The 72,089-nt window shown below is 32.0% G+C and overlaps 5 protein-coding genes across 5 annotated transcripts in view; 1 reads left to right on the forward strand and 4 right to left on the reverse strand.

The window, feature by feature from the left end:
- LOC132745000 (carbonic anhydrase 1-like) overlaps nucleotides 1–1,569 on the reverse strand; it is a gene marked incomplete at its 3' end in the record, with an annotated part of 4,559 nt that extends 2,990 nt beyond the window's left edge. Inside the window, exons 1-2 of the mRNA XM_060733825.1 lie at nucleotides 1,274–1,569; nucleotides 379–402 (exon numbers count right to left, since the gene is read on the reverse strand). Of these exons, the coding sequence (XP_060589808.1) occupies nucleotides 379–402; nucleotides 1,274–1,349 (100 nt within the window). The remainder of the gene's footprint in view (nucleotides 1–378; nucleotides 403–1,273) is intronic.
- Nucleotides 1,570–10,107: 8,538 nt separating this feature from the next.
- LOC132745001 (multidrug resistance-associated protein 1-like) lies at nucleotides 10,108–23,784 on the reverse strand. The gene is made up of 29 exons (XM_060733827.1): nucleotides 23,657–23,784; nucleotides 22,914–23,021; nucleotides 22,601–22,729; nucleotides 22,301–22,414; nucleotides 21,901–21,962; nucleotides 21,505–21,642; nucleotides 21,035–21,166; nucleotides 20,562–20,739; nucleotides 20,021–20,341; nucleotides 19,668–19,805; nucleotides 19,261–19,489; nucleotides 18,988–19,054; nucleotides 18,544–18,670; nucleotides 18,022–18,198; nucleotides 17,477–17,644; nucleotides 17,116–17,308; nucleotides 15,757–15,829; nucleotides 15,292–15,535; nucleotides 14,856–15,093; nucleotides 14,494–14,638; nucleotides 14,041–14,206; nucleotides 13,518–13,717; nucleotides 13,190–13,316; nucleotides 12,795–12,896; nucleotides 12,469–12,612; nucleotides 11,954–12,112; nucleotides 11,498–11,664; nucleotides 10,978–11,172; nucleotides 10,108–10,739 (listed from the first exon to the last, which is right to left on the reverse strand). The coding sequence occupies exons 1-29, from the start codon at nucleotides 23,663–23,665 to the stop codon at nucleotides 10,628–10,630; spliced, it is 4,362 nt and encodes a 1,453-aa protein (XP_060589810.1). The 5' UTR covers nucleotides 23,666–23,784; the 3' UTR covers nucleotides 10,108–10,627.
- A 7,153-nt stretch (nucleotides 23,785–30,937) lies between these two features.
- Nucleotides 30,938–35,661, reverse strand: LOC132745002 (RING finger protein nhl-1-like). The gene is made up of 5 exons (XM_060733828.1): nucleotides 35,127–35,661; nucleotides 34,162–34,323; nucleotides 32,635–33,899; nucleotides 32,103–32,292; nucleotides 30,938–31,761 (listed from the first exon to the last, which is right to left on the reverse strand). The coding sequence occupies exons 1-5, from the start codon at nucleotides 35,274–35,276 to the stop codon at nucleotides 31,360–31,362; spliced, it is 2,169 nt and encodes a 722-aa protein (XP_060589811.1). The 5' UTR covers nucleotides 35,277–35,661; the 3' UTR covers nucleotides 30,938–31,359.
- A 437-nt stretch (nucleotides 35,662–36,098) lies between these two features.
- LOC132745003 (uncharacterized) lies at nucleotides 36,099–38,508 on the reverse strand. Its single transcript, XM_060733829.1, has one exon. It carries the CDS (start codon nucleotides 38,390–38,392, stop codon nucleotides 36,218–36,220), a length of 2,175 nt encoding a protein of 724 aa, XP_060589812.1. The 5' UTR covers nucleotides 38,393–38,508; the 3' UTR covers nucleotides 36,099–36,217.
- A 24,257-nt stretch (nucleotides 38,509–62,765) lies between these two features.
- Nucleotides 62,766–64,559, forward strand: LOC132744994 (forkhead box protein G1-like). The gene has a single exon (XM_060733822.1). The coding sequence runs from the start codon at nucleotides 62,933–62,935 to the stop codon at nucleotides 64,241–64,243; it is 1,311 nt and encodes a 436-aa protein (XP_060589805.1). The 5' UTR covers nucleotides 62,766–62,932; the 3' UTR covers nucleotides 64,244–64,559.
- The last annotated feature ends 7,530 nt before the right edge of the window (nucleotides 64,560–72,089 follow it).

Raw genomic sequence — 72,089 nt, forward strand, 5'->3', positions numbered from 1 at the left:
TGCCTGAAGTACAAAAATGACTGCTCCACTGAACTATTAAAGTTGTTATTTACAGAACTTTTCTTGGGCCATGAGAGCTGTTTACCATTTATGCGAAGTATATTATAAAATTGAAAGGAAATATAGCAAAAAGTAAACTTATTTTGACTATCCCATGTTCACTTAATATATATCCATGAGTAGACATATGTCACTTTAAACAATATGACAAAATAAACATATCAATTTTACAAACTGTTTTAGAATCATTATTTTATCAAAAAATATTATTAAATGACAAAATTAATCTGTGTTCATTTGCTAAAGAAATTGTTTATTGGTAAGATAGATTCTATATCAATAGGGCAAATGCAGCATATAACAATGTATAACACTCACCAGGAATGACTGCCCCTTCATAAACTGTAATATAAATATGAGAGAAAATAACATGTTTGTTCACATTTTAATGTTTTAAATAATATAATTTCAAGTATATCTTAAAAGATATATATAACATATTACAATCATGATCCATGAGTAGACAACATTAACAGCACAGTAAAGCAATCATTTTACTGTACAATACGGAATATATTTGGACTCGTATACAGCTTGAAAAGTCATATTGGACTCGTCTATCGGCTCAGTTAATATGAATACTACTTGAATACTGTATAATCACCCTTAGGATATGCTCCCTGCTTTTTAAATTTGTCTTTTGACGTCTTGTCTGTGATATGCAGGCTTCATAACCTCAGATCCCCTTTCAAAATTCCATTTTGTTTAGTTCCGCCCATTGTTTTCTCGTTTAGGGCACAAGCATTCTTTTACTTGGGGACCATACGCCGTTTTTCATTGAATGACACTACTGTGTCACATTGAAGGTTCCATGATGACCGCATGAACACATCTGCGAATGTTTCTAAATTCAAAATTTCACCATTTCTGTGTTTAAATGTTGAATTCTGCTTAAGCCGGTGCTAGGGGGCGTGGACGGTTACTTGCACTTTCCAGTACCGTCCATGAACAGGCTCAATCAAACCGAGCCTGCAACATTTTACAATTTTGCCGTGTTGGGCTTTCTTTAGGTATTCTGTTTATCACTTTTTCAAGCTGTGTTCTCTTCCAAATATATTTCCGCTGTGTACAGTAAAATATATAATAACATATAAATATTGTATCAGTAATTTTTTACACTATATTGTATAAATATTCCACAATGATTATGTAAAATATTTATTGACAGCTTTTAAAAGACCAAAAAATATAAAAAAATATAACATTTGCATACCGTCGTACATGTATGATTGCCCATTTATACATGTTATAAAAACATAGAGAGTTAAAAAGATAATTTTAACATCCATTGAATTAAAACTTTACATCGAATCAATGCATAAAGAATTGTATTTGTAATCCTCGTCTGCTAGTTAACTTCAAAATGCTATTTTAATTCACTCTTTATTTATCATTATTTTTGAAAATCAAAACATGAAAACAAATTATTGTTTAGAAATAAACGCAGCGTAAGAGATTTATATAGTTCCTTCCTTTTTATAACTACATGATACAATAAAGATTAAAGCCAAAAACATACTTGTATGTTATCGTTTTCTTGTTGTTGTTTTTTCAGCTACAGCAATTGCTATAAATACAATTGTGGGAAATTTTTAAAGACAATTTTTATGAATGATACAATTTTCCATTGTTGTGTAAAATTCAGGTACGTTAAAAATATAACATATGAAGAAGATATGTTAAAGAAACTGTAGCATATTTATAAATAAATTCTCTAACACACTCAAATGTAACAGTCAAGACATTGACATCACGTATTTTGATGCATTAATACATATTCTCGTACATTCAAATCTTAGCAGCCAGGCTTGAATCATTTGGACAGTTACATAAATAGACATCGTGTTTGTCAAGATTTATATCGAGATAAATAAAACAGGTCGTAAATCTAAAAACGAAAATATGTGAACCGTACAATTTGGCATGTTCTTGTACAGATTTCCGGAAATTATGAGGGAAATTACAAAAAACTAAACCACAACTGATGAAAGTATAATTATCGAGACGTTTTCACTTATTTTTTTTTACTATGTATCATTATAATAATAAATATTACAATATTTTAATAAACAGACAGGCAAAGTGATTTTAATTTTTTTGGTGCTTAAGTACTAGTAAGTCTGTAAAAAAGATTCAAGGTGACATCACACCGTATTACCGGCGGCAGTGATGGCAGATATCTGAAAATTACCGATCGGTACAGGTAGGTTATACATTTGGTTGGTTTCATTATATTAAACAAATACGGCCCATATTATTGCTATAAAACTATTGTCCATTGAATGGAGATACTGTTAGGTAATTTTTGACTCGTTTTTTCCTGTTTTAAGACTATTTTGAGCAGGTTAAAAGTGACAGCCTCGGAAAAATCCGTGAAATTGTCTGTTTTCTGTTCAAAAGATCTCAAGTTTAAAGTAAATGGCAGGATTTCCTGTTATCAATATAGATGTTCATCCATTGGGGTCACGCAAGCCAAATATCTACCCCGTGAGTCTTTTCTTGAAAGTTTTACAGACGCTCAATCTTGTCCGGTCGAAGAAAAATTGCTGCCGTTGTAGACAGATACATATTATAAATGCTGCCGTCGATGGCAGAAATACCATGAAAGTGGCTAACATTCTGACAGAAAATCAGGTTCAATCTTTAATCAATTCCTCTTTTCTTTGCGTCCTTTTAGTCGGAATTGAGACGTTAAACTATCATTTCTAATATTTTCTCAAGATAGAAAAGTTATAAATGCGGTATGTGCATCGAAAAAAGCTTTTTAGCAACATGCAGTTACAATACAAAAAGTGATGATTTAGAACGACAAAATTGCACTATAGATAGAGAAATGAACATTTAAAACTTCATTTTTCTATATTCATGCATGTGTGCTTGATCTGTTGTGTATGTCAGTTACATGCATACAATACTATATGTATCTTAAGTTTAGCAGCGCACTCCCTTTTTAAGACATAACGCCAATTGCATATTACAGCAAGTAACTTCTGTAAGTGGATATTCATTTGCTAGCATATGACATTATTTTCTCGAGGTAATAATGTTCATCGCTTTATGACAAATAAAGGCTGAAATTTACTAAATCGGCGCAGATTATAAGTTATTAAATTGATGTAATAAAGGGGAGACTATTAACCTCGCAACTGGCATCAGTGTATCATAAAACAATATATGTTAATGTAAATTGATGAGCACGTGATGTTAGAACTGTTGTTAATAGTTTAACATATAGTAAATGTAATTCAAAGGCAAACTACAACGCTATTACAAACATGAAAATTTAAAGAAATGAATCCACGTTGTCGTGTTTTTCAAGAACTTGATAATATTGAAAAATATTTGAACTGTCAATAATATTATCTTTCAAATTTACATTAACATATATTGTTTTATGATACACTGATGCCAGTTGCGAGGTTAATAGTCTCCCCTTTATTACATCAATTCAATATCTTATAATCTGCGCCGATTATGTTAATTTCAGCCTTTATTTGTAATGAAGCGATGAACATTATTACCTCGAGAAAATAATATCATATGCTAGCAAATGAATATTCACTTACAGAAGTTACTTGCTGTAATATGCAATTGGCGTTATGTCTTAAAAAGGGAGTGCGCTGCTAAACTTAAGATACATATAGTATTGTATGCATGTAACTGACATACACAACAGATCAAGCACACATGCATGAATATAGAAAAATGAAGTTTTTAATGTTCATTTCTCTATCTATAGTGCAATTTTGTCGTTCTAAATCATCACTTTTTGTATTGTAACTGCATGTTGCTAAAAAGCTTTTTTCGATGCACATACCGCATTTATAACTTTTCTATCTTGAGAAAATATTAGAAATGATAGTTTAACGTCTCAATTCCGACTAAAAGGACGCAAAGAAACGAGGAATTGATTAAAGATTGAACTTGATTTTCTGTCAGAATGTTAGCCACTTTCATGGTATTTCTGCCATCGACGGCAGCATTTATAATATGTATCTGCCTACAACGGCAGCATTTTTTCTTCGACCGGACAAGATTGAGCGTCTGTAAAACTTTCAAGAAAAGACTCACGGGGTAGATATTTGGCTTGCGTGACATCAATGGATGATTGTCTATATTGATAACAGGAAATCCTGCCATTTACTTAAAACTTGAGATATTTTGAACAGAAAACAGACAATTTCACGGATTTTTCCGTGGCTGTCACTTTTAACCTACTCAAAATAGTTTTAAAACAGGAAATAAAGAGTCCAAAATTACCTTACAGTATCTCCATTCAATGGACAATAGTTTTATAGCAATGATATGGGCTGTATTTGTGTAATATAATGAAACCAACCAAATTTATAACCTACCTGTACCGATCGGTAATTTTCAGATATCTGCCATCACTGCAGTGATCTGCCATCACTGCCGCCGGTAATACAGTGTGCATGAAATAAGGTTATTGTAAGTGACCAATTTTTATGGAACGCCGTGACTGTCTTATGCTATCAATATTTTTGCTATCTTCAGAAATGATGATATTATTTTGTCATTTAAGCATATTAACATGTGCAATTTACATCATATCTTGTCTACAGACAATGCTGACTTGTTCAAACAGCATGTTAACTTGTCAAATAATCATTATGACATGTGCAGACAATATGTAAACTTGTCACATGCACATGTCATAACGATAATTCGACAAGTTAACATGCTGTTTACACATGTCATCATGGAATTTTGACATGTTAGCATGGCATTTGCACAAGTTATCATAATACTTTGACAAGTTAACAGTACGTTTTGACATGTCAGCATGATGTAAGGTAACATGTCATTTGCACAAGTCATCACGATTCTTTGACAAGTTCACATGTTGTCTTCACAAGTCATCATGGTAATTTGACATGTTAACATGCTGTTTGCACAAGTCATCATGATACTTTGACAAGTTAACATAAGTAATGACTATTGTACATATTGCTAATGACTACGGAAGCTTGTATGTACCCCCGCTATGAAGACATGAAGTCGTCTCCCTCGACTTATAGAACACAACAAGTCGTCAAAATTACGACGACGAGTTTATATATACCATGTCATTTTTACAAAATATATGTCATCATGTCGAGATACGGCAACCCGACTTTCAAACATAAATATATTTGTCGACTAGAAGTAACATGGATGTCGAGATACATGTTACTTCTAGTCGACACATATATTTATGTAAGAAAGTCGGGATGCCGTATCTCGTTCATTTAATGAACTTTGATTTTGAATTTTTATTTTCTTCAAACTTGTAGGCTAAGACATAAAGGAAAATCAAACTCAATATCACATTGACTCTTAAATGTTTTAAAAAAAATTTTTTTGCTTTGATTTTTACAATGCATCAGCACTGTGAAGGTAATAATATGGTTACTGTCCAACATGACTGGTAGAGTCAACAACCTTGACCACTCTGTCACAGACACTCCTTCTGACAAGACAATCAAGAAGATTAAATGGAACTTGACCTTGAATTTAATTTTTGACATATTGTTTTTGCTTTCGCCATCTGTCCGTCCGTCGGTCAACCTACTGGTGGAATTTCAACCAAACTTTACAAGAGTGATCAATTCCATTTGTAGTTATGCACATCACTGACATGTTACGATTCGCTGCTCAAAATTGCCATCAGAGCTAAAAATAGAAAAATCTTGTCCGACCTTCACAGGTCAAACTACAGTTGGGATTTCAACCAAACTTTACAGGATTGATCAGTACCATCCCTAGTTGTGCACATTGCCTGCAAGTTCCATTTCACTGCACAAAATGGCCGCCACAGCTTAAAATAGAAAAATCTTGTTCACAAGTCAAACTACTAGTGGGATTTCAACCAAACTTAATAGGAGTGATCAGTACTATCCTTTGTTGTGCATATCGCCAGCAAGTTTAACTTTGCTGCACAAAATGGCTGTCAGAGCTATAAATATAAAAATCTTGTCTGGCTTTCACAGATAGAACTGCTGGTTAGATTTCAATGAAACTTCACAGGAGTGAACAGTTCCATCCCTAGTTGTGCACATTGCCGGCATGTTCCGCTTCACTGCACAAAATGGCCCCCAGGGTTAAAAATAGAAAAATCTTATCACATGTCAAATTGCGTGCTGGATTTCTGCCAAATTCAAAGGAGTGATCAGAACCATACACAGTTTTAGGAGACATATGTTTTTGTGACAAAAAACCTTCAAGTTCATATATTATACGGTCTTTAACTTTATTTGATAAAAAAAATCTTTGAATGTGCTAGAATTGTCATTACTTTGTCATTTTTTACAGATTTGATTCATGCTTGGACAAACAAACACAAAACCAACATGTTGATTTTTTCTGATATAACTTTGACCTTTAACTGACCATTACCTCCAAGGTTAAACAATTTAATTTGCTCACATTGTCATAACTGCTTTTTGTCTATGATTTGATTCATTCTTGGACAAAAGAACACTTATCATTCAACTATGACATTTACTTAAATGTGTTGACAGTCAAATTCAAATTTGAAATTTACTTTATTCATTTATATTATGTTTTCTAGGAGTACTTTTATAGGTACTATATATTCAAGTTTCAAGTTTATTGTAATGTAATTCTAGGCGAATGGCCCAAATACACAATATGATAACAGAAAGATACATATACATCTGATTGTGTCACAAGTTATGAAATACAAAATAGTAGCATATACCATAATTTTTAACATTGTACAACAAGGTAGAGAATATACATATTACCACAACCCTTAATGTAAAACACATAGTATCAAGTTCCGAAAATGACAAAAAATTATACAAAAACTAGTTCTATTAATGCATGAAAAAAATTTTTAAAAAAATCAGACTTTTGTTATGAAACATTATACAATAGACATTCATGTAATTGTCTAAAAAAATAAAAAAATATTTGAAACCAATCAATTTTTAATTTTTTATCAATATAAAATAAATAAATCGATGTAATAATGAGAAAATCTTAAATCATTTTTAAATATAATAAATGTTTAATAAAGGCTATGTGACAATGTCGTTACAATTAAGTTTCAGAACTTTTCAAGATAGTATTATTTGTAAATACTTTTTAAATGATATTTGAAATGAACATTTTTTTGATTATATGCATGTATATATATAACCGAAATTCCCTCACTAGTACCTCTGTTCTAGTAACATGCACTTCTTCGCCGCCATTGATGATTCAGTTCAATAATTTTATCTTTGGGATAAGTTTTTCATATTCATTCTTTATATTTTTTACTTAGACACAACTTAAAACAATAAGTCAATGGATTTATTAGTCTGTATGCTTCAATTTGGAAAACGTATGCATATTTTCTGTATGTCTTTTCAAAAGTTTATATTTGAAGTGTAACTTTTATTTGAAGATGAGAAGTTACTTCTTGTTTGACAACACCGGATCTTGCTCTGTTAGTTCAATATCAACAGAAGAACATAGAATCCGTCACTGTGTGTCAAGTAATTTATTTATTTATTTGGACTTTTATCACCAAAAACTCGTATATAACGTTAAAAAGTTAGGCAAATATAAGTTAAGTAGGCTTTAAAACTTAAAGAATAGATAAAGTGACCAATTCTTTATTTATGAAGACATTTGCAAATATGTTAAGTTTTTTTTTTAAGATGTCGACAAGTTAAGTAGGCTTTAAAACTTTAGAAATAGATAAAGTGACTAATTCTTTATTTATGAAGACATTTGCATATCTTGAACTACATTTTTCTATAAATGATATATGGTTTTATCATAGAATATATTATGTACCTGTGTTAAAGTATTTGAAAGCCAGCGAATAAGAACTGCAATATAAGAAAATACCTAACTTATCATTATGGTTTATGAGTGAAGGGCTTGGCTTGCTAAATGAATTGAATAATTGTAAATACATTCCGTTTGTCTGATGCAAGTTCCATTCTGTATCCTGATCGCAGCCGTTTTCTATCAATATAGGCCAGTTACATCTGCAAAACTTTGAAGTAATTTGTCAGGACAAAATCCTGTACATGTACACATATTGGAGGGAACTATCGGTAACTTGACATCAAGGATGGAGACTTCATCATATGATTGTACGCCCATATCTACCACTTCATATGGAACAACCACCGAAAGTAATTTATCTATAATCAACGTGTATTTAATATTATATACTGTATATGAAATACATCTTATAAAGAATAAGGAATTATCTTATATTTGTTCAACTGAGTAGGATGAATTTGATTTATGTAAATCTTAATTTGAAAGACTAGTTTGCACCGAATGATATATACGAATTCAAGTGATTTTCATATAAAATGATAAAATTTACATAATTTTTAGTACAGATGATGTGCACTTGACAAAATTATTTTACCATGTGTCCATGTGGCAGCCCATCATTATTATTGGTTTTGAAACTGTTACATTCAAGTTGCATTTATATTTGTTTGATAATGTATTCATATAATTTATTTTCCTAAAATAAAAATGTTGTAAATTCAATTATCTTTTCATTTGAAGTAAGAGTAAAATATGAAAAGCATCTATGAAATTTAGACGGTTCAATGAAATTTGTTTAGAAAAAAAATAATTTTGTTTGCAAGAGTTTGAATAAAATGTTATGTTACTCATAATTAATAACCTTTTAATGTTGAATTGTGTGATGTCTTTGAAGGTAATACAGTCTCAAAAAAAACTCTTCTGTATAGTAATTACACTCAGTATCAGTTGAGCGGTCCAAACGTATTCGAAATTCCAAAGGCATGTTTGACGGTAAGTATTGTTTTTTTATTACCAGAAATATCTAAGATTAAGAAAAAAGCAATAAAACAATAGAAAGAGATAAAAGAAATTTTCTTCTAAACAGTTGCATAGCAATTTCATTCGAGGACAAATCGAGTGTGTAATCTTGCTTGAGTTTCCTCATATTCTTATTTGACGGTGTGATAAAATTGTTGTAACGTGCAGCAAGTTTGCAACAATTTATGTACGAGATCGACATTTGGAAAGGAAAGGTTGACTCAATATATTGCTATTTGGACATAACAACGTTCAGTTTTATAATTATAAGACAGTCAATGCTTTCCATAGGTAAGCTGTTTTTTTATATTTTGGTTTTGTTATGTAACGGGTCTGATGCCTTTATGCCTTTTCAGCTATGTTTTTTTTTCAAATGTAAGGTTTTATTGTTGATCCTTTCTTTATTTAAAGTTTCACATTGTTTAATGGGATATAATAAATTAATGTTCTTGAAAGGCATTGCTATAAAATATTACGAGCATGTCAGCACTGTCTATTAAATGCCTGGCACAATTATTTGTCTAATCTTTCCTGTGAATTGACATAATCGTACCCGTCCTGTCAAAGTAAAAATCGCGAACTATTATGAAAATAATTGAATAAACGTATGTTACGTTTCCCCTTAAATTCAATTTTCACAACTGCGCAGGTCTGAAAAGTCATCGTAAAGGTAGTATTTTATTCGGCTCTTCAAAGTATACAGTGCACAGCTGACCATTCCTTCGCAGAGACATTCCATTGTATGCGTGCGTGAAACCTCGCTTGCGTCTGTTTTGATGGTTTTATTTATAAATAGATTAATTCATTGCTGATTAAAACAATTTAGCGCATATGATATAGCAGCCTTGTGTTCAAGTCTTTGATTTCATATACATGTATTTATGAATAGCGTTGATCACATCATTGCCGAGGTGTCGATCATTTGCATGGTGACTTAGCGACCAGGCGGCCTAGCGGGAGTTCAAAAGTTTAGGATGCTTGATCCGATAGGCCGCCAACTTCACAGACACAGATCTACTATTTAGATGTGTTTTTTTTTCTTTTTTTTGCAAGAATTTCAGAATGGTTTAGCAAATTAAAGCATTTGGTTATTTGATACATAAGTTTTTACACCACGCAGTGAAGTATTGTAAGCTATTAGACCTACTATTTTAAGAAGTTAACATTACCATTTTGGAAAAGGAAAGAACAACAAAATGCAGAAGATACATTGAAACCTCTCTTTATTAAAAAAAAAAACAACAACAATATATAAACAAATACATTGTATTACAACATCGCACATGCAACTACAAAAAAGTCAATATTATGAACAGAAATTGACTGTGAATATAGATATGCACAAAGTAATTATTCTAATCAATGTCTTTAACATAAACGAGACAAGTAAATGAATAATTATTGGCAGTTTCGTAAAATTGAAAATAAACCAAAATATATACATAAGTTTACAAATGCACATTATTATTATTTTACAAGAAATTTTATATTTACAAATGGATTAATACGTATATGTTATAAAAGTATATAGCAATTACCCTTATTACATGCATAAAAGAATTAATGCCCTTCACAACCAAATCAATATTAGAACAATTCAGTAAGCATTGCTGCCACTGTAACACTAAGTTCACTGTAACACTAAGTTCATTAAGTTCATTGTAACACTAAGTTCACTGTAACACTAAGTTCGATAAAACTACGACACAGCACACTTTTTAGAATCTTTCAAAATCTCTTTTCACACAAGACCAGCGTCCTTTGCCATACTGTAAAATGCAGAATTCTTGTTATCCAGTAACATTTTAGGACTGTCGAATTCTTTTACCACTCCCTGGTCTAATACAAGAATTCTGAAAAGAAAAATAACAACGATATTGACGAAAATTAACTTAATAATCTAAAAACTAAAAAAAATATGCAGGGGGTTTTGATTTTTAGTCTGATTCAAAAATGTGAATTGGTACCGTAGTGGAATCAGGGAAAATTACATGTACATCATATACTCTAAGGATATCAAACTTGGAAATGCATTTCGATGATGAATTAAACTACTTTAATTTTATAAAATAAATTTTACACGTTTCATACCTGTCATATTCTATGATAGTGTTAAGTCGGTGGGCAATTGTCAAAACTGTACAATCTTTAAACTCTAGCTTGATTGTGTTCTGTATCAACTCGTCTGTCTTCATGTCCACTGCGGCAGTTGCCTCATCAAGAACTAAAATGCTGCTCTTCCGTAACAAACTTCGGGCTAAACATATCAACTGCCGCTGTCCCATACTGTAAATGCAAGCAACACAATGATATTTGTTTTTCAGCAAGCATTGATTCTGTCTTGATGCATTATGATTTTGTATTTTAATAAACACTTATTATTGAGCAAAACAATTAACTTAATTTGAAATAGTCATTCACTTTTGCAGTTCTTGGATAAATTTTCAGAAGCAATGTTGAAAGTACTTTATGCGTTTAATACAGACATAAGGATATGAACCCGTATATTCTGAGCATGGTATATATGCATTTGTCTTTCACTTTAAAGATCAGAACTTGAATAAATAGTAGGAGTTTCAAACGTAATAATTCAAACAACATTATAAAGTACCTAAGATTTTGTCCTCCTTCGCCACAGTCATAATTGAGTTTGTCTGGAAGAGAATCAATGAATGTTTTAAGATGAGCATGTTCAAGTGCTGTAAAGAGTTCCTCATCAGTATACTTGTCAAGTGGATCCAGATTGCTTCTCAATGTACCAGAGAATAAGACAGGTTCCTGGAATAGCAATGAAAGATTACCTTATGAATCATTTGAAGTGGCTAAGTTTCAACAAAATATTGCAATTTCAGTATGTGTTAACTATTAAGATATATTGTAAATAACAGCATTTGAAACCTCTCACATCTAATTTATTTAGATTTCATAGATTGCATAGATTGCTTTTATACGATCGGATGGAACTAACAAAAATTTTAACAAAATGTATAAGTTTTTGTTAATTAAAATGTAAGCGTTCGCTTTGTGTAAGTTAATAACATCTAAAAGAAAGGAATGAATTAAATACCTGTGGTAAAATAGTTAAGTTGGATCGAAGGTCAAACAATCCAAGTTCACTGATGTCACAATTATCAATGTGAATACTTCCAGTTGCCGGCTCTACCAAACGGAACAGTCCTAATGTCAGGGAACTTTTTCCTGCTCCTGTACGACCTACTATTCCGATCTTAAAAATAAGGAAAAAAAGACATCAACTGACAGTTAAAGTTCCAATAGTTTAGAATCCGAACCAGTTTACACGTATAATGACAGTGACTTAAAGATTACGACGGTGTTATTTTCGTCTAGAAAAGTAGCAGGACCATCAAGTTCCATTACATACTAGCATAGAGGTTAGTGATAACATGATCTTATATTCTAACACTGACTTTACTTAATTATTACAGTAACTGTTATAAATATTTAACCATTATAATAAGAACAATTCCAGGCTGATCAAATAGATTTTTTAAGAACAATCATTTTAAATGCAATATGTAAAGAGTTATATGCTTAAGCGATATGAACTATTCATATCCTTACCTTTTCTCCAGGGTTGATTTTGACGTTAATATCTTTCAGTACAAGATCGAGTCCATCCCTGTATCTAATGGAGTAGTTATTGATATCAACTTTGCCACTCTCTGGCCATGACTTTTCTGGTACCGTCTGTGTATGTTCTGGTGCCTAAATGTGACAGAAGATTTTTGTATTATTTATTGTGCATTTATGGTATATTATATCATTTAATTTCTGATTAAAAAACTATATGTACTATAAGTAAACATTGTCTGGCAATGATTATTCTTGTATAATCTTATCTATATTTTCCTAGTAAACATTTGTTTATGACAGAACGCTGGTTATACCTCTTGTTTGTATGTTGAATACTGTCCGACGCGTTCAATACTGACAACATCCTTCTCTAGTTCACCAGATATCCGTACAATACTCTCCAATGATTGGTTTAGCTGAAATTAAAGGAACACATTTCATCATAACAAATACATTCTAGGTTGTAGCAGGTTTGAAAAAAAATGAATACTGATGTATATTTTCAAACATAATACATTTATACTTAGTTCAACAAGAATGATGTTAAACAATTGAATGATTTTATGTTAAGGACAATCTTATAACTACTTCCCTGTTAAAAGAATACACGTTTATGAACACAATTTGTATCTTTGTAAACATATTTATTACTAGTCAATGGGTTTAATGGCGCGACAGAAAAACGTACAATAATTCTTTTGACAATTACCTGAAACACATAAGAGATTGCCATTCCAATCACAGCACCACTAATATATTCTCTCTCTTGGATAGCGAAGTATGTCGTTATAGCAAAACAAAACGTGTTCAGTAGAGTCAGACGTATGTTCAACCATCTAAAACAAAACATGCAGATATTGCATTACTAGCATATAACATATGAACTCTTCTATATCATAATGATATAATGGTATGCATGCATGAAAGCTTTATGAAATAATAAAAAAAAACTATGATACTTTTATCGTTTTTTTAGACCATTATACTATTTACTGCTGAATTCGCAGATTGGTTTGATTTTTTTTGTAATGTCTTACCTATTTACTGTTTCATTGTGATAATGGGATTCATTTGTAATTGTAACAAGATTTGTTGATTGAACAGCAAACTCCTTTTGCTCTCCAAATGCTCGAATTACTTGAACTCCGTTTAGACTTTCAGTGAAATGACTTGCTACTGGTGTTCCTTTCTTTGACTCGATTCGGCTCAGCTGACGTCGTACTGGTACAAATCGTTTCTAAAATTACAAACATTTATACACATTAGATAACATAAGTGAGGAGGATAACATCCGAAAACATTCTGTTATATGTGCCAAAGTCTTTTGGAGTGCGAAACATCCAAACTTTGTGCAGATCCATTGTGTGAAACTTTCTCGTTGTCAATGAAAACCGAACTTGTATGACAAACTCTAGGAAATTGTATACCTTTATGTCAGCATTCTTACAACATAATAGGTATGTTGATACTGGAGACTCACAGTATACGTGTTCCTTAAAGTATTATATAAATGTAACTTTTGTGTATATTTCAATGCGCAAAACTTAAAGTTAAAAATACCTGGATTTCATTGTACACAATAACAAGAGGTATCGCCACTAAGATGAACTTTGGTAATGACATCATAACAACAATAAACACGCTGATGAGTCCGAAAAATCCTTGTAACAAATCAGATGTATGCCGAGTAATAACCCCATCTAATGGTTCAATGTCACCAGAAAACCTATACAATGTACAAGGGATGAAAGTAGATATTATAATATATAGTTATTTCTCAAGATATCAAAGAAAGTATGCTCAAATAGAAAATGTAAATGATTTATGGATAAACAGATACAAGTCAGCATTCCTGTAAGAACTAGTAAAGTTCCAAACTTCAAATGATTTCCAGGAATCGAATGAAAATTGACAAGAACTTTTTTCTTTATCGAACAAAACAATTTAATTTGTATATATAATTTTGGAAACATTGAATTTCATTTCAAAGAGACTCAAAAGTTACATTCCTACCTGTGTACTATCCGCCCAACTGGTGTCGTGTCAAAGAAGGCCATTGGTCCACGGAGGATATTCTTTAACATCCCTTCATGTAGTACTTTAGCAGCATGCAACACACCCAGAGCCATTAAAATTTCATGAGCAAGATTAGCGATACCTATAAAGATAAAAAATAATGTAATTTGACATAACATGATAATGTTGGTTGCGTAAGTATTTTGCGACAATAAAGTGTTACAACCAAAGACGAATGGCATAGCGTACATAACCTATCTTCATATATCGATTAATTGTGTGACCCGAAAATCATTAAATAAAATTACAATTGAAATTTAACATCTTATTTCATAATCACTGCAAAAGATATCACTTACAATGTATAAGTCCAAAGAGTGCAAACATTTGTATATAGTATTGGTTTTCTTGGTATCGTTCGTCACTTTCACCTGGTAGTAAAGTCAGATTGTTCAAAGATTTATCTTCTGTCCAGTCCTTTATCAACATGCTTCGTACAATTTCGCATGCTTTGAATGCCGCAAAACAAAGCAAAATCATCACGCACTGTGGCAACCCAATCGCTTTGAAATATGGTGCCAAGTATTTAAATTGAACCTGTAAAGAATCAGAAAATGTGTCATTTATGTGCATGGTAGTTTATCTCACACATTATTAAATTCATTAAATTTGTATCAATAGTGTATCAAAAGTTATCTAAATCATTTGTTTTATATATACTTATTAATTAAATACAATTTACTTATCTTTAAATGGTTACATGTCATCAGGTAATGATCAACTAAATTACTATACCTTGCCCGTCTCTAATTCTTCCTCGTCTATAAGTTTCCCTGTTGACATTTTGTCTGATTCTCTTTTAATTCTCTCTTCGTTGAGCTTTGCTTTATCATCGAATGTTTCCATTTCAATATATTTATTAACCGTATTATCTTTATGCTTCTCAGTTATGTCTTTGTATGTAATGTGTTTGTCTTCTATTGATATAGCCCTTGAGATAGATCTTCTGATAAGTTCCCGTCCTTTGTTTCCTGTGTTTCTAGAAATGATTAACGACAAATATATGAACGGTACAAAATAAGGAAGATTGCCGAAAAGTAATAAGATAATGTAAACAATATATACATTACAATTTACATAAAAACACTTTAAAGTCGATTATTCAAAAAATTCTTTTCCGTTTTTATCGAAATGCTTCATCTAATATAATTGGAAGAGCGTTTACTTTTAGCCAACAGATTGATTATTAACTGTATTCACCTTCGTTTAGATATAGATGTTGAGTCCGATTCTGTACTGTAACCACTGTCAGATTCAAAGAACAAGTTGTTCACTGCAAAAATAGAAAACAAAATCATGATAAAGGTAACTTTGAAAAAACAAAACAAGCAACTATGACAGGCAAATCTATGATGAGTTGTAAGTCTTTCTCCGCCAGTACAGCTGGAAAGTCCCAACATGGCCTTTAAAGTGCAAGTGTACATTACAACCAAACACAGACAAACAAAACATGCAAAAAAGTGTCACACAGCAGTTTTCTAGCTTCATAAGTAAAGAAGAAGAAAAATGGCGACCTCATTTATCACTTTAGATACAATCAAACACGACGTAGAACTTTCCGTTAATGACTCAACGTTTTGTTTTCACAGAAGAATGTCAATGTCCAATCCATAGCTGCCAATGCTTGGACGTTCATAGTAGTGTTGCTGTCACAGTTATTTTCTCTTTTCACTGTTTTATTTCTTTCATAATAAATGAACAACGTCGTTTGTTTTCAACTAACTTCGTCTATAAATATTTAAAGATAATATTTCTATTAATTCTGAAGCACGGCACGGCTCTTTTTTTTAATGAAATACGATCGTGTCTTTTCAATCTCTTCTTTTCTTGTAGCACAACGTGTATTTGTCTCACTTAATATGGCAACGTTTTAAAATTTCTTAATGATCACTATTAAAGAACTTACTCAGAGGTTCACAATATGTTTGTGTCTTTATCAGATCATATATGTAGTCATCTGTAGTTTCCGCAACAGTTTCATAGTCTTCATGATTCATTTCTAAAACACAAATGATCTCCGATTTAAATTCATCATTGAACTGTCGTCCATGTAAAAACTATCGAGAGCTAACAGTTCTATGTCAAACTATCTTGTAGACGCACTTCCACAACGCTGTCTCAATAATATACGCTATATATATATTTATCTATCATGCACTTATCTGAGAGACAAATGTTTTATAGACACACTGATAAGCCATAAAGTCTAAACATGTTTGTGATTTTAATACAAATCTGGTAGAAGGTTGATCCCTCGGAAGCGCAAATCACAACAAAATGACTTGGGTCAATTGAGTCTGTACATCAGGTACAATGAATAAGTGCAGCATCATTTACGCCCCATATCACCGGCTCGAGCGCTAGCTCTACTCAATTTTCAACACTTAAAGTGCTGGAATAAATGATCCCAAAGGACCAGAATGCACGTAAAGTCAATTTCTCTTAATTTATATAGTAGGAATAAGAAAAATGATAGTTCCATCCTCTCGTAAATACGCATTTTTCAAGAAAAAAGCTTTTATAATATTTAGAATAAAATTGATATTGTATCGTATTTACCTTCAACAGTGTTTTCTTCATCGTCTGAAATATGGCCATCGGTTTGATATTTTTGCACGAATGTTGCAAATGCTCCCTCTTTATCCATCAACTCCTGGTATGCACCAGCCTCTGAGATCATTCCATCCTCTACAACAAATATCTTGTCGACTCGAGGCAACCATGTGATACCATGCGTCACCAATACTCTTGTCTGGGAAGAAAAACAACAGATAGTAAATTATTTTACATGTAAATATTACATATGGTCAATGTACTTGTCCAAGCATTAAAGATATTCCGTGTATAACTCGAATTCTTTGTTGCTATTCTTATATAAAAATGAAACGAAATAATAAGTAGATAAGAAAAATCAGTATACCTTATTTCTCAAAAGCCCATTTTCTCCAATTACATTATCAAATATGTGTCTCCCAACGTGTGAGTCTACAGCAGACAGAGGGTCATCAAGGAGATATATGTCGGAGTTGAAATACACTGCCCTCGCCATACTAACCCGTTGTTTTTGTCCACCACTTAGGTTGATACCCTAAAATTTATTAGAAGAAAACACCTATCAGTTAAAATAAACACAAATCAAAATTTCTTATAAAATAACAACAACAACAACAACAACAACAAAAACACACACACAAAAAAGAAAGAAAAAAACACACACAAAAACAACACACAAACAAAATTAAGATATATAATTATCATTGTATATCTTTTGTATGCATATCAAGTACATGTATATTAACCGATATTTGTTTGATGAAAAATAAAGCACACAACAGAATAAAGCCTGTTCAGACTGCACGGACTTACAGGATGGTCTTGGTTGCAAAGGCTTATCACTTTCGGTTACAGCAGATAAACGTTAAGATTATTATGTACACAGTGTTAAAGCAAAAAAAAGAAGGTAACCTTTTCTCCTATCTCCGTTTTGTCTCTCCCTGGCAAGATTTCCAAATCTTTCGTCAAGGAACATGCTTCAATAACATTATTGTACGTATGTTTTCTGTATTTGTTACCAAACAAAATATTGTCTTCTAGAGTTTTGTTTTGTATCCACGCTTGCTGTGGAACATACGCAATGCTTCCCTGAAAAGACATGATTATCAGATACATATACTCTAACAACAAACATGATGTCTTATCAGTTTAGAAATGAAATGTTTTGAATGCCAATAACATGCACGTATTATGTTTTAAAAAAAAGTGAAACGATTTGTAAGTAAAGTGAAAGTACTTGAATTGTTCGGATAATTATGTTTTTGCAAAGACTTTACAAAAATTGTTTAAAGATATCTGAGCACCATCAAATATAGTTTACTAAGACCTGCATCCACTGACTTTCTACAAATGTTACATATTGCATCAGTATCAGTATTAGGAATTGAATTTTCTGCGTTCATTCTGTAAAACAATAATTTTACTGTTGCTTACATTCACATTAACATCCCCTGCGTCCTTGATCATCTCTCCAAGTATTGCTGACAATAATGATGATTTCCCAGATCCAACAGTTCCTACCACTGCCACAAGACTACCTTTTGGAACAGTCATATCAATGCTATAAAAGAAATGACATTTGACTTTATTATTTTATTTATATAATACATTCAAAACACATTTTACATGCAAAATTACATCATTTTTCTAAGGAAATGTACGTTTGATGCCTTAATAATTCCAATATATTTATGCTATAGAGTCCGATATCTATGTTTCACTTTTTCTTCTTTTTAAGTGCCAGTTTTTGTGTTTGTCCCTATTTTTAAGTTGAAAGTGACTTAAAAATAGGTTATAGAAAAGTACCATAGTCAGACGTAAGAAATATATTTAACCTAAATACATGTTTTTTACCAACAACATGACAAACATTATTACCTCTTTAAAGTTGGTCCTAGCTTTTCATCCCAGGTAAAAGTGCCGTCTTGAATACTAATAGCATCATCTGAAATATATATATTGTCTTTGAACTGGCTTGTACAATTCTGGTTAACCGGTCAAGTATTCAAGCGAAATTAACTCCCTTTTACATTAAGCCAAACATTAAAAATAAAAAAAATCGCGTATAATGTTATCTGATTACCAACTTATATAAATAGTGAAATGTAATTGCGATACTTACTGTACATTAATAGCATAAAAAGGACATACCAGATTTCTCACGAGTGACAATGTCCTCTGCAATTTCATCATTATTCAAGAACTTCTCAACTCTTCTTATTGACACAAAAGATCGGAGAAAATGGCAAATGATATGAGGCAATGCATTAAATGTGTGCGTCAACATTTCAAATGTAGCCATGGCTCTGAACGCTGTTTCGGCAGTAAGCATGTGGTCAGAACTGATTGAAACATAAACGGTAAATGTCACCAGCGTCATCTGAAATATTACGGATTTTGTGAGCCAATATAGTATAAAAGTCATAAAAACTTATTAGATTTCCTTCAGGTAAACCTTTTTCAACACAGACAAAGTTTGTAATTTTAAACAATTTAATCATATCCGAAATAAATCAGCCAAGTAAATAATAAGGAAAGATATTGAAATAGTTGTGTACCATAATAGGAGCAAGTCCCCAACAAAGTGCACCAATAAGACCGAATACTCTCTGCTTCCTGATGATTGCCAATTCTTCATTACGAATATCTAATATTTTCTTTCCAAACGCCATTTCCCATGCATACAATTTAAGGATCTGAAAGTAAGCAGCAAAGAATTAAAATAAACAACCTCTCTTCTTTGTGATCAATGTTGGAAAAGAATAACAATTTAACCGTAATGAAAATATAGTGCCAGTTGCTGCATAAAAATATATCGAATGCATATTTAAAAATAAATTCAAACATAAAAAATAATTTTAATAAGATGTGACAATTTTATCAAAGGAAGCTGTAATGTATACTTTCTTACTTTGATTCCATTCAATATTTCGGTCATCAGTTTCATACGGTTGTCTTTCTTTTTGATACGATCAAGGTGTGAGCTATGACCATTTCTTGCCATGAAGATATTCAAGGGCATGACGATGGCTAAAACACAGACACCGGCAACTGCAGCATAGTCCACAGTGTAGTACAGAATCGAAAAGCTTGCAACAAGTTCGAACGGCACGCACCAGATCCAGAAGAAAAATCCGACAAAGTGTTGAATTTGACCAGCATCGTTTGTTATAATGTTAACAATTTCTCCAATGGTAGATTCCGAACGCGCTTTATTCGTCATTCGCATTGACTGAAAAAAAAACAACAACAAATTATCAGAAACCATTGTTGTTTAACAAATTTTTGTTATACAGCAACGCGTGTGATATGTGTATTGAAAATGAGAAAAACAAACTAAACGAGTAAATCATTGTAATTACCATAAATAAGCCAAAAAAATATTTGTAAATTTTTTGTACAGAAGTTGTATTAATCAAGCAATTTAGTATTTCTGGCTTTGATTTTATTACCTTCTTAAAGATGGCGTTCTTTAGACATAGTCGAAGCCTTAAACATGTGGACAGACTGAGGTGGTGAACGTAATTGTTCATGCATTCATCCCCAAATATACAGATAATTCCGGCAAGAAGATACACGTATCCTTTCCATCCGGGTTGACTCATGTCACCAGCAAATGCCACCAATAATCTGTAATGCAATCATGCGAACGCCACACATTATACAACTTTCTCATTGGCTAAGAAGGAACAACGTAAGAAGGAACAACAGAACACAGACTAAATCACATAAAGAAAGCTCAATAATTTTCGTTTATTATTATGTTATATCACGCAAGCATTCTGTAAAGCTCTAAATGTTTTGAAAACTAATTCTGGCTTTTGTCTGTAACTTTACTTTACTAAACAAAATGGCATTTAATTTCACGTAACTAACAGTTGTTACAAGTGACTAGTATTTTCAAAGAGAAAAAACGTAAATGTACCCTGTGATGAAAGGTCTGGCAATGATGAAAACTTGTGTTGCCAACTTCAGAAGATTTGATGCGAGCAATATTTCTAGGTTCGCTTTCACAATGACACGTACTAAACTTATCTTACCAGGTTTGTTACTTGTTCTGAAATAACGATAACATATCAGTTGTCAGTCAAATAAATGAACCTTTAAGATTTAAGTTTTTTTTTATAAATTTGAATTGATAATTTGCACATACTTATACTATATTACTATATCATTATTAAAGAAAAAAAATGGAAACGCTTAGGATGTGTTGTCATAACGAAAGATGTAAGATTCAATTGACATTTTTATTGTGACATTTTTTTTTCAGTTTGACGACAGTTAATTTTCTAGGGAAGGAGAAAAACATAAACGTATAATATTCACATTTTGTTAAAGTAACATTTTACGCAGATTTTTATACATTTACCCATGAATGAACTTATTAAAACTCACGTGTTTTTCTTCGCATTATTTTCTTCCGAAATCCAAGCTTTTTCAAAACTTGAAATAGCATCGTCTGCGTTTTCGCTTGGCATTAGTTTGCTCATATCGTTGTCAGTAATTGGACGTTGGTAACCAAGGCTCATAAATCTGAAACGTGATGTAAATGTAAATATCACCCGATATGTGTTGTTTATTTGATAGCAAAAACACTGACAGAAAAAGAAAAATCTTGTTTAGTGGCTTTTGTTTAGGTGATAAAATATACCTAGATAAAAGTTTCTTTGACCAGAAAAGGGACTTTGGAAAGTCTTTGCTTCTTATGACAATACTAAAATGTTCAACAATGTACCAAAGTAACATCACACGGTTTAAGATGAATATTGAATATTTGTTTCATGTACTTACCCATCAAACCATGTAAATAACAGTCGTGAGATGAAAGATGATCGTCCCAACTGACATTCTCTCTATGAAAGAAAAATAATAAAAATTATTTAAGTTACAATTATTATTTGTATTTTTTTGCTATATAAACTCAATGTAAAAGAGGTCACAAACAGTTGTTATTAGAATTCTAATCTGTGTTGCAACATTAATGCTTGACATATACTGTAGGCTATGTAATGAGACAAATGGCCAGAAATAATAATGCTAGACATGGTATAATGCTAACAGAGCTAGATTTAACAGATAGTTATTGCATGATTACTTCCCTTTTACTACAAGTTCAAATATAATACATACAATTATACATTATGTATAAAGTCAACCCAAAGATTTATTGCAAATCTTATATTTTATTAACCTCTGTTTCCGTGTCTTTATCAGCGTCGGCAAACCATGTTAGAATAAACTGGGCAACACTTAGAGCTAGACAAGATTTCATCATCACATTTTCCTCTGACGACGGATTGTAGTCCTACAATAGTTAAATAAAAACGCTTGTCAAATACAATGCAACATAGATATGTTATTTACGCTGATCGGTTCTCCTTTAAATGTTATTTGTACAAACATAGTTTTCTCTTTCAAATTATAATCTTGAATAAACGGATTTTAAATATTGAAAATCGGTCATATAATAAACGAAAGAAAGCAACTGTACCTGTTTCACCATTTTGGAATAAACCAGGAGCGCGCCGCAAACTGAAGATAGGAACCAGTAGATTGTTTGAATACCGGAAGTAACAAATCCCTTTCGTCTCTCACGGTCGATGTAGAATATAGCCAGTATCTAAAATTAAATTGTACACCATTTTGTTGTAATAAAAAGCAGATAATAATAATAATAATAATAATAATAAAAAAAATAATGATAAAAAATTTTATCATTTAAACAATGTTGTCGAATGTCAATTAGTCCTGTTGAAGCATATTTATTAAGTAATTCTTATATGAATACGACTTTTATATCTTACCAGTGTAAGACCCTCAATTACTAAACTTATGTGTCGTGTTTTCCATTCCATATCTTCTGTCTTAAATATCTGCAGAAATCTCACTGATAGCTGCACCACGGCTATGCTCTGCAAAAAAACAATTTTTAAAAAGTCTCGAATAAACATAATTTTTAAAAAGAAAATGCCAAAAAAAAAAAATTAGAAAAACCGTTTAAAAAATATTAGATGGGAATTTTTTAAATTTCCCTTAAAAACGGGATTTCAAAATAAATTTTAGTTTTTAAAAAAAGGGGTTTGAAATTTTAAACAACGTTAAAAATTTTCCAGAGGTTTTCTTTTAAAACTTCCCTTTGGGGGCGAATTCCCTTTTTGGCACGGCTTTTTCTTAGCCCTCTTTTTATTTTAAAAAGTTTTTAAATTTAATAAAAAAAAAAGGGTTTTTTATTCTTATTTGGGTTTTTTAAAAAAAAAAACGAAGGTCATTTATAAATTAAATCTATTATAGGTATTTAAGAATAATAATAAAATATCGCCACCCTTTGTTCGAGCAGTTTAAACACGGGTTAAAATCTAGTTGCTAAAAGAAGGGTAAAATACTATACAATTCAGCGAACTTCTACAAACATGATAAAATGGAATGGCAATATTTTTACAGTTGATTTATATCGTATAAAGAACGCATTCAATGTCAGTAATACAGTGACAATAGGACAGACCCATTTTTTTTTTTTTTTGGTTGATGCATTAAAACATATTCTTACCATTTTCATTGTGCACTTCCAGCTCCATTGTGCTTGGATATCTTTATATCGCAGTAAAGCATATAAGTAAATTGGTGCTGTTACACACAACCAGAAACCCGGCACTAGTAATAACACAGTGTCCTCGAAGCATTCTGTAAATTCTGGGTATTTACGGTCATTTCCCCACGTTAGGTTCGTGTCCTGAGTTGAGAGAAAAATTAGATCTAGTATTTTTTTTGTTTAAATGATTGAATAACTGATCTCACATGCGTTTACATATCTATTTAATTGTATGAATTATATTCAAGTTTATATTAACATTAAAGATACTTCACTTAACTGTTTTATTTACAAATCGATTCTCACAAAAATATTTATTAAACATATTAATAAGTAATTTACCCAAAATTTGCTTGAAACATATGATGCTCTCCATATTCCCCTTTTAAATTTAAAAATTCCGTCTTCTTTTTCACAACGATCAAACCTTTTTAAACTTATGAATGACAAAAGAAAAAATTTCCCCCTTTTTTTATAAAACAGGGTTTTTCATGACCTAATTTTTTGCGGTAAATTTCCCCCCGGGGGCTTTTTTTAGTTTTTTGTTAAAAACGATATTTTAAAAAAACCCAATAGCTGAAAAAAACCCCCTTTTTTTAAATTTTATTTTGTCATTTTAAATATTTAAAATTAAGATATAAACCCAATTGTTCTAACGTGGGGAAAAGCATATGTGACTCGTTTTCGATTTCAAAAAAACTAAAAAGCAAGAGTTTTCCCCAAACTAATTTCAGTAAGGGTTTTGTTCTAAAAAAAAATTACGAAAAACAAATGAAAAAATTTACAACCCTGCCCAAAAACTTTTTTTCTTATCAGTGTAGGTTTTGAGAACATAACGATAAGTAAATGATTTTAAAATATTTTGTGCCGTTTTAATCTAATTGTTTTAAATTGACTTTATATATATATTTTATATTACAAGAATAAAAAATGCGAAAAAGTAAGATACTCTCCTTTATCATAAGGTTTGAGAGCATCCTCTAATACGTTTCTTAATAAGAAGTTGTCAGTGACTTTAAAAAATGTGACGAGCCCCGGGGAACCCTTTTGGTGTTTGAAAATTAAAACGTATACTAAAAATAAACGTTAAAAAAACCCTACATTAGCAATAAGTGAAAAAATCATGGAGGATGTATTTAAAATACTTTTAAAAATCAAATTTTTAAATTGAACATGCCTATCATTTAAATGGGCTATTAAAAAGGGGGAAAAATTAGCTTCAAAAAATTTTTTATTTTTTCCCAAAAAAAAACCCTTTTTGGAAAATTAAATGTTTTTTTTTCCCGAAGAAATTACCCCATCTGTAAAAAGATTTTTGTTTTTTTTTTAAAAAAATTCTAAAAAAAACCCAACCAGTTTTTGTTTCTTCATTAAAGGTCAGTACTGCTCCAGAAATACTTTATTCCGATCCTCAAAAGCTTTTTTATGTTTAGTGTACTTTATAGTTTCCAAGAAGTTACTCATTTTCGAAGAATCGTAACAATCTTTTTTTCTTTAGGTAATTAGTAGTTTTAGTGATTTAAAGGTATTTTGTATGTAAGTCAAAATACTACTTTGGTTATATTTTGTTACTTTAATGACAAATGATTTTACATTCAACGCTACTTTCTTTAGGCAAAAAGCATCTGAATGACTCTGAAATGATCAAACTCAAACTTGCCGTTTCTAAAGAAGTAAAAAAGTCTTACCTGAAGCACAATGCGTCTTAAATTGCACCTGGCTTGCAAGGTATGATGGGTGGTGATGGGATGGGGTCTCTCTTGAAGCAGCTAATTTTCAATTCATTTTTTTTTGGAAAGAAGAAGAAAAACATTTTATTGACTTAAATTACATAGTTTCTCGTCATTTACATATAAACAAATATAGTGTACATAAATCATTATATAAATTATCAAGTTCGGAATAAAGCAAGAACTGTCAGCCACTGGGTACATGTACAAAATACGTTATATTCAGGACGCATATACGTTAAGCAAATTGTCTTTATATAGTAAAAACATAGTTTACCGCATAAATGTATACATGTACCATATATATTCCTCTATAAAATAGATAATTTAAGCTCATCAACCATGGCTGTGAGGTTAATAAGACAGATAAGAATAAATTGAGCCGTGTCATGACAAAACCAAAGTAATGCGTTTGTGATCAGCATTGATCCAGACCAGCCTGCGCATCCGCGCAGTCTGATCAGGATCCATGCTGTTCGGTTATCAACCCTATAACAAGCAGAGAAACTGAAAGCGAACAGCATGGATCCTGATCAGACTGCGCGAATGCGCAGGCTGGTCTGGATCCATGCTGGTCGCAAACCTATTATGTTGGTTTTGTCATGACGCGGCTCAATTGTCAACAACAATAATCACTTTTATTTTCCAGTCAGTTTACAAAAGTAACAACATGACATGTAATCAATATAAGTTTCAAACAGTATGTGGATTTAACTTAGAAATAAGTTTTTTTTTCAAGGGGACAGTAAAAAAGATTATGAAAAAGAAAATAGAAAAAAAACTTTATATATATAGTATCGCCAGACAATAACAAAAAAACTGATGTGGTTGTTTAAAAAAAATTTTACTGGGTAAAATTAACGTAGGATTTTTTTACTATAATCTATAAATATAATGCGTATTTCTATAGTAGATACGATGGCAGGATTTCCATGAAGTAATGCCGAGTAAAAAAATCAGAGAAAATATATTTTGTTTATCGATTACGTTTTTTTTGTGTATTATAACAGTCCATATTTTACATTCACTTAATAAGTTTGTCATATATTTGTAATTCTTATACCTTAATTTTGTAATTCTTATACCTTAATTATATCTATTTAATTAAAAAAAACGTCATAATTATTCTGCCTACACTAGGTATAGGGGAATTTTTCTGTTGTAGTACACAATTGTATTGATTCATACATGTATTTCAAAACTACAACTAGACAAGCAAGGTCATCGTGAATTCAATAAATAGAATTATTGATCAGGGGGTATTTGTAAAATCACCACAACAAAATGTACTTAACTATGCAGTTAAAGCTTTTTCTTATGCCCTGGTCAAAAGTGCATAAAATCATTGCTGACCTGTGTATGAACTAAAGGGATTGAGACATTTACGAATTCAGCTTGTTTAAACATATTTATCTAAGGTAGATTGCAAAACGAGTTTTCGCAACTTATATAAATTATTTTCGAGCCCTGGAACCAACCAGTACCGGTGTCATATAAAGAAACATGGTCCTGACCCGATCAGGGCCCGAATCCATGATCCCTAGGTTTACGCCTTAACCACTAGGCCACCGCTTAGATACATTGAGACGAAGTCACATTTTCTATTTCAATGTAATTCGATTTTAAATATATTTATTTTGAAAAAAAAAGAGATATATGAAAAGTTTCCGTATACATCAAAATTACTATTACGATCAATGTTTTACGATACTGTACATTGTTACGGTGTACTTTTACGATACATTGATGCGATAAACTGTTACGATACATTTTCGATACACCGTGACGATAAATGGGCCGTAATAAAATGTATGCATATACCAAATTTAAAGTCAATATATTTAAAAATATGTTCTGAGAAAAAACAACGTTAGAAACTTACAAATCAATAGGAACAAGCTTTTTCTTTCAATATTTCTACTTTATAAGACAGTAAATTTTTCAAAAATACATCAAATGTCAAAGAAAGATTATGAAATATAGCGCGATTGAGGGTTGAGGTTATCTTTCTTAACTAGTGCAACTTTTATGTATACAGTACAGGGTGATCCAAAATATCTGATAACATTTTAGTGTCTTGTATGTTTTACATCAATCACACATCATTTTATTTAAACACATATTTAAACTAGAGATTTTAAAAATTAATTTAACATTAAAGTCATTTTGTATAATGAAAGAAAAAAATAAAAATGAATCTCATTAAACAAGATTTGTAATTTTGTTGTGTCGGCTATCCTCGACTGACCCTGTCTGCTTAAATCTATTTCACTTGAAGCTTTGTGAGTCTGTCATCATCAGGATTTTTTTTCTGCATCATGCGAATAACAGTAACTAGAGACTTGGTCTCAAAATAGAGTTTAACTATTTCTGCAGCTTTCTGATTAACGTCGCCATCTTGAAGAAAATCTTTTATTTGATGACGTCATCTATGACGTAATGACGTCAACGTTTTCCGTACATAACTTCTGACATAAACTTATGAAATGGTATATAACACTTAATTATTGCACCAGAAATGACTTATTTGTTCAACTTCAAAACAGCATCAGATATTATAGATCACCCTGTTCATAATATGAAAAAGGCAAAGCCTCAAAGCGAGCTCGATGTACTTTTTACGTGACAAGTGCGTGTGACGTCACACGTACTGTGTTAAATATGGCTCCGCCCCTGTCGTGAAATGAATAACGAGTTTTGAAAACGTTGATAAAACTTTGTTTATTTTATTTCACTCTATATTTTTTCAAACGAAATAAAGATTATTTAAAGTGAAATAAATGTAAAACTTAAAACGTTTGCGACATTAAAATAGCGTACTTGATTTGTTTGTTTTGCACGTGCTGTTTGGCGCTACATTGTGACGTCACGTAAACAATACTTTAAACGTCTGTACAGCGTTAACGACTGAATAAAAGATATTGGTGTTCGGATTCATTTTCTTAGTTAGACCATTTTCTTTCATTCTAGATAGTTTTCACAACAAAATTCGACAAAAAATTGTTTTTATTTATCAGATTTCAAACAAAATGGCGCCTTCGATTTTCATTTTATCATTCGATATTTTATACACAGCTTCCGTTATTCTGGTTCCCTGTCCAATTATGGTTCCCATAGACGTGCGCGGGTGACCAGTCTAGACATCCGTTTTCAGTCAGAATTCCTCAGTTTTTATCGTTATCTTTAAATTCGAAAGGTTGCGATGTGTCCAATTCGGTACTTCTGACGAAAGTTTTCAAAATCATCACTTAGCAGGTACTCGCGTTACCGTAAAGCTCGCTTTGCGAGCAGGCCCTTCGGGCCAGCTCGTCGAGCTCGCTATAATAAGTACAAGAATACACCCAGTTGAACAAATAAAGTAATTCAAATTCAAGCCAGCACAAAGCTTTTAATTACACAAAAATGTTTCTAAAATGAAAAAAGCCTGTGAATAATATGAAAAAGGCAAAGCCTCAAAGCGAGCTCGATGTACTTTTTACGTGAAATAGTATGAAATAATCGCTCATTTTTATTTCAAATGCAGTGACAAGTGCGTGTGACGTCACACGTACTGTGTTAAATATGGCTCCGCCCCTGTCGTGAAATGAATAACGAGTTTTGAAAACGTTGATAAAACTTTGTTTATTTTATTTCACTTTATAATTTTTCAAGCGAAATAAAGATTATTTAAAGTAAAATAAATGTGAAACTTAAAACGTTTGCGACATTAAAATAGCGTACTTGATTTGTTTGTTTTGCACGTGCTGTTTGGCGCTACATTGTGACGTCACGTAAACAATACTTTAAACGTCTGTACAGCGTTAACGACTGAATAAAAGATATTGGTGTTCGGATTCATTTTCTTAGTTAGACCATTTTCTTTCATTCTATATAGTTTTCACCACAAAATTCGACAAAAAATTGTTTTTATTTATCAGATTTCAAACAAAATGGCGCCTTGGATTTTCATTTTTATACACAGCTTCCGTTATTCTGGTTCCCTGTCCAATTATGGTTCCCATAGGCGTACGTGGGTGACCAGTCTACACATCCGTTTTCAGTCAGAATTCCTCAGTTTTTATCGCTATCTTTAAATTCGAAAGGTTGCGATGTGTCCAATTCGGTACTTTGGACGAAAGTTTTCAAAACCATCACTTAGCAGGTACTCGCGTTACCGTAAAGCTCGCTTTGCGAGCAGGCCCTTCGGGCCAGCTCGTCGAGCTCGCTATTATAAATTTCACAAATTGAATACAAATGAATAAGCTTACAGGTTTTCATTTTAAAGCAGCACGCCTCCAGATTCATGTTAAATTTCATGAAAACTTTGATTATGTAGTTCTATTTGACAGTAAAATATTGTGAGGTGAACAAATAAAGTTATTTACATATTGTAATTGGCACTTACAATCAATGCAAATAACCAAAAAAAAACCTTACTGCGTTAGTAACGCAGTAGAAATATGGTGATAAAATACTGCAAAATAAGTCTTAAATCGCAAATAACATGTACTACACTTTAACATTGATCTTGATTGTTTTTACCTTTATTGAAATATTAGTACATTTTTCTCAATTTTCATTTTCTTGAAATATTTTGGCTCATCTGAAGGCGTGCAGCTTTAAAATGTTTTTTTCGCTCATCGCAAAATCAAATAACGATCCAGATTAAACTGTATGCACGCTTTTTTTTATGTTTCATAATATTTCATGTTCATGCTTAACTACATGTATATACTGACATAAGTATATAACTGTTATACACTGTCACAAACTTGCTGAATTTACTAAAACAAAACGACATATAAACATAATAATTTAGTGAACAGCAAAAAGGGGAGTGCTTATCGTGTATCCCGACGATGAGGATTCATATTATAAAAATAGAAATGTTGTAATAATCGGTGTTGCTTATTTTCCATCTCTTTATCATCAAAATGACAAACACTAAAATGATAATCAACAATAACTTAACAGTTTTAGAAACAACCTGATAGTTCAAATATACAGACAGGTCATGTTGCTGATATGAGGGTGAATCGGTTAAATTCAATTAGTTAAAGATAGTGTAACAGGGAAAGAAAAATGTGTAGACTGACTTGGACTCGAACCCGGGACCTCGGAAAAACGTATCGTGAGTTATCCGGTCGCGTACACGGTCTCTTATAGTCCGTGACAGATAGTACTACATGTACATGTATAATATTGTATTTATAGTAACAACAGTAACTATTCAAATTTAGAATAACTCTCATATTTAGTTTTTTATCCAGTTTCATTTATAATTTTATGGACTATTTTCTGTGTCAGATTAATCTTTACCTTTTAGGATTCGGTAAAGATTCGTTTACTACTCCTGCTAAAATACATAAATTTTTAAAGTGAAGAAACTATCGAACTAGATTGTCCCCTCCTCGTATGTTGAAATTATGTTCGTATCGGGCTAATATTCTTCTATAAACTAAAGAAAGAAAGTCACCAAATGGCATATTGTTCATATGATTTACCCCCTCACCGCCCAAAATGGAAAGAAAAGAAAACAACGAAAAACAACATATGTGATGATATTATAATAGATAAATCAGAATAATGAAATTCGCTCATATAATAATTTTGATTAACACTTTTTTACCTTACCTTAAGACACACTATATCATGACAGGAATAATAAATCAAAATATAATAGAACGTTAGTTTTATAAATGTTATGGTTAAGTACATACCTAAATGGATATGATATGGGATAGTAATTATGACCTCAACCTATTCTCAAACTTTAAATGTGTAAGATGGGCTACTAGCTCAACTTATGGAGATGGTCCAGTAAAAAGCTGACATATTACAATTTGTAATATCAAAAGTTCAATGTATCATGGTGTTTGAGTAAGTCAATATAAAATGTATTAAATAAACAGATTAATATGATTTGTAAACGTCTGCATGTTTTGTTTCTGATTAAAATGATAAACTGAAGACATGGACCATGCTCTTCATCCCATTAGTGTCTGTATCAGTAAACTCACGGACAATGAGAGATGTTTTACCAACAGACACTCTTGTCGGCTTTATAATCGTAGATGCGGCTGGGAAAATATTTTCTACCATCATATTCCCGTGCTGGTCCAGTATAAACACGCGCTTCTCTTTCTCAATCGCCGCGTAGACCAAACCTCGTCTGCTATCAATACTGCAGACGACATTTTGCGTGGGCAGTGTCCATATGATGTCACCGTTCCTGCTCATGCAGATTACACCAGCTTCCGTTCCGATGAGAAGTTTTCGATTGTCAGGGGCAGTGCAGATTGAGGTCATGTTTCTAAGGAAAGGGTCATCGTTACTACCACTTATAGTCTTTACCTGAAAAAAATGTTTAGTTTTTAAATTTTTAATTTTTGTATTCATTCACGGTCAATATGAGTAAAATGGTGATTTCATTGTCACCGGATGCAACCAATACTGACTCATAAAACCTCTTGGTGTTTATTTCAATAAATAACGCTTAGCGAGATTCGAACGCAGAGATGCTGAGAAAGTAATGGAAATTTACTGTCACAGTAATTTGATTACACGTGTTATGAACGTTTCAGTAAAAATGAACAAATAAACAATCATTTGTCCAGTAGTTCTTTTCGAAAACAAAGACCAAAAGTAAAGTTACGGATATTAACAATGCATGTACTTATTATAATCTCCCATACCTTTGCTGGTGTTAGCGTTATTTCCTCAATGAGACCATACGTGACTTGTAACTTCTCATACGTCACGACCATGACGTCGATGCAGTCCTCTCTGTTCCATACGTGCATTAACGCGAGATGTAGATGATACATGCAGCGTCCATACGGGTCCTCCGTCATCGTTGTTCTCATGTGACACATTCCTGTATACCTTTAAATGCGAGTATGAGATTCAGCAGAGCAATCAGAACAAATGTTACAAGTAAATAACCAACTTGTAAAGTTTGATAATAGGAATTTCGAGAAAAAATGAATAATATGTAAAAAGTTTCCATTCTATCTTGTAACTTAAGACAATGCTTCATATTATTGTATTATTAATACATGTGCATGTAACTGTTAGATTTACAACAATTCAACTCCTCTCGCATGGCCTCTAATGAATGGTTAGGTAATTTAAAAGGTTCAGCGTTCTTTCATGTCCCTTTGATGAAAACATTTTTACATGGACCGCAAATAAATTAATTTCAACTTTGATTTAATATTGACTTACGCTCTATCCGTCTCGATTCTGTAAAGGAGCTGGAGACGTGGATGTGTAGAAATCAACGATACACCACAACTGTTGTCTAGCACGAGTATGTTGTTAGATTCGTCACGTGTATAACACAACTTTATAGGCGCGCGCAATGCCATACTCTGCAAGAACTGATACCTGAGGGAAAACTTCTGAACAGCTCTTTCAGTTATAGTTATTATATTGTTAGCTAATACGACGATATCTTCGCATGGAAACTCAAATATGGACTGTTGACTGATTCCCTTAAGGCTTAGTGACCTGATGTTGAATACCCTCGACGTTTGGCCAGCAGTAAGACTTCCCGCCGTCAACTTAGGTAAAATTGTTGGGTTTCTCTCTTGTATTTTCTGTTTCACAGGAATTGGATATTGGCTTGATTGTCGAGGAGTCACTGCCGATTCGATGGCTTGATTGTGTACAGAGACGGTGCGGTAACTTGCTCTTGATCTAGGAAAACTCGTGCTTACATCATTTGAACGTGGAGATACATGGGCACTGTACTTATCATTGAGCCTTACACTTTTCTCCTTCTCCCTCATACTATGAAATCGTCTAGAATTAAATGAACTTCCACTTGGGACTCTTCGGACCGTTGTAGGATTGAGCGGAGTCCATTGAGCACTCTCATTGACGACCACTATTGGATCAAGATTTAAATTCACCAGCTCTATGAACTGATCATCCGTTTGAACATTCACACAAAATGGCCGCTTTTCGACTGCAGTGAGGACAGTTTGAAAATGGTCAACTTGATCTTGTAATGGTTTCCAGAGACGTAACAAATCGTGCTGACCTTCCTGCGTTTTAACATTGACTGCCTTCAATTTATCATCCACCAACTTCTTTGTCTGCGAAATAAGGGCTTGAGTGGTTTTTAAATGATCTTTATCTGCAGGTTTTATTTTTGTTGCATTCTCGATCTGCACTCTTGTTTCTTGTATCTTTTTCTTCATTTGTTTGTGAAATCTGTCTACCAGATGGTCTGCTTCCCATACCTTCTGCAGTAAGTCATCGGTATGAGCTGCCGCAACATTGGAGTTGCCAATTCTTATAGCGTGTTCTTCCTGCAATCTGAGCTGACCTAGTAAGTCGTTTATATGTTTTTTGACTTCAGTAGTGGCATCACGGTTGCTTCTAGCGCAACATGGGGTTACTGTGTGCTTTGCTATGATACAGTCGGGACAGAATAAGTCGCGGTGATGAAAGCAATAATATTCCTTAAATTTATCTTCATGTACCTACAGTAAATAAATATACATAAATGTACTCTACGTCGTGTAATTTGAAGCTTTGATTCACATCATTAGAATAATATTTACATATTTCAGACAATGTATTACGGAAGAAACTATGGCTATCTTATGCTATTAACAAAAATTTGTCAGTTGATTTTAATATATCAATTAATCATTATTTGAATCTCAACTTATAAAAAACAATTGAATTAAAAACAATTAAACGCCATTATTGATGTTTGTTACATAAATTATATCAGTTTACCTCGCAAACTTGTGAGTCCTGGAACCTGGCTAGGGTCTGTAACTGTATGACACAGAAGGCGTCGACAGGGAACCAATCTGCCCAATCTTCGGTCTCTATACTCGGAATATGGTGACTTGCACGGCACTCTGGACACTCAAACATTCCATTTTTGTCTTCTCGCTTGTCAAACAAAACAAAACATAGTTATATCATTTGATAATCCGGAGACTGATCAAGTTCATTCGTTTAGTCTGATTTTCGGAAATGTAGAATAAACATTAGCTACTTGTATTTGTGAAAATAGTCGTCGCTGATATAAAAGAGAAGGCAATAACTCAAACATGTAAGGAATGATTTCTAAATTGATTTTTGAAAAGAATTAGTCAATAAAGGAAGATCTGTAATATCTATGTCGATATATAGTATTTAGTATCATATGTGGCAACAATCTACCAAAAAATATATATGTATGTTGTTGGTATTTGTGAGAAACATGATCTGTTCTGAAACAAAATGTTATTATTTATCATATAAAATTATGTCCATACTAAAGCACTTAGAACTCCAAAAACATTTTGTTTTCAGGAAATATTTTATAAAAATATCGATCTAATACATTTCTATTGTTGTTATCAATATTAAAAAAAAAAAACATTTATCAGAAAATGTGCCCATTGTAGACCAATACACTAATATAAAGAAGTATGGACACTTGGACACAGCTTATCAGTGCATGAAAACTTAACAGTAGTTTAGTTGCTATGCAATACGATATAAAACGAAAACAAAATATTCTCAGGACATTTTAGACTTTTGTTATTTTTTATTTTATTTGTGTTGATATCTTTCTTGTATTTTATAAAGTTTTACTACTCAATGAAACGGACAACATTCTAAAACGGACAACATTCTAAGATGAAAAAAATCCAGCTTAATTTGTTTCATTCATAAAAAATAAATTTTGATATATTCTACTGATTTACCTTTAACGCCGATTTAATAAGTCCCTTCAAACAGTCCTTACATAATGTATGTTCACATGGTAACCGTCTCGGGTCCTTCAACTTTCCTAGATGTATCGGACACCTAAAATGTTGTGATACTTGCTCAAAACTCCGCGAAGTTTTCGACATGTTTCCTTATGCTATATCCTTCACATCTACTGTATATCCATCACATCTACTGTATTTGTAGAAATATGTAGTAAACAAATATTTCTAACGTCATAATTATGTTTTGTTCCGTTCCATGGGTACATTTTTGAATAATTATTTTTCAATAATAACAATTGTGAACTATTTTAATTACCGTGTAATTATTCAATTTAAGAAGGACCTTCTTTGCCTTTGTAATACGAGGGTTATCCTTATTTAGAATACGAACAGTAAATGTATCTACTTTATTATGTGTTTATTTATTTCCTTATTTCGGTATTTATCTATGTTAATTGTAGAATAATACATTAAACTATTCAAAATTAAATGGCTTTTGTTTTCACTGATTGTCTTATTAACAAAATCCCCGTGACGAGCAACTACAACTTATCGTTGATCGAAAAAATAAAGATATTGTAACATATACTTTTACAATTCACTATTGTCTTCATTCACGGTTTACAAGTTTCAAAGATAATAGATCAAAACGACCGGCAGTAATTTTACTTTTGTCTACAGTGTTTTATTGTAAAGAATGCCATTTTATTGTATTTAAAATATCGGCGACATAACAGTCTTATAATTTGGGTGTAAATGAACTTGTTACAATACAAAGCACAATGTCAAGGGAAACTGAAATTAGTTTGTTGCCACAAAAACAAATTAAAATGACAAATATTTGTATCGTAATGAAAATAAGACTTCATAGCAAAATGTTGGATATTTTAATTATATTAAAAAATAATAAAATAATCCTACATTAAACGAGAACATATAAAAAAGCTAAAACGTTTTCGTACATTTTTTTTGTAAAATGTCTTTGAATAATTCTGTTTATAAATATAGTGACAGACTACAATGTAACTTCAAAGGAACACATGTATATTTCTAGTATTAAATCAATGCAGTGTACTTTAAAATCAGTCAAATACTAATGTGAATACATGCACAGTGCTTTTCCAGTCACTTTCACTAAACTCCCTAACAATCATCTGTTTCTTCTCCACGGAAACCCTGTTTGGTCTAACAATATCGCACCCTAGAGGGATAATATTCTCACATAGATTGTTCCCAGCTTCATCCAGGACCATCAATTTCCGCTCATTTTCTATGCAGACGTATACTAGCCCTTTGTCGCAACAGACGCTTGCTACAAACCGTACAACTGGACGCGTCCAGACGATTTCACCCGTTTTCCTGACACAGACTACTGCTGCTTCCCCGCCGACTATTAGACGCTTGCCATCGGAAGTTGCCGCAAGAGCGTTTGGGCTGCGTACAACTGAATGTTTATCACTTCCGATTAAAGTTCTTGTACGAATCGGTACAAGTTTGGTAACGTGTTTAGCTGTGAAATTACTAAATGGGTTCCTATCGTAAGATACTTTCAGTAGATCTATGCAATCCGCGCGCAAATCTGTCGTATGGGAAAGCGCGAAATGTTCATGATATTTTGTCCTTCCAAATCGATCCTCAATCATTTGTGTCCGCATGTGGCAAATCTGAGAGTAAGGTTTTTCTGTCTCTATCCGGTACAGTACAGTAAGTGCTGGACACGTACTTACGATTGAGATGAAACGAGTATTGTGGTTGACAGCAATGGTGACATCATCTCGCATAGCGCATAGTCTCCATGGGCAACGTATGTGGATACTTTCTATATATCTGTAGTCAAGCGTAAACTTTTGAATGGCTGTTTCAGTAAGTGTTATGAGATTATTATTGACTAGAACTATATCGCCACATGGAAGCTCAAAGTTTGATACAGGCAAAACGTCTTGTAATCTAGCTGCATTGTCTTTCAAGTTCTTTCCGGAGTCCTTAGAAATGAGCTCCCCTGTTCCAACTTTTGGGAAGATATTAGAATGACTTTGTGACCTTGCATTCTGTGCCAGTCTAGAAGGTGATTGATGACGTATCATCTGGGCTCTCGGTGTAATCTCGTCATGAGTAACGGGTCGTCTGCTTAAGGAATACAGTGTCGGCTGGTTAGATTTCACAGGAGATGCTAGTGTTATAGTTCTTCTGACCATCATTGGACTTGGAATAGACGTCGCTTCTGGTGAACCAATGGATCTTGGAGATTCTTGCTCCACCTCTATAACTAGAGATTGTTGATCAAATTTGCGCAAAGATTTATCTTTTGAAGGTGTTTGCGGATGAACATTTGATTCTGTTGCCACAATGAGCGGATTCTTGTCAAATGAAATGAAATCTATAAATTCTTCATCGGCTTTAACATTTACACAAAATGGACGAGTTTCAATGTCATCAAGAGCTTTGTCAAAGTTCTGAGTTTCGTGTTCCAGGGGTGTCCAAATACTGAGAATTTCATTGACACCGTCTGCTCGTTTAGATTTTGACGGCCTTATCACACCTTCCACGTGGGTTTTCGTTTTACTAATCAATGATTGGATTGTTGCAAGATGATCTCGATCTGAATGCGAGATTTTCGTACTTTCTACGACCCTTTGTTTTGATTCTTTTATTTTCGCTTTCATTGTTTTGTAGAATTTAGTCAAAGTTTTCTCAACTTCAGAAATTTTTCTCAAAAGGTCTTCCGAATGAGAAGACGCAATTTTTGAGTCCATAATCCTCTGCGCCCGCTCTTCTTGTAGTCGAAGTTTTCCGACTAATTCTTTTATTTGTAGACGAACTTCAAGAATTGAATCTTGTAAACTTCCGCATGAACAAGGTGTTTTCGTGTGACCTTCTATAACACAGTCTGAACAAAGAAGTTCTCTATGATGAAAGCAGAAGTATTCCTTAAATTTCTGTATGTGTCTTTCACAAACGGCCGACTGTTCATACTGTGAGAGCGTATGAAGTTGAATGACACAGAACGCGTCAATCGGAAACCCTCGGGCCCAGTCACGGCTTGTACTCTTTGGTACATGATGTTTCGTCCTACAGACCGGACATTCGAACATTCCATCTTTCCTTGAAGTTTGGGCAGTCTCGATACATCCATTCAAACATTCGGCACAAAATGAATGCTCACATGCAAGTATCCTAGGATCACGTAATTTTCCCAAATGAATTGGACAATTAAAATGTTCCACAATATTCTTATATTGTCTATGTTCTGTCATCATGAACTTCTTCTTTCTTCAATTCGACTGAACACTTTTAGTTCGTGTGTATATATGTCTTGTCACAGAGCTGATTTTATATAAAGACTTATTTTTGTTTACTTCGTGAATCAGTTAGATACATAAATAAATGTTTATACTTGTACCGGTGTCTTTTGTCTTTAAGAACGGGTAGTAATTGATACTTTCATTTTAAGTTTAAGGTAAAAATAAATCGATAAAGGGAAGTTAATCAAGTCCTTATTTGATATTCTTCTGTAAAAGTTGTGTCCCTTTTTATCGCCTGCATTCAATCAGCGGTAGAGGGCCGTAACCTTGATATTGCATTTGATGTTTTTGTAAAAGTTATTTCCCTTATCAAACTTTATATTATCTACATACCGCAGTATATAAAATAAAATATTTATTTATAATAATGGTATCAAAACTTTCATATGTCTTCTTCATTTATGAAATGAAAGTGACAAAGTGTAGGTAACAAAAATAATGTACTTGGCAATGTATTTTTCTAGTCTTTGATATTTAATTGCATTACTTTATGTGCATTAGATATCACAAATTTAATCTGTTTACTATTACCTGCAATAAAAAGTCTCGGCATTATGAGATATACTTTTTTCCAGGTTTTTTTCATGAATTTATAAATATGCCAGGATAAGCAGCAAATAAGAAAATTGTTCACAAGTTTACTAACTGTTATTTTTTAAGTGAAATAAAGATATATAATTTAGGACGACGTTAAAACACATAACATACCATTAACAGATTCTTATTTATAAACGAAAAATCTTTTTAATTTGCAAGTATTTTGGTCATTTTGTGTATAGAAGTTTAACAGCGATTACATTGTTCTATAGAACGTGTATATCGTTTCAAAGATAGATAAAAAATGTTTATAAGTAAAAACATTTCTGAACATACAAAGTCGACTGATAGAGTTCCTGTTAAATATGGATTACACTGAACAAGAAGACAAGGTTATGTTGACCAAAATGAAACGTTTGTCTGTGCTATAAAACCAGAACTATGAAGCAGTGACGCATATGTTCATTATTAAATATTATTGCTCGATCTGTGATTGGGAAACATACAAAACGCCCTGGGATGTCATTTTATTATAAAGACCGTGTCATCCGACAACTAGCGTACAAAACGGCGCACGCGCTGGGCACGTGGCGGTTCCGGTTGCGAATAACGTTTTAATGATGCACCGTTGGCCAAAATTCATTTAAGCCGTAATTGCACGGAAAAGTTTTATGATAATTAAACGGAAGTTAAAGTAGTATTCAATAACAGTGAAATGTTAATACTGTGTCTTGTTTTCTAATTGCAAGTTCTCGTCTCTTAATTATTGTTGACTAATTGGAAAACAAGGATTCTTTGATCACGCTCTGTTTTTATTTCGTTGGGTTGAAACAGAAGAGAGATTTCAAATTGTCAAAGCGTGATCATTTTTCATGCTTCAAAATATCATTAAAAAGGGAGGACGTAGCGCACTAACAAGTTGTAAACGCTTAAGGGAGCAAAGGGAATCAGTCTGGCCTTATGTAGACCAATTTGTATTCGATACTAAAAACTTTAAAATCTTTGTTAAAACGTTCGATTATCATTCCCGTTGTATGAAAATATCTACATGTATTTTGTAGATACATGTATTGTACAGTATCATGGAATTTTATTGGTGTACATATATCAAACTGATACTGTAAATTCATAAATACTTTTCGTAACTTGTTTAGAAATTAATTGCTCATCTCATTAAGGAAGACCTTAAACAATAAACATCTTTAAATAGCTGAATAGCTTTCTAACACAAACAGAGAAACGAAGACAGTTGTTATATTAGCGATATAGATCAATTTTATGACAAAGAAGTTATCAAATTATTAAAAAGATAAACATTGTCATGACATGGTATGATTTAAACTTATGCTTCACTTATACATACTAGTTTACTATTAAAAATCTAAACCAACCTTCCTTAAGCTAGCCGATGAAGATACGCGATGAATAATAATTTGAAAAATGAACATAATGAATAACACTATCATTGATAATAGAATAAATTATTGTATTTTTAGAATAATGTAAATGAGTGTAGCATTTTAGCATTATACTTTTCTAAAATAAATGTATAAGGTATATTGAACGCTGTCATAACTAAGATTTTAAGAAGATACAAGATACAAGATACAAGAAACTTTATTTTAAGTCGGTTTACATATTACAAGAAACATTAGCTAATAAGCTATTTACCGACAATAACAAAAGCATAAAACATATTTACTAACATATAACAGTTCTGAAAATAAAAACATATAAAACTATTAGCAGCTTAAGCATGAAATAAGAGTATCAAGGTTAAGAAGAACTTTACAATAAGATGATAAATTAAGGCATAGCTTGATGACATGCACAGTACATATTGTATTAAAGGTAATAACAGTTTCTAAAAGTAATAAATGACTGTAGTCTAGAAATTTAAGTATGATACATATAGCAATGTGAAATAAATAAAAATAATAATAAAAATAAAAAATTAATAAAATAGTAATAGTTATAAGTTAACATCTACAATTATAAATACGTAATTGAAGGTTTCCTAAAAAATATATATAAATAAATAAATAGATAAAATTAAACTTACTTATAAAAGTGCATAAAAATTTATGATAGAACTTATACAGCATAAAAAAGAAACAAGATAAAGCACATACAGTGTAACAAACAAAATTAACTAAAATTAAGTTGCATGCACAGCCTAATGGAATGGGGAATAAGGAGTTTTAATATGAACAAAGCATACAAACACAACAAAGATTCAACTAGCATAAAATACAAGGGTTTAAGAAAAATTAACACACAACATATAATCAAAGCATCATAGCAAACTAAAAGGGATGCACAAAAGCAAGGCAAACAAACAAAACATGTAGTCTAAGCATTTACATAAATTAAAACTAAGCAGAAAAACAAACACATAGCAAATTTACAAGCACATAGCACATTTACAGCTTGGGCCACTCCAGACCTGGATCAGTCTCCCAAACTCTTTGTAATTTTCAACCTTGCGGATGTCATTAGGGAGACTGTTCCATATCTGGGCACCTTCAAACTTAAAAGAATTCTTACCGTATGTTACTGTTTTGACCCTTGGGACATTTACACTTTTTTGATACCTAAAAGAATAATTGGAATTTTTAAATTGAATTAAATCATTTATATATGGTGGTGATTTTCCGTACAGGCATTTAAACACTTCTTTGGCTATTATTTTAATTCTTGACAAATGTAAAGTAGGCATATTAACTTTTTTTAATAATGTGTCATATGAAGAATTAAAATCATTAAATACTATTTTTAGAGCTCTATGCTGGAGTTTTTCAAGTTTTTCTGTGTTTGTTTTGGAGCAAAAATGCCAGACAAGGGGACAGTAGTTAAAATTAGATCTGATAAAAGATTTGTAAATAAGAAGAAGACATTCTGAATTTAAAAATTTCCTAATTCTTAAGAGCACATTTAATTGATTGGCAGCTTTTTTACACATTCTGGTGACCTGTATATCAAAGTTAAGTAAAAAATCTATGTCTACCCCTAGCAGTTTAACACAATCTTCACATTTTATTGTAACATTATCAATTTGAAATTCTTTTAAGTGTTCATTTGTTATTTTCCCAACAGCTATGGCTTGAAACTTGTCAGGGTTAGCTTGCATTTTATTAATGTTAAACCAGTTAATAAGTATTTTACTTTCATTTTCTAATGTGTTTTTCAATATGTCTATTTTAGAGTTGGAGAAGGCTAGAGTATTGTCATCTGCATAATTGTAGAGGATGGATTTATCTATAAAATAAAAAATATCATTCATGAAGATGTTGAAGATTAAAGGTCCAAGAATAGAGCCTTGTGGCACCCCCTTAATTGTTTCAAGCCAAGTGCTATGATACTCTCCTATTTTAACTGTTTGTTTCCTGTTTGAAAGATAGTTTGAGACTAGAGAACATGCATTTTCAGACAACCCATATGCCTCTAGCTTTTGGACTGTAAGATCATGCGGTAGACAGTCAAAAGCCTTGGACAGGTCCATTAGGATTGCTGTTCACAAGAAACGTGAACGAATATTTCCCATAGCTTTTTTTGTTAACAGTGTATGGGTATAATATCAGCGGACATTTTCATTTATATTTAAATGCAGATGAAAGCATTCATTTCCATCAACTTGTTAATTGAATTGGTTTAATTCAAATTTCAAAATTTTAAAATCCTTTTAAAATCACCGTGAGAAATCCAATTCAATTAAGTTTATAACTGTAGATATCAATTATTCAAGCTCAATTAAAATAGAAAAAAAAGTTACAAACAACATGAAAAGCGGAACACGTGTTTGAACATAAAAAAGAGACTATGTTTTCACTTAAGGGTATTTTGGCCACTCGTGCATGATAGTTGACGAGTCTGTATAAATATTATTAATAAATATAGCGCCGCTTCGTGACATTAACAATAAAATAATATAGTGTTCTGAGCCCTGAGCCATGTTTGCCAATATTACCCATAGATTATAAGCGAAAATGTCCGCAAACAGAAAATTAGGAAAAAACGACTTTCATTTAAATTCGGGACATTAGCTTAACATGTGTTACAATATGTTGTGGAAATGTTACAAAAAAATTTGTATATAAATTCGTTTGAACAGGTTCTTAAAAACGCCTAAATTAGCACAACTGCATTGTATATGACTGTATGTTACCTTACGTCGGTTTGTGTTAAAAATAACTTTTTCTGATTCTAAGAATATTTGTGTGTGGTGTCTGCTAGAATAACATTTATAAAGGACTTAAAATAAGCTGAAAATATATGCCAAATAGATGTCTACTTCGTTTTTTTGCCTTAAGTAAATCATTTCTTTGTACTCCTAACATATATTTCGAAATAATTTTTTCCTTAATGGAAAGATAAATGTTCAATATTAATTGCGCTCTATTGCTAAATTGCCATAATGTGACGCAACCATATCTCAACAGACGTGTACACGCTGCCAGTCACAGACAACAGTTAAAGAAAAGTTGCATTTTTAACATAAACGTATTCAAAAATGCGCATATAAATGTTGAGAAAAGAAATGGTTGGTTTTGTGTATATTGTAGTGTGCATGCCGCAGATAACGAATATCATTTCATTTCAGTTTTTTTGTGTCAAGTCATGTTTATCTACAGGTGAATATGTTTTGTTCTGTTAAACTAAATATGTAATACTAGTATACAGATGTAACATGTCTTGGTATCTAGCATCAATACTAATAATACATTTATCAAATTAACAGGTATTAATTTACTGCTGTTATTTGCAATAGAATGGAGCATCTGCAATAAATATTACACAAATAAGTACAGTATGCGCAACAGACTAATCCGGATTAACTTTAAGATATAATCGTTTTATACAGTCAACCAACAGAACATAGTGTCTGAAAATGTATTTTGTTTGCTTTAAGAAGACTCAGGCAAAATTGTCATTTCTTCTTTATGAAATTTTCTTTCATCATTCTGTTAATGTTCTCAAAATAAATACACCAGGCAGCCATAGGAACAAAACTTTTCTCCTTATAAGTAATAAAATGGTGCTTTCCTAACTTGACCAACGTGGGTCAGGTTATATATTTACGCTTCAAACCCAAAATATATAGAATTTATACAGAAATTCAAGTTGGGACTTTTAAAAAACGACAATTTATCGTGATTTGAGTAAATAAGATCATTTTAATATTTTTGTCATTAATTTGTCTGAGTATCCCTTAAAAACTTAGTCAAACATCAATATTCATTGACAGAAATGGTTATTTAAGAACGACTGGCAAAGATTTCCAAATTTTCATTGGTCGGATGTCAAACACATTTTATCTAGCTTGAAGATTGTATGCACTCAAAGTGACCAGAATCCTCACGTGTACGTCGTGCACTGTACCATATCACGTGCATGTGCATGTACATTTGTATTGATAAATGACATTGTGTTAATGATTTCACGTGACCGCAATCTTAAGATCATATTATAAAATTGATATTAAAGATAATTCTGACACATGGTTGAAAATTTTGATTTGTCAAGATTTGTAGAACGAAATGAAATAATAAGAGATACTTAAACTTTGCTTTGGAAATTCGAACCTTCCACTAACATTTACAGGGAGCAATTAAATACGAGTAATTATTATACAGAGTACAGTATGGTCAAACTAGGATTCTTTCCGCGATTCATGTGTCCTCTGTACTTCCAGTAAATATTATACACATAACGTGGGAGCTTAGTTTAATGGACATGTCATTTTGACAAGTTTTATCACATGATAACATCCTAGCTATATAAACCTCAAACTGCTTCCGGGTAATCTGCTATTGTATTAATTGACAGAAGGGATTCAAATAATCCTGACATTTTAGGACAATTATTACCCACTAAATACAAGCCGTCATCTGTACGCCATTCCGCTTTGAGGAAACGTTTTCGCTATACTAACATGGCTCACGCCCGTAGCGATACTATTATATGCAATTATTTATGGAAAATTAGCAAACATTTAGTTCCCTACTCTATCATTTTCCTATATTTTGTAATAATTTGTTTCGTTTTATATGCCTCGGCGCATATTGAGAATTGTATTTAGATTACAAGCGTGGTTATCAGTGCCTTTTTGGAGTTTATCTAGCGGAAAGGGTTGAAGCAATTATTTTTAGTGGCAAGAGACATTTTGCAGTACGTTAAGTTTAGAAACCTTTAAGCTGCACTGACTTTATTGAGACTTATAATTAGGAAGCAAAGTCTTTAATAGAGCGTTGTTGGTGTGTTGAGAACACTTGCACGAACACTTGGCTCAGTAATTCAGTCAGGTTCTTGTTAAATGCTTTACTATTCTACGCTTCATTGAATTAAGAAGTTTTATTTCTAAATGGTTCATAATCGTGGCACCATCACCTTTATAATTATAATAATGATTTCATATCGCCTACGTCATTGACGTAAAATATGTGTCACGGTTTAAAACTGGCCGGATAGTCCAGTCGGTATGGCCGCGGAACGGTATTCCGAGGGTCCCGGGTTTGAGTCCCGGTCAAACTGCACATTTTTCTCACCCTATGACATACGGTTGTCAGAAGAATGGTCAGGGTAGTAGATGGAGGATCACGTAATTATAATATTAACCATGATGATGATGACGACGCGAATTTATTTATTTATTTATTATCCTCCATAATACATGAAGATTTGAACGACAATTACACAACCAGTTTTTAAATAACTACAGACAAAACAAGTATACAAATGTGATATATACATTACAAGACAGAATATAGAAAAACAAATGCAAGTAATCTATAAAATGTATACATTGGACAGCACAATTATATGATTTGCCCCTAACTGAAAAGTATAGCACTGAGTAAGAATTAAGACGGGAAAAAATGCTTGTATATGATTTAGTCTTCCCTCTAACCCTAGTACGAAAACGAAACACTAGGAAATAGAGAGCAGGGAAACAAATCTGCAAGTTTTATTTCAATGACATTTTTATGAAAACCTAGACCAGTTCTCTAGATAATCGAAATGTCATTTTCATAAAGAATATAAACGGTTACTGTTTAATTCACTATTGTAATAATCCAAGTTACACTGATTGAACAATTCATTAAAAAAAATATTTTTAAGCAACGCTAAACGGAAATTTCTGATGTTTGAAATGAATTATTTAACAAAATGATTTTTAATTCCTATAACTACTTAATTAATGGTAAATATCATTCATTTTAAACTTAAATCTGCTATGCTACTGCTATAAATGGAGTATGAAACAACTGTATAATACAGTCAAAATCGATACATGATGATATGTTTTGCTGATAATAGCGATGATTGTTATGGTAAAGAAAATTATATACATGTAACTGCAATGGTATTTATGATGGAGGTGATGACAATGATGGTGGTAATGATGATGATGATGAAGATGATGATGATGACGACGACAACGACGATGACAGTGATGATCATGACTATACAGCAGCTCATGGGGAACCAACTGTACATCAAAGCTTGGATTACAACATGCTTGCTAACTTTCTAACAGATATCTAAATCAGTGGAATTACAACAGAAATCTCTTCATACGTTATGTTTTTGGCCGAAAAGAGCATTTTAGTACTTAGTAAATATAAAAAGAAGATGATAATTATGCCTATCCTACATAAAAACCCAAACAATTTCGTTAACCATTTGTTATTCTGTATAGTCTATTCGGAGTGGTCTCATTATGTCAATTTTGTTACATCTGTAAATCATTTAAAAACCTTATTATATACTTATGGTTATTATATATCGGTATAAGATCAATTATTGTCTAAACGCATAATACATTTTAGTAGCTCTGTAACGCTTTTGCGATGTTTGTATATGTTAAAATCACGTTGTTTTTTTCTTGTTGCAAGCCTCGAGGAAAATATATATGTTGTTCAAATAAGCTTTGCCACAAATAAAGTATTCATCATCATCCTCATTATCTCATCATTATCATTATCATTATCATCATCATTATTATTATTACTATTATTATTATTATTATTATTATTGTTATTATTATTCTTCTTCTTCTTCTTCTTCTTCTTCTTATTATTATTATTATTATTATTATTATTATTATTATTATTATTATTATTATTATTATTATTATTATTATTATTATTGTTATTAGGCTACACATTTTTTCTTATCGTCTACTATCAAAGAAAAAAAACGTTCACTGCTCTACAGTATGTAAAAGTTAAATCCCTATAGTAAATATATGAGTAAGATTATTAAAAGTATAAAAGTAAGAAATGATTACAATGGATTTTAGTTGTAATTGTTACAGGTTTTCCATAACCTACCATGATGACATGGATAAATAAATTTTCCCATACTATACAATGAAACGTATTGATGACAAACTTCTTCTTGACTTTATCAAGATCGTCTCCCCTATTGTTTTGCAACAATTCAAAAACCGTAGAGAAACTTTTCTTTCTCATTAATCGTCAATTACTGTCCCTGGTTTTCCTAGTCTCCAATGGCGCGAGACACCGCGAGATTCTCGAAGAAATACGCAGTAAGAAGCTAATTTGTCAATGAATTCTACCTTTATGTACTGTTTAACAACGCGTTTTAAGAAAACTTTGTATGTATTGAAATTGTATACTAAATAATCACGCCGCTTCGATCCCGTGATAATGATATCTCCCTTTGTTAGTGATTTGTTAGGGACCAGCCAGTGTGCTCGTCTCACCATGGGGTGGGGTAATTTGAAATGGAGATAATTAAGCGGTCACCTTGTTGAACTGTGATGATATTACCGGTCTCAGACTGCCATATTTCGGTAACAATTTATCGGTTTTTCACCCTTATAAAAACAAAAATCTGAAGAAAGAAGTATGAAAGATTGAAGCTCTTTTGCTGCCGACTTCTTTTAATGTCTTTAAGTAGACGCGATAGTAGACTTGTCAACATACACTATATTAGCTAAATATAAAATTGAACTCATCATAGCCAAGTGCTTCAAATACTAATGCGCGACATTTATACTAAATTGCCGCAAACACTTATTATTTGATCACAACATAAAAAGTGGGCGTATTTGATAGACCATGATTGCCTCGTTTTTGCCATTTACAGCTGAAGAAATGCACTTTTAGAAAGAAAACCTGTCCGTAATACACTCACATTTCTTCCTTTCATGTCAAGATGCAACACTTTCTTTTCTCAACCTTACCATTTGAGTTTTGCTTTCAAATTCCACCATATACAGTAATTCTCAAAAAGGTCACATACTTTTTGATGCATATGTCTCCGTGCACGTATCACATATTAAGTTTCGTGTTGGCGCTGTGACTTCCGCGCTGATGGCAATTCCCAGAGAATTTGCAAACATTAAAGATTATTTTGCTGTCGTGTAATCGTATTTGACATTTAACAGAAACAAAACGGATAAATATTTTCTGTTTTCTGCTTGTAAATTATGTATAATGAAGGAAATGATTGAAGAATTGTCTGTATTTCATGCCACAATACCATAGAATGTTGAGACTCTAGTGAAAATGTCATTCCAGTTTTCTATTATATTTGTAATGACCAATCATCTTGCTGCATACATTTGATGAGAAAACAAACATTTCCTCCATGCAATATGTGTATAATTGCTCACAGTTAATTGTAATTTATGTACTTAGTATATAGTTATAATGAAAATGAGAATGTACTGAGCGCCGAACCAGGAAGTCATGTGACTCATCGGCCAGTTCTAATTTGTTGTATTCCAGCTAATGTACAAATTAAAGGCCATTGTGCCTCAGAAATGAATAGTATTCTCCTTCTTAAGAAAGGGTAAAAATGAGTTTTATAACATTTAGATAATGAATTTAGAGCAAGATAAATGTTTTTTTAACTGAGATAGGTAGCTCTGAATATGAAACTATTTGTCATAAAAGTAGCAAACTGTAAACAAAGTAGTATTTTGACTCCATACAAAATACTAAATCACTTTAACTTTGCTCATTTCCAAAAGGCATTCGCAGCAAAAGATGATTCAGGTAATTGTTCAATGAATAATTTTTTGGAGACTACAAAAGAACACCAAAAAAAAATGCTTTTCAGAAATACAAAATAAAAGCGTTTCTGAGGTATAATGGGCCTTTAAGTAAAAACTACATGTACATTGTATATGTCAAATTAACATAATATCTGACGGTTCCACAAATAAAAAAAAGTATAATGTTACTGTATACAACTTTGGTTACGGGACTACAAAAGTTATCATCATCATCATCATCATCATCATCATCATCATCATCATCATCATCATCATCATCATCATCATCATCATCATTATCATTATCATTATTGTTATTATTATTATTATTATTATTATTTTTATTATTATTATTATTATTATTATTATTATTATTATTATTATTATTATTATTATTATGTCAAGTCAGCAAATTCAGGTGATGTCTCTTCGTGACATAGGGTAACGCACGAGACGAATTGCTCTGAGAAAAGTATTTATATATAAATTCTACTACAGAAAGTTTGAAGATATTTCATTGATATAAAGCCCACACACTGACCGTGTTCTCACGGAATGGTGAGGTAAAAATTCCGGACGGTTCTTCACCATCCGCTGTTTTCATACATTGGCAAATATCTACTAAATATTGATCTTGACATGAGACCAGGAATCAACATACAACCTTGAAACGTGTGAATGATCTACACAATACCCTCCAACAGGTTGCTATTAGACCGTGAGAAAATCACTTTGAAACAATAAGTTGGCAATATCACCTATCTGAATTCACTGTTCAAATATTTCTACCAAATGTTCCTCGACAGAATACAGTAAGTTCTTAATATTTCAAATAATTCTACATTGCTGTAATGTTCCTCTACAAAGTTTACTTGGTTCAGATGTTCAAAATCAAAGGCAGATATAGGAAATATTGGTTTAAATGGCAAATAAAAAATGAATAAAAATAAATAATAAAAAATAATGAATAAATAAATTAAAAAAAGTTTCCAAAAAGATTATTAGAGATTTATTTAATAATAACTTAAGAATCAAATAATTTACCAATTCTAAAGACAATATGAACATCAAACTAGGTAATTTATTCACAGTAAATAAATATTCAAGAAATACATTCACCTGTCACGCCTCCTGAACATATTGATATGTTTTTTTGATTTGATTCTCTGTTAGATGAAGGTATTTATACCATATTAAAGGATATTTTGAGGATTTAGGACGATTATAGAACACTATAAAGGGGTTTATACTTCAAGAAATGATTAACTTACACACTTGGCTTATCCTAGCATCAAAATGGTCGACAAGATTTGTCTACCTTGAGTCAAAACTTAAATTGCCTTCATTTTCATAGAACTATTCAAATACTTATCAATTTAAATATAATTAACTTTCCAAATTTTTTGCGGAATTTGATGTATTTCATAATCACCCTGACGACCAGTACATGTGACCTCTAAGTTTGTCACGTGGGAAACTTCAAATCTCGGCAATTGAAGAGTTCATTTTTTCATTGATTACTTTTGGTAAATGCATGACCATTACAGAGTTTATATTAGAAGCCATGATAGGCTGATCTCACTTCTCTACACTTTGACTCTAAATCCTGGTCCTGAAAACAAGTGACGACTTTAGAATAATGTTGAATATGAAACCTGGTTGTCTTAAGAACTAAAGAAAGAAGAAGAAGTGGAACTTTATATATGAATAGGAGTTAAAAATTTGTAACTTCGCTTACAATAATAATTATAATTTATCAACAATTTAGCATACTTTATGTGATTAAATACATGGAATTAGACCAAACAATACAACCTCTGCAGAAAAGCCATCTGTAGAGCGACCCTCTACAGAGAGCAAAAAGCTGTTTAAAACAACAGAATACATTTTTACAATATATCTTAAACTTTACAATACGTAACCTTTTTAGAATAATACCTTAAGCAACAACCAACATTTTTGTCTGCATAGGTTATTTTGTATTCAATATACACATGTATTTTGTTCGTGGTATAAAGAAATTACACAATTGTTTACCAGTAATATCTGATACAAGCGGTCGTTATGAGACAAACAATAGTTATAAACTCATAAGATTAATATACTGCAAATGATGCTTTAGATAAGAAGAAAAAGAGCAACACATTTAACGGTAGGTAATATAATTACATGATGTAAAACGACCTCACCATATCCACAAATTTGTATACTGAACAATGTCAAAATAGTAAACCCCGGGTGTTACAAACTTTAAGCAACATCAGTGGTCAAAACATCCTGTCCTCCTGGAGCTTAGAGATGCAGACTCCAGTAATTCGAACCCATTTTGTCGCTTCTTACGATTACGCAGGAATAAACGTTCGCTGCCACCCCTCAGCCACAAGGGAGGCGGGGGGGGGGGGGGAGAAATGTCACTAGACAAACAAGCCTTGACAAAAGATTATTATAAAATTTTAAAACAGAAATTAAACCATCATGTAACCATTATAATTTTGCAAATTTTGATACCAAACTTTCCTAAATTTTGCTCAAGTTAGTGTACAGCGTTTAGGAAACTCATAGTCACAATAATATGAAAAAAATAAAAATAAATTTTACACTCTCTAATGTAGCTCCACTGAGGCCTTAAAGTCTAAAAACATTATTATTTTTTTTCATAGATCAAGTGAAGCATTTAAAATGGTAATATCTGCAAATGGTAGTAAAGAAATATACTCAGAATTAAATACAAAATCGATAATAGCCCGATGAATGTGAAAAACGTTGCAACCTTTTTCAGTTTTGGGTCATTTTTGACAATAAAAATGGTTATTCTGGAAAACGGGCTGGTGGATTGATCTGAAAATTTGTAGACAAGTTATTGATCCAGACCAACATTAAATAGAACACAAAATATTTCCAGTCCCGTCATGTAAAAAAATCTCAGTGGACTCCCTTTAACGCATAACTATTCTTAAATATATTACAACCAAAAGCATATTGGTAGATAAAAAATGATATAAGTGATTTTTTTCAATAATTTAAAGATTTACGCACTGAGATGTTTAGACTGGCATTCAAATGACGTTTATTTTAAAGGAAATAAATCTCGTTTACAGCTTGTCTCCCGAAATCCCTCAGAAACTATCAAATACAAACTCTTCTGACAGCTATTTCCTTCCATAATTGAGTATCGGAAACTGATTTCCTGCATTGTCTTTATAAAATATTTGCGCGTAAAAGATGTAAATATTTCTCCTTTCTATTTTCTACTAATTGACGTGTATTTATTGGAGTAAATGTAACAGCTTGAAACCTAACCGTTCATTAAGAAAATAGAGCGCTTCGTACAGATGCGGCCCTCTGACGCGCAATGACAGCTAACGTCCGCAGAAATTCTATATAACAATATTCTTTTCCTGCCATTATTCCATCAGTTAGAGTCAAAATTGTTCAAAGAACTTCCAGACAAAGGCTAATCATGTTTTTTATTTAAAAATGCCATGTTTAGAGTAACTTTGAAAACAATTTATTTCCAGTAGTACTCGTTGAATCATTGCGTGCTTTACATTAGACTTGTAAAGTATGTGGAGTTTAGTTTAAATGTATTAACTCCATGATAAGCTGCTACTAGTTTGGCCATTTCCGTCCATTTTTTTTGTCTGGCAGGAGTTGTTGTTGATCATGGTTAAATGGACGCTTATTAAATCTATACGATATAAACCATGGAATGCGACGGAATTTGCCGATTTGGAACGAGGTTATGATTGGTTTGGTGCTTAGAACAGCTTTAAATAATTATATATTTAATTCCAACTTTAAACACAATGTTTTACATAGCATTGATGTCCATTTTTGTTTTTTTAAAAACTTTCATTCACTTCCCTTATGATGATATTCTACCTTCATATACACAAATTATTACTTAAATTGATTTAATGGCAATATATTATATAACTAAAGTTGAGAAAGGTTTAAAAGTATCAAATTGTTCATAAAAAATGAAACAAGAACATTTTTTTAGTAACAGAATTTATGTCATTAGGAAATTAGTATTGGATACCATTTTAAAGGAGAATTTCTGTTACTCATTTTTCTTGTAATAACATTCTTACATAGTAGATACGTATATACAAGTAAACTATAATATGTATATATGTATATCATGCGCATTAAAACTCACTTGAATGTGAGATTAATAAACTTTGAAACATTTAGATATAATTGTTATCATGTAATGACATAGATTTCTGTTGATAAAGTGCATGCCTGATAAATTTAGCTTTATCAGTCACCCTCAGATTATATCAGACACCTCATCAATACATAAGAAAATAAAATGAAGAGAATGAACTATTTTTACTAGTTTGAAAATATTTCACTGTAAAACTTTGAATCGAATAGATTTTTTGAGTCTTTCATTTGAGTACATGTAAAATTATTTGGGACTTTTACCCTTAACATATTACTGCGCACGGTATGAATCCGAGAGGTTCTTGGCGGGTTTTTGTTTCATTTTAATAGAAAGAAACGCATATTAAAATTGCAAATACCAAACAAGTGTCTTATATTATAAAATTTATTAGACTCGACACGAAAAACATTAAGGTCTCGACAGAGCCTCGCCCTTCTTTTTCTGATAAATGTTGTAATATTAGACACTAGCATGGTATTCTCTAGTTATCTTTATTCCGTAAAAATATGATAAACGAATAGACTAGGAAGTCAATCACGATTACTTGTACATATATACATGTATCATTCATTTACATGCATTAGTTTATTAGAATGAAATAGTCCAGAAATATAATTCAATGAATCACTTCCTTTTGAAAAATCAAGTTTGATATATTAGATATTAAATGACATAAAACATTGTGCCACATGACATCATATAGTATGATACATTTTTAATTTACATACAATTCTTTCAAAAACAGTCACATTATAAGGCGCACAAAATAGCACGTACACCAACCAATTTCTTTCGTTGTTGTAACACTACCACACAACGATTTCTCAAATATGTAAAGTAAGTGATCGACCCGGTTCAAAAATCACCGTACTATTTCACCTCCGCAGTAAGCCTTGATGGACGGTCTTAATAATTTTGTTTTACAAACGTGGATAAACATTGTATATTATTAAGTTATAAGGCTGTTATATAACAAGTCAAAGAGAAAGCCCGTGCTAAAGCTGCAAAAAATGCAGCGTTCAAACTATCTTTTACGTCGATTTTGGAACAATTTGGCTTTAATGAAATAAAACGCATATAAAAATTCTTATTTTTGTGTGTGTAGATTTCAAGGTATCCAAAAATGTTATTGTAGCAAAATCAAGGTTACTTTTACATTAGTTATGCATTTTCTAAAAAAAATTGTAAAGAACTAGAGATTCATAGCTAAACAAATTCTATCAAAACTAAATGTTAATAATAAAACAAATACGTCACATGTGCGATAACATCCCCCTTGTTGTTTGTGCCATTTTTCATCCGCCAATGACAACAGTTTTGATGATACTGTATTGTGTTGTCACTACGTGTAATGTAATGTTTCAGTGAATCTCATCCTCTCCCGGGTCATGAGATAATATCTTGCATTTTTCTAATATTCAAAAACCATTAAAAATAATGGACGACGTTGCCCGAGTTCAAACTGTTCATTGAATTCAAATTTCAATTTAATGAATATTTTGTGGTAATAGTCAGTCGACGTGCTCCTTGCGCAATGGGCCATAGATTCACGGCGTGTGTGAACCCCATTATTTTAGAGAAAAATAAGGAAACAAAACGAATTGTACAGAAAAACAAATCACCGAAATCAAAATAAAAGCTAAAGTTGAATGATACAAATACTTTCCGAAAATATTTTTTTCAAAACGCGCACCTGCAAAAACTCAAGTTATTACATGTATCGTTTGTCGGAAATGTTACTGTTTTAGTCGTCTTTAGAACCACCCATTATTGACACGTGACCATTGCATTACTCTCTCTTTAAACCCCGATGAATGGTTGCTAAGGCACGTGACATTGCTAAGCAATCAGATGCACGAGCTGCAGGTAGCGAAAATGCATGTCGTGATGTGTTTATATTTAGCAGGTGGACAAAATCTTTGCACGAGAAAAAGATCTAAAATGTCGTCTGCGTAGAATTTGTCGCGGTTGGATCGAAGTTTCTTTCTTGCCATATCAATAGATTATCTTACTTCAGTTTCAAGGCGTGATTTGTTTCCAGCATTTCACTGTTAAGTTGTTGTTGTTTTTTTGGGGTTTTTTTGTAGTTTATTCCGGGAATATAATTTCAAAAAGCCACAGTAAAGCAACTGAATAATTAACGTGTTACCAGAAAGTTGTTTTTATCGCATACATTTTTTGCCAAAAACCTTATACTACTAAGCAAACTATTATTTTTCACTTCACATTTTTACGAATATTTTAATGTAGTCTTTAGGCTCTGTCAGGGTCTAACAGAAAAAAACTATTCGGCGCCGATTTTAATTTTGTTACAACGGTAACGTATAAGGCTGTTAATTTACTGTAAAAAATGAAGTTGAAAAAGAACATTGCTGTTCTCCGCAGTTGCCATACTGGCCGACACGCAGGATAATTTGTGATAGCATAGTCATATCCCAGTGGAAAATGAGCACATGTCAAATTATCTTTTCATTACATGCACGTATCTTGCTGACTTTGGTGTCGTATTTTATTTTTCCCCGAGACGGAGATCAAACTACTATCGAATGTGGCGTATTAGTTAAAGTAGAGAATTTAATGATGCCATCTTTGTTTTGTTTGTCAAACAGTTCACATACGTGTATATTTTGTTTATTCTGTTTTCTTTGTATCTTTATGAAACAATCTTCATTTTTATCTTGAAGTATTTTATTTCGTTTCCCTATGATGCTACTTAAATCGGTGCTAAGGGGCGTGGACGGTTGCTTGAACATACCACTATCGTCCATGAACAGGCCCCCTAATAAAACGAACCTGCAAAATTTTAATTTTCCGATTTGGGCGTTCTTTGATTTATCGACTTGATTCTATTTCATATCTGGTGAAAACTGAACAAAAAGGTCACCATATGTAATATGTCGGCGGCTAATATTAGTTTATTTAACACGTACTTGTATTTTAACCATCTTTTATAGATAAGGACAGAAGGGAATTTATATCCTCATGTATCAAATTTATTAAAACTTATAAAACAACAAAATATCCACTTGAGTTCATGCTAATTCTAATGAAATAATTATGATACTTTTGTTCTCGCATAACATTTAATTTAATAATGATATTTATCTTAAAAAAAAATCAAATGGTATTTTAGCAAAAATACCCTTTCCATAAAATTATATATAATTATGCGCGAGTAAAAAATACTCATTGAAACTGAATGGTTATCTTGACAACAAAATGAGTGAATAGAAATTGATACATAATATTGTACTTCCCATACAGGATGATATTTTCACAATTGCTAAACAAAAAGGTAAACTAAGCGAAAGATTTCGATAAAAAAATAAACATTTTAATGCCACTTGGGACGATTACGAAACTTCTTAGGGCGAATTACTGTATCACTAACGGACCTAAAGATCGATATCTAACGAAATTACGCAACAGACAAACTTTGACACTAACTGGCCATTCATTTACCTCTAAGTGTCAAAAAGATATGTTTATATACAATGTGTATTTATTTTGTTAACAATTTGTAATATTAGTGTACTGTCGTGATGAAAACGTCAATATTGAAATATTTTGTGTATCTGAATCAAAAGAAAAACATGATATGGAGATACCAACAGAGACAGTTCTTTCTAAAATAAACATTGAATAATTATCAGTCTAAAGTTATTGACCTGTTTTAAAAGATATATGTTTGCCATTTTGAAACATTTTCCTTCCTGAAATTAAAAAAAAATAAAAATACTGAAATTTCTAATAAATCAACAATTGTACTGAATTATTATATACATGTAACATTTCTTATGCCACTGAAAAGTTACAAAACATTATACGTGTGTATATAATGTTCAAATATATGTGGCCCATGTGCCTAAAAAGTTCCAGACTATAGTCTGTTAATAGGTTAAAGAGTGTGTGTGGCGCCGTTATATGTCGCAACGCCGTTAAATGTCGCACTTTCCGCTAAATGTCGCACCATTGCCGCTAAATGTCGCAATCGCCGCTAAATGTTCCAAAATCAATTGCCGTAAAATGTCGCAATGTTTACGTTAAATGTCGTACGAATCTCCACTACCGTTAAATGTCGCAACACTGCCGTTAAATGTCGCAAGATGTAAATTCATGTTAAAATCATGATTAAAAGTAATAGTATTTTACTTTTAACGCTCTCTTTTAACGATCTTCCATAGAAATACGCATTAAATCTTATATTTACCATTATTGAGACACTAACAGCAACTTTTCATCAGAAACTGCCTATAAAAACTGCGGACAATGCTCTCATAGTTATTTTTACTGTAATTGCCATTTAACAAAAAAGTATTTTTTTTAATTGTTTTCTTTAATGAACATAAATATCGAGGTTAATGAAATAGCAATAAATGTTACGTATGATAATTTTACATCTTTCTTTCATGCTAAAGATAAGAAAACATCGTATATTTTTCTCTTTTCAAAATATTACATTTATACCAGTAAATTAAAAAAACAAACTCCAGATATAAGTATCTTCAAAAGAAAATTTTTAAACAGATTAAAAATTGAAAGATTTGTTGCTTTACAAAATGATACATTAGAAGAATTTGAAAATTGCTGGATAAATCTAATTGAATTGTTTGATTTCTAAATAGTACATGCAGAAAAAATGCTACTAAAGCAGTTTATTTACTTTTTACTTTTTATTTACTTTTCAACCTTTTGCCCCTTTTCTTGTGTAATTGTATAAATGAATGAACCTCTTAACTTTTTAAAATGTCTTATATATTCTAACTAAAAACATAACAAAATAAATTTATTTTTAATTATCTACATATCAATGAAAATGCTAAAGTTATCATGGTTTGTATTCTTGTATTGTATTATTTTTCTTAAATAAACGGGCCTTAAACGTGGTTCAAAAAAAAAAAAATATCGAGGTTTTGAAATGCTATACACTGTAATATTGACGCTAGAAAGTGTATTCTAGAAAGATACATTTGAAATTGTAGTCTCAATAGAAAAGTATTTTTCTTTTGTCTCCCTTTTTCATTTATAACCTTGATTGACAAAATCTTAATGGTATTATGATACTGTCGAGATCAGAATTCGGTTTAAGTAATTTCATTGATTAGAAGACATTTTTTCTTGCTAGTACTAATAGTAATACAGTCATACGTGGTGGGCGGTTTAAGCCCCATTTACACTGTCCCAATTTGATGTCCCGGTTTGCCACGGTTTAGTTAACCGGGATCAACCGTGGTAAACCGGCGTTGGGCCGTTGCAATTCCGTAAAGTAAAGGGACAAACTATGGTGAACCGGAACAAACTGAGAGATCGTCACGGTTGTATTTAAATGTTTAATACAACCGGGGCTCACCCACACTCACCGGGAGGAAGCCCAAAACCGTGTTCTATTGGCTTGGAACAGGGAATTGCCGGGAAACCACCGTATCTATACCGCATCCATACCGTGACAAATCGTAGTAAACCGGGATGCGTGTCAGTCAATGTCCAAACGGCAAAGCCTCGGTGATGACACGATGTTGCCACTGTAAAAACAGGCAGAGCTAGGTAGAGCCAGGGTACAATGAGGTCACTGGCTACAACGCTCTGGTTGGACCCGGTAATGTCCCGGATTTTGCCGACAAGTACGGTTATACAACGATGATAGACGGTGGTGTAACGACCTCATTGTAACACCGCAAAACGTCCGTACCGCAAAACGTACGTATATGGACGTTTTGCGGCGCATATCGTCCACATTTTTTGACGTACATTTTGCGGCAAAAAGGCATGGTTCTGCCGCATAACGTCCATATTTTAAAGTGTATATAGTTTTCGTTAATTATGACCAGTTATTATCAGGTGTTATTGTGTGTTTATTTAAGCTCACCTGAGTTTCGCCTGTCTGTCTCCCTTTTCATACTTTTCCCCAAAACCATCACACATATTCATTTCAAACTTGAAATATTGATTGAATATCAAGGCAAAAATTTCATTTTAAAAGAAACGGCAAATACGTGGAAAAACATGCACAGTATGAAATGCACGGTCAACACGAAAATCGACAGACAATCTTGGTCTGATTCGAAATGGGAAGTGTTTTGGGCCATTTTGAAATTTGGCATTTAGCATTCGTGCCTCATAGGTTTGCCGATCCGCGGTCGGGTGTTAGATATGAGCGAATTTCACGATTAGCAGATATTGTCATATTATATGCCGGCAGATATCAATATTACAAAACGTACAGATTTAGGAAATTTTACCATTTGTCAAACACTATTTACGTTTGGACATTATGGCCAGTGATATTTTACTCGCCAAGTCGCTTTACACTATGATAGATTCTCGGAAAATATCATTAAATAAGAATACCAATAATTAGTTATGCTCATATTGCCCTTGCTATTTGGTTAAATACAGCTAGCCGTATTGGTCAGAGAATCTAGGCTTTTTATATTTTATTGACACATGATTGCTTTTGCTGTAATGAAAATCTTAATCTGTTACGCTTCATAACTAAATATTTCAATAAAATTTAATCTGACATTTTTCGAAAAAAAAAAACAAACAAAAAAAAACACACACACAAGACATACACTATACATGTGTAACGACGATATTAATTATATCTGTAACCACTTTGATGCTCGTAGTTTTTTTTTTGTCACGAGTTTGATTAGAACTTTTTGATTTCTTATCGTGTCCTAATGCGGATGTCGAAAACGTGATAGTAAAGTTCAAATGACCATAAATGAAAAGCATATGCACTTTGAGTCTTTATTTTAAAAGAACTTTATTGTTCAAAATAAAACATGGAACAGATGTGTAAAGAAAACATTTTTTATATTTATTGAAGAAACAAGAATGAGCACTGCCTTCTGACGTTAAAATGGAAATAAAAACACGCAAATATAATAAAACATAAATTACACTGTTTGTGCAAATAACATTTTTTAAGCTTTCAAAACTGATTTTGTTTGTCTACGTTAACGTCTGTACCAAATACCAGGTTGTCTCCTCAGGATGCTAGGCTGCCGATGTTAGGCTTCTAGTGCGTTATGCAAACTCCTAAGACCCATGTCGTCAGCAATTTTGGCTTCCTCTTCCGACTGCGAGACGATTTGCGTTCTCATCCTACTAGGCCATCATTCTGCCAACTCAGGCAGCCAAGCCGTTAGAATGTCTCTTAGCCAATTTTACAAACATGTTTGCAAAAAACTATTTACAGAACAATATTAATTTTGCAGTTTCATCCAAATGGTAGACAATTGTATAATTATCAATATGCACTTGTATAAGATCAGGTAAAAATCGAACGCAAAACAATATACATTTATAAATAATATGAGTTTTATCGTTGTATAAGTTGCAGCGAATTTCCATATACAGCTGTATAATAAAATCACTTTCACACAGACATAATTCGTCTTGAGTAGGCAGATTTAATCGATATAATACAACAATAAAACTCAAGTTCAACATAGAATTACACCTTGCGACATTTAACGGTAGTGTTGCGACATTTAACGGTAGGGGAAATTCGTGCGACATTTAACGTTAACATTGCGACATTTAACGGCAAATGATTTTGCGACATTTAGCGGCGGTTGCGACATTTAGCGGCAATGGTGCGACATTTAGCGGCAAGTGCGATATTTAGCGGTGTTGCGACATATAACGGCGCCACAGTGTGAACACATTTATTAAGTGACAGTCTTATTGCCTTACTTTCCAAATGTACATGGCAGGTTTATGAATCGGGAACGAATTTATTGGTCGTGTTTCAGAAATTGGTGTTGATCTCGATATTGTTGGCAACTTATGAAATGTGGTAGAAAAAATAGAGTCTAATAAAAATCATTCTTATAAGAGGGTTGGTCTCCAAATCGGGATGGTCGCTAAGCAAAGTTTAACTGAACATTTATTTGAAAATTGTTATTTAACAATGAGCACAAAAGTTAGAAGAAGGTAAACTCCAATTATTAAATTCCGTTCCAATTATTTATAAAACAAATATGGAAGGAATCGAAAACAATAAAATAAGTGACTGTTATAAACTGATAGAAATAGCAAGACAAAATATTATTTTGTGGCTTACATCGCTGAATAACAGTAATTTAAAGGCATATTATGTCTCAGATACATACAGATTTCTCCTTCTTCAGAAAGAGCACATATAAGTTTTATAGCATCATCAAATAGTTTCAGAGAATGTGAGATGCTTATCACTGCAATATTAGTAGTGTTGAATGTAAAATCATTTGTAATAAAATTAGGTAAATGTAAAAAAGTAGTATTTTGACTTTCGTACAAAACTAAGTCACTTATTTGAAATAATAACTGCAGTGAAAGAATAAAGGCTGACAACTTTATGCGATGAAAATAAATAACATAACAGCATTTCGATATATACAAACTTAATGACATTGATCTTAACGGCACTAAACACGAATTATTATGAAAGAAATTTACAAAAAAAAAATGGCCAACGCGCCTTTTAATCATCATTTTACATTCTTTTTCTCACTTATGTGTACAATTTATTCACTTTGTCTTATAAAATGCTGAATAAAAATAAGGACGATAAAATAAAAGTAAAAAAAAATATCTAAACATTTCTGTGTCAGGGAACCACGCAACTTGCCAGAAGCACATTTCTAAACAAATCTGACCGTTAGATTTATTGCGCAATCTGTAAATGCTTGTTTAAACAATTCAGCGTTCATTTGAGTGGAAATAATTGAAACTAATATGACATGGGTGGGAATCTGTGGGCCCCGATTACGATCCATTTGTCTGAATGTTGTTTATTCAATTTTATTGACAATTATTAGATTAATTAAAATCACGGCCCATCGTGCATATGTTTTCCAGGCTCGTTTTATATCTAAACGGGGACATTAAACACAAAAATAATTGAAAATGTTCCATTATAATTCGGTTTTAAAAAATACTCAAATTTAATTTCATTATTTCATTTTTCATTTAAATTTCGTTCTTGATACATTCCCTAAATATATAAAATTGTATGCAATTTCAACAAATCAAACTTTTAAGTTATTACAATTTGAACATATTTTTTCTTCTGCTTATTTTTTTTAAAGATCATATTCCAAAAATTTGAAATAAAAAAGAAAATAAGTTCATGAAAATGAAACTGCTTCGCTCGTCTGCCGGAATGAGTGGGATAGTCTATTACAAAATTGATGTTATAAAAGATGGGACACATATGTGCAGATTAATATGTGATTAATCAACTAGGAGGGAAAGTGTGAAAGAGAATGTAAACAAACTTAGCGTATCCAGACGACGACTTCACAAGTAGAACATTTTTATCCTCTTTGCGGATGAAATAACGCTATACAAATGTTTCAATTTGCATCTATGATGTACTGACAGGCAAAGAATGTAAAATAATTATCACAGCGCGATAACTATCGAACGTTTGGACAAGATGTTAAAGATTGTCAACAACCATGAAAACATATCCCGCTAGAATGATTTCATTAGTTCCAGCGCTTCTTATTGGATGCTTTTCATCACTGCTCCGCAGTTGGGCGGGTTATAGTGTCAGCAATTTTCTGATTGGATAAAATTCTTACATTGAGAAGCGATGCAGAATCCGATAAATACACGCTGAAAGAACATCCTGTGTGTATTCAGTAAATTGAAATTATATTAAACGGGTTCTTCAAACGAAATAAACGGATGTTTTAAAACAAATGTTAGAGCGAATTTGAAGGAGTTTAATTGATTTTTATTTGACGAAAACAAACTGGCAATGGTGCAATCAGTTTCAATGGAATCTAATCCTCTTTCTCAGATGCGCTTGCATCCATTTAGTATCAGATGTGTTTTAGGTGAAACAAATAAGTTTGACAATGAAGAACAAAAACTCGATGCGAATAGAAATGAGTACGATGTGAGAAAAGAACTAATTGAAAAAGAGCAGTCGGAGAGTCGTTTCCGACGAGTAGAAGATACCGGTGATAGTGACTCAAGTTATTGTAAAGATGAAGATAGTGATGTTGAAATAAATGTTGACGACGTCAATGTTAATGACGAACATGACTTTGAAGAGTGTAATGATAACCAAGCAGACGACTTTGAACAGACTTTTTCACCTGGTGAGCAGAATTCTGCGGGACACATAAGTGACGATGGCGATGTGAAAATGAATAAAAGTTGCGAGAAAAAGGAATCGGATGTTGATGAGTCTTCAAAGAAGCCAGAGAAACCACCATTCAGTTACAATGCATTAATCATGATGGCGATTAGAAGCAGCCCAGAGAAAAGACTGACACTTAATGGTATCTATGAATTTATCATGAAAAACTTTCCATATTATAAAGAAAATAAACAAGGTTGGCAAAATTCTATCAGGCATAATTTGAGCCTAAACAAATGCTTTGTGAAGGTGCCGAGACATTATGACGATCCAGGCAAGGGAAACTACTGGATGTTAGATCCCTCTGCAGACGACGTTTTCATAGGCGGTACAACCGGAAAGCTTCGGCGTCGATCGACTACAGCATCACGTAGCAGACTGGCAGCGTTCAAGCGTATGGGGTTCCCTCATCTTCAACCGATGACATATTCACCTATGAGTGATAGAAGCGTTCCGTATGGATGGCCCTTTTCACAACTGTATCCTATGCACGGCTCAGCTAATGGGGCAAGTTTGGGACTGTCTTCATTCCCGATGTATCCATATTATTCGCGCGTTCTTTCAACGGCGGCTGCAGTCGGAAGGGCTGCAAGTAATTCAAGATTGAACTTTTCTATGGACAGAATCCTCGGGAACGAGCCGGTGAATCTTAGCAATACTTCTTCAAGTGTTCAGAGTTTACAAACTGAAAAATCAGCTGTAAATATGTCGTCTTCACAGACACGGGGTTTGATGAACCCGGCAATACAGTCACTTTACCGCCAGGCGGCATCTCAAGGAACTATTTCACCGTGTTTCGTAAATGGAGTAGACCTAAGTGCTTCCAGTATGAGAGACTTTAGTATTTCGTCGTCGTCTGCCTTTACTGCGACTTTAAAATCTTTGGCGGGAAATCATCATGCTAGTGACGTTCGGATTCCATAAATATATAATATATGATATTCATATAGTTCAATCTTTAAATTCTTTTGTAAATAATAAAGTTAAAATGTCATTATTTTTTCGAAGTGAAATTTGACAGTTTTTTCAACTGCAATTTTAAAAGAAATTTAGAATTCTGTCTCACGTTTGACACTGGTAGATTTATTGCACATAATGGGATATATAATAAGGTAAAATATTTTGATATTTTCGTCGGAAAATAGTGAAATTATTGATGCAAATATTGTAAAAAATTGAAAAAGATATATTTATTGAGCATATATATATATTGAAGCGGCAAAATAAAATGATTTTGAAAATAAAATGTCTTTTGTTTCTACCGTACATTTTAAGAATTCAACAAGACTTAGTATGTGTTTATATTAACATAATATATATACTTATATTTTAGACGGATTCTCTCAATTAACTAATATTAGTTTTACTGTTGATTTTTGAGTAGTTGAATATAATTATTTGTTTTTGTTATTCTGTGTGTTGGAAGAGGTTTGATTGCAAATAAGTATTTTGCAATAATTATTTACCCTTTAGACAGATTCCGTGCCGTCTGATCTTACAAATATTTTTTAAATTTCCCTAAAAAGTGAATGGTTTAGTCCTGTTTGAAAGATGGACAAGTCCATTTAAGATATTTAGCGTAGTAAGTGTTAAAAATATAAAAAGTAAGCTCTTTGCCTCCACGTGAGTACACATATTGAAAATAAATGAAATCAAATTTAAGAAAATATTTGAAAAACTTAAGAACATGCATAAATATTCTTTCCCAAACCTCATAGGTAAACCACATGTTTTATTTTTTACATTTTATTTATTTTTTTTTTGTAAATATGACTGGCTTTACTATACAATTGCTTCTACTCTTAAGCTAATATTTTATTGGCTTTTTATGCATATTTTCCCTCAATAGATAGATCCATTATGATTCTTTTTTTTTATATTTTTTACAGTATATTGAATTTTTAAAAGAAATATTTAATTTCACTTAACAATAGGATATTGGGATAAAATCTAAATTTTCAATAAAAAATGTGAGTGCGTGCTGCACTTACAAAAACATGGTTTGTAATCACGTGAAAGTACAACAGTACAATGATAAAACAAAAACAACAACAGAAAACAACAACAATTTTTTGAAGATTACATTAACAAAATCCCTAAAAATAGAATTAGAAATAAACATTATTTTAATCTGAATATTCATTTACATAATTTATTAATAAGTCTACCAACAGCTGTACTATCAACATCATATATATTTCCTAGAATATAATATTCCAAATAATTTATACACGCGATTTTATCTGAAAAGAGTTAATTGGCCAGAAATACATAACACAAAAAAGAAGAGAGAACAAAAAGGTTTTGATACAGCATATATATTATGATAATTTGCATGATTAAGAGATGGTTGAAATGTCACGAGAACTATTTTTCTCTGCTAGATATAACATCATAAAGAGATCTATCCAACAAACACAAATATTCCTGTCTCTAGATAATTATAGTCTCCGCCATTTTACAGCTTCTCCTTGATTTTCCTGCAGCTATTTGTATTATTGATATAATTTTCTTATAAATGAAAAAGCTATTGGTTGTTGAATTGAGTTATTTTATACGTACTTTAAATAAACATATTCATCAGGTTTAATTCGATGCATTTGTACATGTACTTCTATATTTTGTAAATAATTGTAAATACTCTATATAGTAATTTGATGCTGACACATTATTCATTTTAAATAAGACGAAGAATAAGTCATAACAAAATCATAGCATCTATTAGCATAATATATGACTTCATAATACATCGTTTGGCAGTTTGACAAATAAATTTAAATTAGTTACTAGAGTATTATATTGCGGGAGCGTATAATAAACTACAATTTACGGTAGCATTATACTTCATGAAAATAAAACATATATATCAATACACAAAATAAAGATTACTTCTACATTAATTACGGCAAAACATAATATTATAGTCAATTCCGATAAATTGTAGCTTAATCAAACACTTTATTTCGTAATAATTATAAGAAATTAAGAAATGAAAAGTTAATTTGAAATGGAAAAGTTACAGCTGAAAGTAAGTTTTCTCTTTAACAAATCATCTTCGCCTTAAAACAGATAATTCATTATAAATTATTATTTTGTGAGTGTTTTGCTGTAATTATTGCAAACTCTTTTCAAGGGTGTCTGGACTATGATATATATACTATTTGGTTGATTTTTTTTTACATATCCGTGTATGCGAAAGTGTGTTGTATAATGTAACATTTTGTACACCAGACAGTAGAACTTGAGTCAATTTAGTTTTTTGATAGTGAAAAACTTTGTTTGTATTGTATCATGTCCTAAATACATGTTATTATTTGTATTATACGTGTATATAGGCAGGGCAAAGTTGAAAAAAAAGAAGAAAAAATGATATGAATCTTGCTGCTTAAGGTTTTTTTTTACGATAAACTTGTCCAGTAAAAAGTTTTAATAACAAATACATCTTTCTCTAAAACGTACTTACTCCATGTATCTATATATCTCAAACTCAAACTCAAATAATTATTAAGTCTGAAGACATTAATTTTCAACGTTCAAACACACCACTATATAATTTACTTTTTTTTTTAAATTATTCGAACAATAATCAATTTATTAAATCATTATACAATTATTTCCTCTCTGAATGCAGTAAAAAGCGATTGACAAATAAAATAGCATATGACATACAACAATGAAGTTCATATAATAAAATCATGCTATAGATAATTTTTTAACAAATATAACAGGAGATTATAGAAAATCTTACCGTAAGCAAGTATTCTGAAATAATATTAACAAATGTTTCGGTTTATGTCTTCACATACTTTCTCTAAATTTTTTAGAAAAAATAAATCATGGCAATTTCATAAAGCGTTAGAAAATGAAAATTGAAATGTCTATAATGTGCTTTTTCAACCAGTAACATAGATTAATTTTCAAGTATGCAATTAAATCTATTTCTTTCATTTTATCACTTTATAAAATAACAATATTTACAACATAATGATTGAACCAATGTGGTTCGTTAATCACAAAGTAATTGTGTTGCTATTCTTACGTGTTTGGAAACAATATAAGCCGCGTCACGACAAAACCAACATAGTGCGTTTGCGACCAGCATGGATCCAGACCAGCCTGCGCATCCGCGCAGTCTGATGAGGATCCATGCTGTTCGCTATCAGTTTCTCTACTTGTAATAGGGTTGGTAAGCGAACAGCATGGATCCTGATCAGACTGCGCGGATGCGCAGGCTGGTCTGGATCCATGCTGGTCGCAAACGCACTATGTTGGTTTTGTCGTGACGCGGCTTATATGTTTTTCAGGCAGTTCAAGACAGGAAATTATTTCAGTATAATAAAATAAAAACATCCGCAAAAACACTGTAAAAACAGTGCCACGAAAATACTGATATAAAACAGACATAGAAAAGTATGACCACTATACACACTACAAAAAGCAATGGAACAAATGTTGAAGTTCTTTTGCATATTCAGCAATAAACATAACTATTTACATTTCTAACAACTGATACAATTTTTTACAATGAAAATCCAAGCTTGAAAAGTATAAGATTTAATGTAATGTGAATAGATCTTATATATTTTTGCATCTAATTTGTTAATTTTTCTTTGTTTGAGATGCAAAATTGATATAACAAATGCAGTTACTTCTACTAGTTATTATTACTCTTACAACGATAGATAGACCTGTCTGTTTTTTTTTAATCTGAAAAAAAAAAATCATTCATCATTGTAAGAAATTTTTAAAATATGCTACTGGATATCTTAAAGTGCGGACCATTATCAGACTGCAGAGATGTCCCGGATGTGCCGGCTAATATTGGTCTGCACGGGCCGCACGGGTTGAATCTGTTGTCGCCAGCACGTTAAGTGTTAAATAATTACACAGATTTGTTTATTTAAACGCAGAGATGACGGACTACTTTCAAGACTACAAGATAAATACAATGTATAAACATTCATACTCGAAGGTCTTTCAGATTCAAACACATTTACGATACTATTAGGGTAATTGACTTGATTAAGCCTTTAAAGAACTAAGTATAGAATTATTTGATACAGCTTAATAATCTGAATACATCATTGTACTAATTTTCATTACGACCTTTTCCCAGTATGGCAAATAGCTAAATAATCACATAAACATTTTGTAGTCTTTCATGCCCGGCTTTTGCTTTGGAAATATACAACAAGAAAACCACTATATATTGTTTTATTTTTAAATATGTCCAGGTCTGACAGCCGATGGACATGCATATCAAATGAAATCTGCATTAAGATAGGGGAAAAAAATGCCTTAAGTAGATATTTTTCAACTAAAAACGTTCGTATGCATCAATTCGCTATCAGACTGATGAAGGAATATTTACAGTCTATGTGAAAATAAATACCTTAGAAGATCTGTCTGGTGTGACAACAACGAAGATGTATTGTCCAATATGCTGGCAAAATATAGTGACATATTTTACCACAGTAAGATTTATAGTAGTTAGCATAACAATATATAGACTTATAATCATTGAATATACAACTTCAAATAAGGGATAACAATACAAATAGAGAGATCTGATAAAAAAAACAACATCTAAACCGTTTACTTGCTGAATGTGTGTAATGAATTCGCTTTGGTTAAAAAATTTGTAGGATTTCAATAACCTAAAATATATAAATTGGCTTAAAAATTATCAAGCCTGGTCATACTGTACGGATGATGTTGGCAGACCTGGCTCTATACTGGTGGCAAAGGCTTATAAATCACTTCCGGTTACTGCAGGTTAAAATACCATAGTGCAACGTTTATATATACATGTTGATATTTTTTATCAGAACTAAAACTAAAACAAACTGGTCAATGTTGAGGTCAGTACATACAATTTTTTTTCTTTATATTTATCTTGTCTGTAGGTGTGGGAAGTAAAACTGTGTTTTTTTTTTTTTTTTTTTTTTTTTTTTGAAGCATGTGTCCATATTTTTGCTCGAGCGAGAGAGAGCTTCATTTACGCCCACTCCAAATAAATGAATCCTAGCTTTATATGGTAATAACTGAAACACTGGAACTAAATTTTATTCATCTCTGTGGTAAAAAATGTAGTAGGCCTCACGTCTTGTCAATAATGGTGGCATTTCTTTCCATTTTAAGTGTATTGGTCTAATTACAATTGCTATAAGTATTTCAAATTTTTAAAACAGTAGAAATATATGTTTTGGATATTATTTTAAAATATTTTTTTTTTTAAAAGAAAATATTAATAGCGTTCGAAGGTGATTTTATATGAACATTTATATATTCACTTAAGAGAAGAAAAAACACAAAACAACAACAACATTAATAAAATAAATATACAATTCGTGAAAATGTACAATTATAGTTGAGCTATACTACATTTCTGTTGTTTTTTAATAAAGAAAATTGCAAAGGCCTTACATTTCCCTTCAATTTTCATTCTAAACGCTTTCAGTCTAATTTTTATGACAATAATTTGCAATGTTCATAGCTTTAATTCGGAGATTTAGATTTTATTAAACTTTTAATGAGAAACAGATAGAATTTAGCTGTCCCAGACTGCAATCAGTTGGCTAGTTTAGTTTTTGCTTTTGGACCTTAAAGTTGATAGGTCTACAATAGGTATTTGTTTCCGTCATCGACTGATACCTACGGCCGAACCATTAACATTGATTACATGTTATGTTATATGTTAACCAACCGTGGGTATCCGACGATGATTTTCCGTAATTTTTTCAGATATTGTTGAAAAAACAATAGAACTGTATCACTGGGATATTCTAATAAAAAATTATTCGAAGAAAAAAAGATGCTGATAAAGTTCTAAGTGACTTAGAATGAACATATATATGATGAATAATAAATTTTGTTTTAGAACATACTATTATCTGCTATATAGGTACATGTTATATCAAATCATGTATCTCACACTTGTCAACAACTTCCCTACAAAATTCTTTCGTGGTGTGTTGTAATGTCTGATACTAAATAATTTCAATGTAATTTTTCATTGTATTACAGACCTTTCGTTAAAGACTAATTCCTTTTAACCTCAAAGAATTAATCATATTTGAGATATTTTAGAGACTTTTCTTTATCAATTATAAATCATTGATAAACATAAGGAGTAGATGAGATCTTTATCCCGGACTTACACTGGAAATGCGGAATCAGTTCCAAAAATATTCAACAAAAAGAGAGAGATCTTCTAACATTTTCAAAATTTAATTTCATAATACTTATATAAAACATCTTGTAAACATATAAAAGATCATTTTTGCTTCAGCTGGCTTTCATACTATCGATGCGTCCAAAAACTCGTGCGCACATCTGTGCTAACTTAGTCAACTTGAATTATATTCGACGCTCGATTTTTTCCGGCAATTCCTTTCGCAAATGGCTCGCAGGAGCGTCCCTTATAAACACGTAAACTTTGATGTGCAAATAATGTGTATCTGGTGAATGAATAATATAAACACGGGGAGATATCATCATTTTAATATAAACATATTCATCTCAAATGAAAACAGAGTTAGATATAAAGAAAATAAGAAGAAATGATTTAGATTTAAACGTGTGTTTTAATTTGCTACTGTTTTTCTGGAACGCCATTTGACATATTAACGACACAGGGGCGTAAATCGGTCTATAGTCATTTAATTCATTTTATTTGAGAATGTTGATGTAAACATGATGTAAATTAGAAACGGTGTCATTTTATAGTGTATTCCACCCAACATTGTTGTAAATGTCAAATGGATGAAGGTAAAATTATCATAACTATTCATGTAAAATATATACTTTTTCCCGACATAATTGTGAAATATTTTGCAGAAATAGGCTTTTACATTGAAATGACACTATTTCAGTCTGCTATTCGAGCATGCATATGTTTGATTCATATACCGGCAAGCAACTGACATGATCAAAGTTCTGGATAATAATATACCAATGACCTTCGAAAGAGTTTGTTTGTTTATTTGGTTTAACGTCGCACCGACACAGTATATGTCATAAATGGCGACGTTCTAGCTTTACTGGTGGAGGAAGACCCCAGGTGCCGTTCCGTACATTATTTCAGGCACGAACGGGCACCTGAGTAGAACCCCCGACGTTCCGTAAGCTAGCTGGATAGCTTCCTCACATAAAAGAATCCAAAGTCCATGTCGGTATTCGAACCCAAGGCGGTGAGGGGCAAATGGTTTGAAGTCAACGACCTTAACCACTCGGCCACGGACGCTCCCCTTCGAAAGAGAGGAAATGCCAAATATCCTGCACAAGTAGATTAAATCAACTGGAGCAGACTTGTAAAAAGCCAAAAGGATTCACCAAATATAAATGTCGTCTGCGCCTGCCTTGCGGACAAGATTTCTATTACAACAGATAGAACACAGTGCCCACCATGAGACAGATATAAGCATTCTACCAAACAGACACACATATGTAAACTACACCACTGACCGCAACACTCAATTTAAAATAAACTTTCTAAAATAAATAAATATACACGTTGTATCACACTGTATCGCGAACCCATGCGGTCATCTTAACAATACAGTTTGTCCACCGCTGCTTTGATTAAAGGTTACATTGAGGTGGACTCATTCAAGTAGTGACCAGACTAAATAATCATTAACACGTCAAACTTCATAATATTTATCCAGGATTTCTGACACGTTAGCCACAGCCCAACACGAAATCATTTACTTTTTGGCTATTATTTAGTGAGACCGTTCCTTGAAAGGTGGCAGGTGACGGTTTACTA

This window comes from Ruditapes philippinarum, unplaced genomic scaffold, assembly GCF_026571515.1.
Source record: "Ruditapes philippinarum isolate M1 unplaced genomic scaffold, ASM2657151v2 ctg2973_1_1_1_1, whole genome shotgun sequence".
Taxonomy (NCBI): domain Eukaryota; kingdom Metazoa; phylum Mollusca; class Bivalvia; order Venerida; family Veneridae; genus Ruditapes; species Ruditapes philippinarum.

Bases quoted from the DNA above. Each gene is read 5' to 3' on its own strand.
- LOC132745001 (XM_060733827.1), bottom strand. The intron at 17,645-18,021 runs GTTACCTTCTTT...AATAAATTTTAG, and splicing joins AAACGGAGATAGGAGAAAAG to GGTATCAACCTAAGTGGTGG. The intron at 12,613-12,794 runs GTATAACCAGCG...TGTCACATTTAG, and splicing joins ATTCAACATACAAACAAGAG to GCACCAGAACATACACAGAC.
- LOC132745002 (XM_060733828.1), bottom strand. From the start codon at position 35,276: ATGTCGAAAACTTCGCGGAGTTTTGAGCAAGTATCACAACATTTTAGG. The intron at 33,900-34,161 runs GTAAACTGATAT...TATTTACTGTAG, and splicing joins AGGACTCACAAGTTTGCGAG to GTACATGAAGATAAATTTAA. The intron at 32,293-32,634 runs GTAAGTCAATAT...TCGCATTTAAAG, and splicing joins AGAATCGAGACGGATAGAGC to GTATACAGGAATGTGTCACA.
- LOC132745003 (XM_060733829.1), bottom strand. From the start codon at position 38,392: ATGATGACAGAACATAGACAATATAAGAATATTGTGGAACATTTTAAT.
- LOC132744994 (XM_060733822.1), top strand. From the start codon at position 62,933: ATGGTGCAATCAGTTTCAATGGAATCTAATCCTCTTTCTCAGATGCGC.